Source organism: Juglans microcarpa x Juglans regia, chromosome 3S (assembly GCF_004785595.1).
Source record: "Juglans microcarpa x Juglans regia isolate MS1-56 chromosome 3S, Jm3101_v1.0, whole genome shotgun sequence".
NCBI lineage: Eukaryota > Viridiplantae > Streptophyta > Magnoliopsida > Fagales > Juglandaceae > Juglans > Juglans microcarpa x Juglans regia.
The window spans coordinates 14,825,499-14,886,446 of record NC_054599.1 but is presented as its reverse complement, the minus strand read 5'-3'; the positions used below and the strand labels follow the sequence as shown (position 1 = coordinate 14,886,446).

The window sequence follows — 60,948 nt, the reverse complement described above, 5'->3', positions numbered from 1 at the left end:
TTCACATACTAAATCTCTAAAGTGACGAATCACATCATTCTAACATCATTGTACACAAATAAGTCAATGATTCCTGGAATTTCATTGGCCACATGTCTATTTTAAAATTTAACATTTTAGTTCCAAGATCAGTAGAATGATGGTTTTGATTAAAAAATGGGGAGAATGGATGTTGGGTGATAAGGTCTAGAAAATTAATTTTCATATTAAATTATAAATGAACTCAAATAATTAAAATAATGAATAACTTTCCTTTTAAATTTAATATTTAATTTAAGTTTAGTATTTCCAACTACTTGTAGGGAATATTCTCTATTAATAAGTAAGTTCAAAATGTTAAATATTTGATTGAAATTTAGTGAAATATTAAAAAAAATGAAAAAAAAATTAAAGGCTATATTTTCAGATCTAAGCGATATTTTATTAAAATTTAATGTTTTAATCATCAATTAAATTTAATACTTTGAATTATCATCTAAAATAAGCAACAAAGTGATTATATACGCCCATCATCTAGTATAAATAGCGGTGACAAACTCTCCAATTTCCCAAACGCCTCGGCCTCCTAAAATCAAAACAAAGTCAATATGGGGAGGTTCTTTTTCTTCTTTGTCGTCTTCTTCCTCTGTATTCTGTGGATTCCGAGCATCGTACTCCAAAGCAAGCCTGTTTCAGCTTTACCGCTGTACACCGATTCACGGTGGATTGTGGACGATGAAGGGCAAAGGGTAAAGCTGGCATGCGTGAACTGGGCGTCACACATGGAAGCTGTGGTGGCGGAGGGACTGAGCAAACAGCCCATGGACGCCATCTCCAAGAGGATCAAATCCATGGGATTCAACTGTGTTAGGCTCACTTGGCCGCTTTTTTTGGCCACCAACGACTCTCTTGCTTCTCTCACTGTCCGACAGTCCTTTCAGAGTCTTGGGCTGTCTGAATCCGTTGTCGGAATCCAGGTCAACAACCCCTCCATCGTTGATCTTCCCCTCTTACAAGCATTCCAGGTAACAACAAAATAGCCCTCTTCTTCTTAATTCCCAAATCTCCTGGTTAAGTTAACCCATAAACGAGAGTAGGCCAGAAAACCGACTATCTTGGTTCGGTTTTGTGAGAAAACCGACACCGACCGACCAAGGTTTTTTTATGCTAAAAACCGATCGAAACCGACCGGTGTTAGAGTGTATATATATAGAGTAACTTCATAGAGAAGTTATTATAGCAGTGTATATTTTGTATTCATTGCATGGATGATTTTAGTTAATTATTTTTAACATTCGTTTAAGAAGACGTGTGATTTAAATAATGTTACGTCATATGTACAAAATAAATATTTTCAATAATAAATTCTATTTATATTTATTTATATTTATATTATAAAGGTTAGGGGAGGACATCCTTATCTTCACGAGTTTGGTTTTGTCAATGATTGAACTTTGCTTATATTATAAAAGGCTTTTCTTTTTCTTTTTTTTTTTAATTTTTTTATTTTTTATAACTCATTTTAATTCATTTTATTTAATTATTATAATTTTTTTAAATTTTAAAATAAAAATTATATTAAAAAATTATATTCTAATAATATTTTATTTAATATTTATATTTAATCTTAATTCATTTCATCTAATAGCTTACTCTTGTTTAATTTTATGTTTGCTGCTTTTTTAATATTTACTACGATATTGGTAATGCAATATATATTCTATTTATTTTATATTTAAGCGTGAATATAGGCTATATATAAATATTGACGATAATGACTCGAATAAGTATGATAACAATGTTAATGAGGCTGATGGTGATTGCCACGACAGTGATATCATGTTAATCTCTCTCTCTCTCTCTCTTAGCAATAGTATATTCTAATCTTATAGTCATTTTCTTCATAATGTATATTTTTTTCGCTTGCGTAAAAAAGAATAAATATCTTTTGATTTTCCCAACACTTCTCTCTCTGTATAATATTAGTCGTATACTGCTATAGATCATATGAATATTTAAATTTATCAAATAAAAAATATTATATATGAATAATTAGTTAAGATTTTTTTAATTATTATATTAAGTTTAAACTTACTTTGATGTTCCTATTTTCGTTGAACATCTTAAATTTCTTAACCTTTTTTTTTTTTTTTTTTTTATAAGTGTCTTAAATTTCTTTACCTTCTCTCTCCTTATGCTTTCTCATGTTAGTGATGGACGAGAAATCTTACAAACTTTGTTTCATCGGAGATAGGGGCTAAGAACTATTTATTTAGGCATCGTTTAAATGTTGAGTTGAGATGAGTTGAATTCTTTATAAATAATAATGAATTGAGATATTGAAGTGAGTTGTGGGCTTACTTAAGATGAATTTAGATGTGTTTGGATGTTAAGATGAGCTGAGCTTAGAGCTGCTTTGGATTCTGAGATGAGGTGAGATGGTTTTAGATAAAAGTTGAAAAAAATATTGTTAAAATATTATTTTTTAATTTTATTATTTTTTTGAGATTTGAAAATGTTAAATTGTTTATTATATTTTGTGTGAGAATTTGGAAAAGTTGTAATTATAAGATGAGATGAGATGAAACACTTTCTAAATCCAAACGGAGCTTATATATTTATGAGAAGTTGAAAAAAGTTGTGGGTCTCACATGTAAAGAAGTGTTGGGTTGAAAAAGCTTATGGGTCCCATGTGTAAAGAGGGTTTGAGTTGAGTGATGTTTAGGCTCAGTTTGGATTGAGGAACACTCTCAATCCATCTCATCTTATCTCATCATTTCAACTTTCACAAATTTTCACATAAAATACAATAAACAATTCAACTTTTTCAAATTTTAAAATAATAATAATATTAAAAAATAATATTTTAACAATATTTTATTCTACTTTTAACTTTTATCTCAACCCATCTCATGTTAACTCACTATCCAAACCTAACCTTAATGATTTGAGAGTTAGATATTTGGATGTTAAATTCAGCTTAAAATTAGACTGAATTAAGCTGACCTCAGTATCTTCCAACATCCAAACGGAGCCTAGCGTCTCAAAGTAAATATATACGGCCATTAAGATTAAAGTTAATAACCTTTATGAATCTATGGGTGACAAAACTAAAGATGCATGAATTGAGAAAAGTAAAAAGACAAATACTAAGAAATTAAAAGAATCTAATAATTAGTAATAAAAATTACTACGTTAATTAGATAAATTATTTTTGGTTTAATAATTTCAACTTTTCTAAGGAAACCAATAAGATGTGTCAGCAGAACTCCAAATTCGAAAATTACGCATTTAATCTCTAATACTTAGATGGAGATATTATTTTTATCACTTGTATCGTATTTGACAAAATTTTATGTCTAATTAAGGCGGTAGTGTCTAGCTTGGGGGCTAACAACGTGATGGTCATATTGGACAATCATATAAGCAAGCCCGGATGGTGTTGCAGCAACTCTGATCGCAATGGGTTCTTTGGCGACCAGTATTTCAACCCGGACCTCTGGATTGAGGGGCTAACTCGGATGGCAACCATATTCAATGGCGTGGACAATGTTGTCGGCATGAGCTTGAGGAATGAGCTTCGAGGCCCCAGACAAAACGTGCATGATTGGTACAGGTACATCATACATAAAAGGACTGGCCTAATCTTGTGCACAATGCTCAGCTCCTCCACAAATAGATTCATGTCAAATTGTCAATGGTTCTTTGTGTTCAATTCATTTGTGTTGGTTCTAATTTTCAGTTTTCAAACAAACTAGGTACATGCAGAAGGGAGCAGAAGCAGTGCATGCCGCAAACCCAGATGTTCTGATCATTCTCTCTGGCCTCAACAACGGCAAAAACTTGTCATTCCTCCACAATCAACCAGTGGACCTCACATTCACGGGAAAGCTAGTGTATGAGACGCACTGGTATGGTTTTTCAGATGGGATGGCATGGGAATCTGGCAATTTGAATCAAGTATGCGGGAGAATGGTAGATAACATGATGAGATTGTCAGGATTTTTGTTGGAACAAGGATGGCCTTTGTTCTTGAGTGAGTTTGGGATAGACCTAAGAGGTACCAGTGTGAATGACAACAGGTATATGAATTGCTTCTCGGGTGTGGCAGCTGAACTTGACCTGGATTGGGCCCTCTGGACACTTGCTGGGAGTTATTATATGAGAGAGGGAGTTACTGGATTAAATGAGAACTTTGGTGTGCTTGATTGGAATTGGTGTGATACACGAAATGCATTCTTGCAAAGGATCTCTGCTCTGCAATCTCCTTTTCGAGGTATATTAATGATGATAAATGCCTTTCATCTTCATTTTAACTACTATCATCCTTTCGACATTTCAGGATTGTGCTCATGTGACTTGCAGGGCCTGGTCTATTGCAAACTAGACTACACAAACTAATCTTCCATCCATCTACTGGTCTCTGTGTTCTAAGAAAAAGACTGCAGGAGCCATTAAGGTTGGGTCCCTGCACAGACTCCGATGGCTGGAACTACACACCACAGAAAACTTTAACCGTAAAGGGAACATATTTCTGCCTACAAGCACAAGATTTGGGAAAGCCAGCAAGACTTGGAATAGTCTGCAGCAGATCTGGTTCAAAATGGGAAACCGCCTCGGATTCAAAGATGCATCTCTCAACCAAGCTTGACAGTGGTGCTACCGTTTGCCTAGATGTAGACTCCACTAATACCATAGTCACAAATACTTGCAAATGCATGAGCAGAGATGATATGTGTGACCCAGGAAGCCAGTGGTTCAAGCTTGTTGACAGTACAAGAAGTTCAAGCTCTACATAATCATTCTGATAAAGCTCAATCTTGGCTTTGCCCGGTAAGGATTCTATATGGATGCTTTTATGATCAGCAATAGAGTAACCAGACAAGCCATTCGCAACTGTAAAGATAACCATACCTCATGTAAATTGTGAAGCTCCTCCATATGCCCATATATATTAGTCCCAATCCAACAAAAAAAGGAGGAAAAAACCCAAACGGTTAGCATCTAGTTTAAGAAGCAAAGATCAGTGTACTTGAGCTGATTATCTATAACATCCCACACCTCATAGTTAATAATAAAGTCATTTTTAAAAATTCTCAAGAGCTGAGTGCTACTATTGACCGTGACTTAAAAATTTATTTTTAATGGAACGTCAGATACAAAGATTCTATATAAAAAATAAAATCATTCTTTAATAAAATATTAAGATCATGAATGAATGCTCGGAAATATTTATTAAAATTTCTCAAAATTTGTGTCATAAAAATTATAATTTAAAATCTATGTACATGATCTGCCACACTTCCCTGGACTTAGTTCTGTTCTGCAACTCTATTTTCATAAATATTTTGACTGGGTGGTTTAAAAGCATAAAACAAATTAAATGAGTCGAATATCAAATAATAAGTCTATCATAATGTAAACTCATAAAACATTTAGAGTTTAAAATCATGATCATTCATACATATATTTATGTCATGCATAACTTGTCTTAAGTTATCTGACTTATCATATTTATCTTATTGGCTCACACACTTAACCATGTGTGTAAGGTTGTGCATCGGTCCTATATCCCACAGCCGCAATGGGAGCTGCTAATAGTATTTTAGCATACTATGGTGGACCATGCTTAGGTTCATGGCTTGCACGTCCACTCATAAATTCGCATTAGTACCATGTATCTAATGACCATTTGGTTAACTATTTTGAGTTTATGTTACACATGATCTTATGAAAAGCTTACGTGTCTTATTTAATGTTAGATGTATGAGATGCATAATACATGCATAACTATAATATATGGAATGAAATATGGTGAATAACGTGCTTGCAAATTCATGACATGGTACATAAATACTGGCTTTTGAAGATCTGGATTTAATAATAATATATATAACTAGCTAACGTATGATAATCCTAATTTTATGATTAAGCTATTTACCTCGCAACGTCAGTCTAATATTTTCGACATGAAATCAAGCATATGAATTAGAAGGAGAGAGAATATGAGGGATGTTGTGAGATGAATAAGGCAGTCGACTATTGACATGGTGAATGTGGGACACGCATGGTGCTGGATTGGATATCTTGGGTTCAGTCGTTGCACATATGAAGGTTTATGGTTTTTTCTAAATAACATACGGAATGGAGATATTTATAGAGAGATTTGAGAGAGGGTGTCAACGAGTTTAAGTTGGACTCAGTTAATACATGTAGTGACACTAATCTATTGGACACTCAGTCGTGATCATCTAAGAAGAGAGTTTGAATTTAAAAACATGATCTAGTAGTTCATTCAATATATGATTGGCAGTGATTGATACTGCGAATGAGACTTCAATTAGTGATATTTAAAATTGAAATAAATTTCTTATGGTCGATTCTTAAATTCTAAAAGGAGTCTAACTCGTTCAATAATAAATAGATTAACCAAGTTATTAAGCGTAATGAAAACTCCTAATCAATATCAATAATTTATCGTTCATGAGACTTATCCAATATGACCCATTAAATATAATTTAAGCCCAATAAAAATTATCAATATTCCGATCTTAGAATTATTGGACCACATCGTTACATTACCTGTGCATCAAGTTTTAATTTAATTTTATTTTGTTGTACATTTATTTTCCTAATTTTGTTAAGTTTCTAGAATTTGACTACTGAACTGACTTTGGTTGTTAATACAAAATCTAGCAGATGCCACAACTCCTAAGATCTTCTATGCTAAACCGAGACAGTTCATTCCATGCTAACAACAGAATACCCTGAAAGCTAAGAAAAAAAAGAGAGAAAAACAAAAGAGTATTTCATCTTCATATAGTCATACCTTCCAACTTTTTTTTTTTTTTGAAAGTTAAAATATTGTTCTCAATAATTTGAAGTATGTTGCGGAGAAAAATAATACCATGTGAGGCATGTCCACAAGATTATTCCTGGATTGAGCTCTACTTGCAAGCAAGATAGAGGACACTCTCCACGCCACTACCATTGCAGGGTTTAATTTGTAAGAAAAATTCTAAATTAAATTCTCTTGCAAATAAAATTTTGTCATGTCGGTGTATCCTCCAATTCATTAACCTCCGGCTCATATCAGCCAAAGATATTAGAACAAGAGTTTGAAATTGACTATTATGCCCAAAACTGTTTACCCAAATCACCTGTCTAAAACTACGTAATGAGCTTCAAAGCATTTTTTTTTTTTTTTTTTATATGTCGGGTAACCCCTCCAAGGTAAGGCCATTCGGACCCACTCCTGCAGAGTAAAACTTCGATCCCGTGCATCACACCCTCTAAAATTTTTCTACACGAAACTGATTAAATCACTGACTTTTCACTAGAGGGTGTGGTCCAAAAGATTGTTTACACTCATAAGATGTTGAACTTTGAACCTTGAAATGAGTGATATCTCAAAATCAAGACCTTCACTACTTGAGCCAACCCCTTGAGATTCCAATCATGGGTTTTAAAGAAAAAGAAACTTCATGGAGTTGTTAAACGGAGCTGCATCACATATCACATTCTTCCATTACATCTCCTTCAATCCCTTTCACCCTTTTCTGTCAATGTCGAGGTCCTTGACAATAGAATCTATGCAAGCCTTGAAATACAAGAAAACTGATTTTCCAAATGGAATGAAAGACATGTAAAGAGAATCAGGGAACAAATTGTAGATCATTAAAGTAATTGGGTACAGTTGCCATGGTCACAAACCATTCTCACTATCTTATCCATATCTGTATGTAGTAAGAAAAATTGTATTTGCAAGTGATACGCTCTCTATACCACTAAAATGTCAAATTAAAAAAATGATATTTGCAATCATAACACTCATTTTCAAAAGTGAGTAAATATGAGACTCACATAAAAAAATATTTTTTTAATAATAGACCTTACTTTTTTTCGAAATGAGTGCACATCACTTATACAATTTATGACTGTATCTAGTATTACTCTTAAAAAAAATATTAAAATTAAAACTTTTAGAATTTTTCTTACACGTTAACAACATCAGAATAAAGGATATGTCTTCATGATGATATGAAATCGATTTTTTTTTTTTTATATATAAATTTCAGACATTTTGAAGTATTGTGTAAAAAAGTATAACCTTTTGAAAACTTAAAAGGCCTAGTTGACAACAGAACCATGGACTGATATCGTGTTTCCTTCATTGCTAAAGCAAAGAAAGAAAATAGTTGCTAAGTACTGGGGCATCTCATTCAACTATCTTCTATTTTATAAAAGAAGAGGTGGAAACGAAATTAAACTTGTAAGGGGTATTCTCCCTCTGTTTTAGCGGGCCTGTCAGCCTGAGAATGGCAACTAAGGAGACAAGAAACTAAGGCCCAGCCCAAAATAAGTAGACACTTCGGCCTGGCCAATGGGTTGATTCTCCTGGACGCAACCTCTATGAGAAACGTACTGTAGGAGGATGAGACTCGCCGACCTGGAGATCTCTCAGACAGTGTCCAATCCTTGAGTACTTGTGCGCGTCATGAGCGGAAAATAAGGGGACCCTCGATCCTCAGACATGAAAGACATCGACGGACCACCAAAGACACTAGCGGGATGAGGCAAATCGAGAACCACATTAATAGCATCACTACCCAAATTACATGTTACATTAATGACGTTGTCACAAAAGCACGCAACATTAAAAAGCTCTGACAAGAGAAGCAGTACGAATGACACAAATTCCATGAGGGCAGACACGATTTGTCCACCTCAGACTCCTGGTATATATAAATTTCTTTCGAAGTATTGTGTAAAAAAGTATAACCTTCTGAAAACTGAAAAGACCTAGTTGACAACGGGAACCATGGACTGAAATCGTGTTTCCTTTGTGGCGCCCCCAATCCCCCTTATATAAATACACAGGGATTGAGACACCAGGATGGTGACAACACGGTCACACATCCCAACGAAGTGCCAGTGTGTGTACATGCAACAGTGTACAAATAAAATAACGCAGCGGATAGTCAACTAAGTACCAGAATTTATTTACAATCAAACATCAGTAAAGATTTAAATAGCAGTTATACAGTCATCCATAAAATAATTTACAATAGTTCCATATATACAAACGAGTGAACCCAGATCACTCCTCAGGCGGAGCCGTCCCTCAGGCTCGCCCTCCTCCTCCTCATCTACATCAAAATCTGCGTTACCACAAAATGGTATCGCAGGTAAGTATAACCCAAAACAACAACGTAATATAAAATACATTAAATGCAACTAACATGCATGCACATGAAAAATATGCATTTTCCACAAAACATCATTTTCCCCGAAAATGATAATTTTCCAACACACACCAAAATCCCATTTTGGCCCAAAATATCCGTAAAATATTTTCCCAGAAAATGATTTACCCAAAATTCAACTCGCACTATTTTCCCAGAAAATAGTGAAATAATTCCAAATGCACCATGCATTATTTCCATATGCACCATGACCTCCCCTATGGACCATCCGCACGTCCTGGCTTCGTAGCGGTGCTCAGTTTCGCGCCCAGCGCGTACATGGCCAAGCACCCACACTACGCAACGAGCGATGCCCAGTTCCGCGCCCAGCGCGTACGTGGCCAGACATCCTTTAGTCCCCGCCAGCAGAAGGACCACGGAGTCGGCACGAGACCATCTCGTCCGATCCCATTGTCGCCCGGCGACAATCCAGGGGACGTTACTCAGTATATTCCGCTCCCGAGTAACCAGAAGAGCTCCACCGAGTTAATGCCCCATTTCGGCTTGGGGTCGTGATACACACGCACCAAAAATCCATTCTCACATGAAAACCCAGTTTTCATAAACACATGAACATAAATGCAATACACGAAAACCCAGTTTTCTTTTACAAACATGATCATGCATGAAATAATGAAATGCACATGTACCAACACAATATCCAAACCAACAATTACCAATCCAATCAAATCCAACCAAACAACTCCAATCACAAATCCATCCGACCCCCGAACTCCTCGGACTCAGTCCGGCATGCCAAAAAATACAGTGAAATGGGTTAGTGTAAAAATACATTTAAATTACGAAAGTTCTTTGGAGAAATACTTACAGTGCAATATAATAATTTCCGGAGGATCACGAAGCTGCAAGTGGTGATGTCTGAGCAACACCACAGTGTAAAATACACTGTGGCCGTGGGTCACAGATACCCACTTTTCAACGAGGACAAACGAAGACCCAAGATTGATAGGGTAGGGCCTAGGGAGGTCGGTGAAGCTAGTGGTGGTGGTGGTTTGCCGTGGGTGGAGGCGCAAGGGGTGGTTTTAGGCCAAAAATGTACAAATCGGAAATAGGCTTGGTGGGGCTTCACCGGTGACGGATCGGAGCTGGGGTTGGGTCCAATGGGTTGCCAAGAGGTCGGGGATGAAGTGGTAGGAAGATGGTGGCCAATGGCAGTGCGACGGCGGCGCAACGGCAGAAAGAGTGCCTCGGCTTCGTGGGCTTCGTGGGGGCTAACGGCGGCACGAACGAAGGTGATATTGGTGGGGTGAGGTCGCCGGCGGCTGGGGAAGCTAGCGGGCTGGGCGGTGTCGACCATCGCCGATGCACGGCGGCGCTGGTTGGTGGAGAAGAAACGGACGCGGGGAGAGAGAAAGAGAGAGAGGGTTGGGTCCGCACGCACGGGGGAGGGGAGAAATAAGGAAGAAGAAAAAAAGAAAAGAAAGAAAAGAAAAGAAAATGAGAGGAAGAAAAATAGAGGGAAAAGAAATGAGGTCCAATCCTCATAACTTGGGTAACAAAAATGATCCAACGGAGATGATTTTAAAACCACAAGTTAAATAAAATAATTTAAACGTAATGGTAAAGTCAAATTGAAATAATTAAATCCCACGGTAATTAATTTAAATATTAAAAGCAATTTAAGTGCATAACAATAAATAAATATTAAGAAAGCACACATAAAAATAATTTTCACCAAATTAAAATCATAGAAATAAACTCACTAAAAATCCAACCAATTTTAAAATAAGAGAATAAATTTTGATTACATAAAAATAATTCCTTCAGTAAAAATACACTAAAATACGGGGTGTTACATCCTTCATTGCTAAAGTAAAGAAAGAAAATAGTTGCTAAGTATTGGGGCATCTCATTCAACTATCTTCTATTTTACAAAAGAAGAGGTGGAAACGAAATTAAACCTGTAAGGGGTTTTCCCCCCTCTATCTTAACGGGCCTGTCAGCCTGAGAAGGGCAACTAAAGGGACAAGAAGTAAAGGTCCAACCCAGAAAAAATAGACTCTTCGGCCCGGCCCACGAGTAGACTCTCTTGGACGCAACCTCTATGAAGGAATGTACTATAAGGGGATGAGACTCGCCGACCTGGAGATCTCTCGGACAGTTTCCAGTCCTTGAGTGCTTGTCCCTGTCATGAGCGGAAAGTAAGGGGACTCTCGATCCTCTAACATGAAAGATATCGACGAACCAACAAGGACACTAGCAGGGTGAGAAAAATCGAAAAACCACACCGTATTAATAGCACCACTACCCGAGCTATACGTCATATTAATAACGTTGTCATCGGGCATGCATCATTAAAAGATTTTGACAAGAGGAACAATACAAATGAGACAGATTCCATGAGGGCAGACACGATTTGTTCACTCCAGACTCTTGATATAAATAGCAACTCTCAAGTATGATAAACTCTCTTTAATCCCTAGACTCTCTTATTTATTTACAAACTCCCAAAAGACTTTATTAACTTTGACATTTGAGACTCCCCGACCCTAAGGCTACCCTCTCTCAGTTGTCTTCTTCTCTATTTTTTTAGTCTAAGTTCTGAAAATCTCAATTGCTGGAACCTAACCCAAAGGCGTAAGAAACACGACGTTAACAAAACCAACCCTCTATAAAGTTGGCGGGTTATGCTACTCATCATCCAACACCGTACCCTATACATTTATTTATTTATTTTATTCCTTCTAAACTAATTGAGTTGTTCTACTTATCATTTTATACATCACATACTTGTTATGGGAAAAGGAAAAAAATTAAAAGATGTGTAGTGTGTGGGATGCTAAGTAGAATTATTCAAAGTTGGCAACCTTCCCTTCTTATGTTTAAGGGTTATGAAGTGGCTTAAAATTCATTTCAAGAGTTTTGCTAGCTAACCTTTAATGCTAACCAATTACATTTGGAGAGGCTGTATTATAGATAGCACTTCCTTCTTTGAATGAGTGCTTCCAATCCAAAAAAAAAAAAAAAAATCTCTTATTGAAAATATGTCTTTTTAGTTTTGGCATTTAGGCTATGCAACATACGAGTAGTGTCCTAATTTTAGTACGTGGCATATTTCATCATCGAAAAGTATGATTTCGAACAAACAAGAACTAAGAAAAGTCTACGAAACAACCGTACTTGATTCAAGTTTTGTTGCTTGAGATAAACTATTTTGTTATGCACTCGAATTTTTAACATTCACATTTTGAGATCATCGAATTGAAAGATTTTTTCTTGAATTACAATTTAAAACATAATCTATTCAAAAGATAACAAACTATTGTTTGAATTTACAAGGTAGATCTAGGACAACGACAAAACCTAGCACCTCATCACGACGACATTAATATTATCGTTGTCTATGGCTAATGACGTGTGATTTTGGTTGAGACATGTACAACCATGCATTAAGTAGAGGTTTAAATAGTGAGTTGAGTTGAGATGAAAGTTGAAAGTTGAATGAAATATTATTAAAATATAATTTTTTAATATAATTTTTGTTTTGTAATTTGAAAAAGTTGAATTGTTTGTTATATTTTTTAGAAATTTTAAAAAATTTGTAATGATTAGATGAGATGAGATTACTTGAGAGTGTTTTTGAATTCAAACAAAGTCTAACTCCAATAAAGTCAATATTTTTTTATGATGTAACATAATGATTGATGATGAAACCAAGAAGAGGTTAGAATTAATAGGATGAGATAAGAATTAGGGTTGGTTTGGATTTAGAGATGAGATGATTTTAGATAAAAGATGAAAGTTGAAAAAAATATTGTTAAAATATTATTTTTTAATATTATTATTTTTTTGGGATTTGAAAAAGATGAATTAAGATTTGAAAAAATTAAATTGTTTATTATATTTTGTGTGAGAATTTAAGAAAGTTGTAATGATGGGATGAAATACTTTTCGAATCCAAATGGGGCCTTATTGAAAGCTATAAAGATATGCTTGAGAATGAGATGAGATGAGAATTCTGTGAATATTAGTAAAATAGTTTGTAAATAGTAATGAGATAGTTTGAATTAAATATTTATTGGGTTTTGGGAAAGAAGAGAGAAAAAATGAATAAAAAATATTATATAATTAAAATATTGTTAGAATATAATTTTTTAATATTATTATTATTTTGAAATTTGAAAAAGTTGAATTATTTTTTATTTGAAAGTTTGGAAAAGTTGTAATGATTAGTTTGAAAATGTTTGTATTTAAATGATATTTGAGAAGGAGATTAGACAAAAAAATTTTCCAAACGTCCCCTAAGTCTTTGGTGGTTCAGGTAGCCAAGTTAGAGAACATGCAATTTATTGCAAGGTAAAAAGTATGAGTCAGGCTACTCTGTCGCCCAGAGTAGCCTGCTCAACTCTACCGCTTGTGTGTTTTGAGTTTTTTTTTTCACATTTTTTTAATATATTTAAATATTTAAAAAAAAAATCCCAATACACTTAAAAACACTTCCTTAATCATTAAGTAAAAAAAAAAATTTTTTTGGTCAAGCGGTCAAATGGAGCGGTACAAGTGGGAGGCAAAATAGTATTTTCCAAAAAGTATTTGACTTGGCAAAGGAGGTATTGAGGCACTATGTGATAATTTTGAGTATGGGTGTAACCGGTTCGATCTGGTTTTGAATAAAATTTAGGATCAAATCGGCATGCATCGGCTTTGCATTTTCGAAAACCGATTATGTATCACTTACTCTCTTAAACCGGTACCTCCGATTTTACCTGTTCTAGTCTGGTTCGGTCCGATTTTTCAATTTTAATAGTATTAGTATTAGGACATAAAATGTAATTAATATACTAATATACATTAGTATACTAATGTATACTAATTAATTAAAGCGAAATGTAATTAATATACTAATATATTATGTATTTATAAAAAAGAATATGTTGAGAATTTATTAGGCCATAAAATATTATTAATACATATATTTTATGTTTAAAGCATATCATCAAATAAATTTTTATGTTTAAGATTAAAATTTCATGTTATAAATTATAATAACATTATCTTATATATAATTATAATTTATATTATTATATATATTATATATAAAAATTATATATAATATTAAAAAAATTAATTTAAAATATATAATATAGTGAACCAGTCCGGTCCGGTCTTAAAAAACATAGAATCAGAACTAGACCGATACCGACCGGTTTTGGAACTAAGGGAACCGGTTTCGGACCGGACCGGTCCAAAACCAGACCCATTCTACTGGTTTAGGCTAGTCCGGGCCGGTTTTCCGATTTCTCGATTAATTTTTAGACTCCTAATTTTGAGATAATGCAAAACATGAACAATGGAACTTGATTATGATTTTAGGTTTGAGGAAGGTGTGTCAAGCAGCCTATGACTATTTTTGAGATGTCATCACTTTTGATACGAAATATTTGACCAACAATATGGTATGCCATTCACTCTTTTTGTTTGTGTAAGTCACTGTGTCCAACCATATTCTTGGCCCTTGGGTGCAGGATTGATATTAAGCAAAAATTTAGAAAGTTACATTGTTGTTTCAAACAGGGCCGAAATGCATGAGTGGAAGAGCGCTAGCTACTATTATAACATGTCAAGATGGATTAATGAAAATACAATTTCAATCATTTTTTTAAAGAGTTGACATTGATATTGTTCGTGGCATAAATTAACAAGACTCATGGAGAATGTAGATTCTCATGCTTAGGGCAATTATAGATTAAAATGTTCTCTTAAGATTATGGTCTTGTTTGGATATAAAAACAGTTTTATCTCATCTTATCTTATCATTATAATTTTCTCAAATTGCCACATAAAATATAGTAAATAATTCAATTTTTTCAAATCTCAAAATAATAACAATATTAAAAACTAATATTCTAACAATATTTTATTTAACTTTTAACTTTTATCTAAAATTAATTCATCTCAGCTCACTATCTAAACGGGGCTATATTTTTTTATTATCAAACTTGTGAAGAATTTGAAAGGAGTTTGGAGTCACTACTCGCTACCTTCATGTGTGTGAGTACTGAAGTTGTCACCTTTCTAAAACAAAGGAGGCATTTCACTAGGTATAGGCAATTTCAACTAGGGTTTAAAATTATTATTTTATTATTAGTATTTTTAAAATCTATTTTGAGATAGTGATTGTATTGGGTTCCTTTCACAATCTACACCCGTATATCCCTTTATTTGATTTCTTAATTGGAAAAATATATATTGCAGCCTACTGTGTGTTGCAGTTGCAGCACACCCTGTGCTGCGTTTAAAAAGAAAAAAAAAATTTGCATTGAAGTGTGCGGAGAGTGCAGCTGATGTATAGCCGCGCTCTATTCCCTTCACCAAACCTGCAACAGCAGCACCCTTGCGGCCAAATCCTTTCTCCCATCAAGCCCCCACGTTGAAAACAAAACCCTGCCGCCTTCCTTACAGCAAACTAGCCCTCACAGACCACCGTAGCTTTCCTCTCAGCAACCAAGTAGCCAACTTAGAACCTCTTTCCCGTCGTTCTCTCTCCACCGTGAATAATAAAACGGCCGTGTGTTGTTGCTCTGTCCTCCGTCGACCACTAGAAAAGTCGGGTCACCTCTCAGGCAACTTAGAATTGCCGGCCGATCGTTTCCCGTCGAACCCACACCTTTCCGGTAAGCCCACGCCGGAATCTTCCTCCTCTCCTCATTGGTTTTTTTGTTTTGACAATTTCTCTCTCTCTAAACTCTCTCTCTCGCTGTCTCTATGTTGCGCCACCATGTTCAGAAGGAGCCTCCAGTTGCTCCACCATGAACCTTGGCCAGCCATCCAAACCCACCGTCACAGTGGTTCTCCTCTCTGTCTCGGTGAGCATCGCACAACCCCTTCTCCCGTAAGCATGTTTTTCCTCTTTTGTTATTTTGTTTCGGCCTTTTCCAAAAAGCCCGTCCATTAATACTGTAATTACATATATGCCCTTTAAATCCTTGTTGTGTAACCTCCGGCAAACACCTTGAAGAATCTTTGGTTAAATTACATATCTGCCCCATCTAATGTCAGATTTTTCCGCACTTTGTTGTTGTGTTTGAATTCTTATTGTAAGACTGGATGACTGTAATTAGTGTTTTGCTTATGTTCTAGCTTATGGATATTAAGGTCATGATGTGTTTAATATTTCTAGTAGTGTTAATTAGTTTTAATGACTATCTTTTTATTTTTTCGCTGTGAAATAATTGTACACCATCTGAGCATGTGAGCATAAGCTCATTATCACAATGTGCGAGGGGTGTATAGCCCTAGCGACATCCCGGCATTGCGGCTTCTGCCAAATCACAAGCTGGGGCTCGGGGTGCCACATTTTGGGTTAACTATACAAGACAGAAATAATTTCTGGATTTTATGTTGTTATTTTCTTACTTCTTGAGTCTTAGTTATATTAATATATGTTTAAAATTTAAAATTTTATCAATTAGATCCTATCTTGTATTTTCATTGTATTAACTTCTCTTTTTTTTTTTTTTTTTTTTTTTTTTTTTTTTTTTTATTTGGGGAATTTGTAGGGTTTGAGGCTCCTTTCTAGCGCTTTTTTTTCTTCACTTTAAACCCCCCAAAAACCGAAGCAACTTTTCTCAATCGCAAAACCAACGCCTCATGGCTTCTCAGCGGCCCGGTGTTTCTCCTGAGCCACTCTCAGCCTCGGGACGTAGTTCCGATAGGCTTAGCCTCCCGACGCTTCAATCCAAGATGAAGTCCGACCCAGAAGGGTACGAGTCAGAGCTCGTCCTCATCTACAACCAATTCAAATCCTCCCTGGAACTCTTCCAGCAACAAGCTGCGCTCAACTTCACCTCCATCACCGGCATCGCCACCGACCCCTCTGTAGCCAAAGACCTCGGCGATAGGGCCATGCTCTTGGCCCACGTCACACCGTTTTATCCTCAACACCTTGCCGATTTCCCCAAGCAACTCTCCCATTTCCTAGCCTCCTCCGCGTGCTCGCTGCCCTCAGGTCTGAGGTGTCATATCGTTCAATCGCTGATTCTCCTTGCTAATAGGAAGGTAATATCACCAAATCTCACAAAGAAAAAATAAAAATTGAAGTGATTTTTGTTTTATACGGAACTTTTTCATATGGAATTTGGCATATTTTGTTGTTTTACTTTAGATGGTTGATATTGGGGACACCCTAGCTTTGTTCATGGAGCTACAGACTATGGGCGATAGGGCTTTAAGAAAATTGGCATTCTCTCATGTTGTTCATAGCATCAGGCGAATGAATCAGAAGCATAAGAACGAGGTTAAGAATCGTCCGCTTCAAAATATCTTGTTTTCACTGCTTCAGGTTTGTATTAGTAATTTTGTTGCCTAATCAATGAGCAAAGCTTCTTCATAGTGATAATTGATTTTTATATTTTGTAATATTTTGATAGCAAGAGGATGAAGCAAAAGCCAAGAGATCGCTTATCACCCTATGTGAGCTTCACCGAAGAAGAGTTTGGTTTGATGATAGAACAGCAGATGCAATTTGTACTGCATGTTTTCATTCTTCATCAAGGTATATAAGTAATGTTTTTTTGTTGGTAAGCATGGGTAATTTATAATCACTGAACATTTGAAAATCACAACCTGCATTTGAATTACTTAGGATCATGATTTCTGCTCTGTCATTTCTCCTTGATTTTGAGAAGATTCAAGACGAAGATGATAGTGATGCTTCAAGCAGTGAAGATGACTTGAGTCCTCAAGTGCCTCGAGCTGTCCTTTGTAAAGAGGCTGTTTATAAGGTTGGTTGTAGATTTCACTAGTTTGTTCACACGACAATTCAGATTACCCCAATATATTTTAGGAGTACCATGGGATGGAATTTACAAATTCCACTCCCGCCCAAGAAAATTACGTCCCAATGCAGGGACAGCTGTTGGGTAATGAAGTAGATATTTTTTTTTATTGCGTTTAGAGCAGCAGATATTTTGAGAAGTCATTTGTAAAAATTTAAAAATTCTTTTAAGAATACAACATTTTATGGGTATCTTATACTGACTACAGGCACACCATAAAGGAACAGTTTCGAGCAAGAAGAAAAAGCAAGCGAAAATACAGCGTGCAATTCGTAGCATGAAAAGACAGCAACGCTTATCATCAGAAAAAACGAATTCAAACTATTATTCACCACTTAGCCATCTTAGGGATGCACAGGTTCTTGTGTTTTTGCATAATCTTCTGTCCAGTTACTTCTAATATTTTCCATGTGGATAGAAGGAGATTTTACATTTCTATTCACATGCAGGGATTTGCTGAGAAGTTATTCTCTCGTCTTCAAACATGCAATGAACGTTTTGAGGTGAGAAAAGTTATCTGCATTTTTTCCCGAATGACAACCTCAGACGTTTTTCTTTTGTTATTATATACGAGTAACATGTCAATATGTTGTAGTTCTTCTCTTGCTGTATTAGGTTTTCTCTCTTTATGAGTCGGGCTAACTAAGATTGTCAATGGGTACTTCTAATGTTCTTTGGGACCCCTAGGGGTTGGCTCAAGTGGTAAAGGCCTTGGTATTGGTGGTATGCTCCCTCCAGGTCTAAGGCTCAAATCCTCTCGAGTGCAAACAATTTCTAGGAGCCATCGGACTGAGGGAATTTACCCTTGAATTACTCGAGGTGCACTTGCGGAAAACTTCTTGTCGAGGGCCTGTGCACTCTTGGGATTAGTTGGGACTTTGTTCTCGGACACCCCGTGCCAATAAAAAAAACTTCCAATGTTCCTTGGATAGGATTATGGTAGAAAATAAGATTATAGAAAAATTATTCACATCAGATTTTTAGGATAGTGTAAATTAAGACTTGCTTTAGATAAAGAGGGAGGATTAGAAGTTTAGTGTAACACCCCCTTCCCATAGAGTTAAAAATGATACTAAAACATGTACCTTGCGCTAGGTAAGAGATCCAACATATAAAAATTAACTAATTTTATTGGATATCATAATAGAAGCATAACATGATGATGTTTAGATAACTTGCAAAACTTGGTCTATGCCTGGCTCGCTTTCTCAAAACATCCACGTCATCACCTGGGACATTAGAAGTATCATATGCATATGCATGGCATAGCATTAACTGTGACATAGCAATATTAGTATGCATGGCTATCATATCATGACATCCATGGCATGTCTTGCATGGTAGTGTAATATCCACAAACAATACCATTGTAATCCAACAAGGATTCATAAAGATGGCCTTTTTCCCAATACAATATAGAACATGGAGTGGTTTTTGGGTGTTTCTTTTTTACCTTGAATTTGCATCAGCCATTAAGGAACTTCAAGACAGGGAGCTTTGAAGTGGGTGACACACTGATGGCAGCAGTTAACAATCTTTTTTGGGTCCCCTTTGGTGCTGTAAATGCATGGACAGCAGCACTCAATGAGAGCTATAATCATATAGGAGGAGTTACATCAAAGGGAGTCCGTAAATTTTTAAGGATGCTCACTTAGATTTGTTGTAAGATAGGGTAAAGCAAAGAGGATGGTAATCATGTGGTTTTAAACCTGGACAGCCAAAACAGGGGAAATAGTATGTGTACCTGCCACATAATAGAGAATCTGGAAGGACTTTTTCTAACAATTTCCTTACCTGGGTTTTGGGAAACCCTTTTCTAAGGATAATGGTGAAGGAAACTTGAAAGAACAAGGCTGCAGAGGGGTGGCAAAGAAGAAACTCTGGATTACCGATCAAAAAAAAAAAAAAAAAGAAGAAACTCTGGATTGAACCTTTACTAGAGTTGCTGTTACTTCCAGAGATTTTTCTCCAATAATTTTTCTTTTTGATAAGATGTTTTCTTCCAATAATTTGGCAATAAAACTCGAGGAGAAGGCTTGTAGAGTGGCAGCAGCGGGCCTCCTATGAGTTTAAACCAGAAATTAAGTTAAAGAAAGAAACTGAGGGTGGTGGCACAAGGTGTGCTACCAGCAGCTTCTTTAGACCTAACCAGAATTTCATTTTTTTCTAATTCTTTTGCGAAGAGAGAGGAAGAGGAGAGTGGCGGCACAAGCAAGAAAATTAGGGTTTTGTTGCTGAGGTTGCTGGATGGTTCTTTCCTTGGTTTTTTTATAAAAAATTGCTATAATCCTAGAGTGGTTTCAAATCCAGAGGTTCAGCGTCATACTTTGGCAACTTTACGTAAGGCAGAGTTTGGTTTTTTGGGGGTGATAGTGGAAAAGTTGACAGATAAGTCACCATTACTGCCACTCTATAGAACTGTTCGAGATTTTCACCTCATACGGCTCCTCGTTCAATTCTGTCGAAGTTGTTGGATCCTTTCCTCGTTCGAGAATCTCCTCTCTTCTTCCACTTTGCCCCGAAGAGTAATTGAGACCAATTCAGTCATGTTTTCATTCATTTGGAGTCTGGGCTCTTCTACTTCACACCTCATAACGTGCTGTTATTAAAAATTGCTCATAACGTGCCGTTATTAAAAATTGCTATAATCCTAGGGTGGCATAAGAGGGACAACAACTGGGGTTAGGATGAAAGCTTCGTTTCTCTAGGTTTTCTGATATTAGCAGATGTAGCAGCAGCTGCAGGGTTTTTCAGGACTGAACTGGTGACATAGTGAGGTATTTCTGGTCTGGACAACTTTCTTCTAAGCTTTCCTCGAGTGTTGTTGACTTTCCTTCCAAAATCAGATTTTCCTAAATGTCCATATTGTCGGCAACTTCTCTCTAGATTTTTAAGAATATGTTTAGCTTCCATTAAGCATGAATGGTGGCACAATTATCATAAAGGGTGGGATTAAAGTCTCTAAGTCATGAGGGGGCGCCAGCTTGGGGAATATGCTGGCTAGAAGTTGCCAGGAGTTTCCTATTTCAGACTAGTCAATGCTTGGGCACCAAGTTGGTTCAAATCTGGATTTTCTTGGGATTTCCCAAGTGGGACAGCAGCTACTAGTGTATCCTTATGGGGAGAGGGGTGGCACAATGTAGGGAAGCTTCCTTCTTTGATTCAAAAAACCACCAATTTAATTGGGATTGAAGGGTGCTACAGATGCATTCCTAAAATAGACTCATGGAGGCCAAGCTTGGGCACCAGTTCTTGGCATTAAGGGCTGCTGCAGCTCTTGTTTCCAGGAATATCTCAGCCTAATATTTCCTAAATTAGCCTTCAAGAACATTGCAGCTTCCTAACCCCAGACAAGGATTTTAAGGTGACAGCTTGGGCTCCAAGTAGGCTCCACAAATACAGTAAAAGCTCAAAGCAGAAAATGCCAAGTTTGAAGCGCTTCACATACCAAAAGCGAATTGCTTTTACAAAATCTTGGTTTTTGGCACTTTTTTGGAAGCTTATAGTGCAGAAAAGTGCACTTTTCTAATTGATTTTAGAAAAAAAATTATAAAAATCAGTTCAAGATGTAGAAAATAATGCAATCAAATATACTCAAGTGTTTAGTTAATATTGAAGATAATTTACGTACCATGGCACCACCATGGAACCATAGTAGTCCCAGTTGGATTTCTAGATGGGTTGATATTTGATTGCTTATGTTAGTGCAGAAGCAATTCTTGAAAACTTTTTTGGTCAGGGCCTTTTTGGTATATTTTGCTTGAGCCATGTACTTTGTTTAAATTTTATGTAATTAGTTTATTACTTGTCTTTTGTGTTGCATAATACTCTAATAAATTGTGTTAACACGCTAAATATTTTACCACTTTGCTTTTTAAAGTTTTTGTTTTTGTTTTTGATTTTATGGTTTTTGGTTATTCTACATATTTTTAAACATGTGCACTTTACTTCAGTCAGTTTTGCACATGCATAGGCTCTAGAGTCTAGACTGTGCTTCTGCTTAAGTGCGCCTAAGTTTGACTAGTGCTTTCACCGACACAGGCCACAAATTGCTTTTCTGGGCTGGACAGCAGGCTTCCTAAGGCTCTTAAGTGCTATCTTATGAATTAAATAAAATAAGCCTTAACCCAATCAATTCATTTAATATGAAATAAATAAAAGTATGATCACACATTTATCCCAAAAAGAAAAATCTTGCCCGTGGGCCCTGGTTGGACTTCCAACTTTGGGCCCAAAGACTTGGGGGCTACATTTGGAGATGGTCCTGTTGACAGAAACAGGGGAAGTGTTAGATTTTAGAAAGGAAGAGGTTTAAAAAGGGAGACAGACAATTTATCTGGTCAACATTTCAGGCAAATATGCAAGCTTAATATGCTTTGTCTTTATTTCAAAATGATGGAAGGATTAATTTACCGTGTTTGGAATGTAGTGAGAAGTAAATCAAAGAGAAGTGAGATTAAATTTAGGAATACTTACCTTGTGGATATTAAGTAAGAAAGAAGTGGATGGAAGTGGGAGGGGATAAACTTCTTATTGGTTCCACTTTCTACTTCTCCCCAAAAGTTGTGAGAAGTGTACTGGATTCATTAAGAGTATGTGAGGATACCACAAATTCTTCTACATTCCCCTTACAAACTGATGTGGTAGTGCATGTGGCACTTCCTTATCATCTACCAAAATGATGTGGGCAATCCACGTGCCACGTAAGCCCTGAATTTTGTTTTAAGAAAGGACACAATAACTGGGGGATAAGCTAAAAAGGAAAACAAGATAACCAGATGGTCAGCCCCCCCAATGGGGTGGTTCCTCTTGGGGTTGTTGAAGCCCAACCACAGTCAAAAGCCATAGCTCTTGGGGTTGGCCACGATCACCCCCCATGGGTTCAAGGGAGTTGCTGACCGCCTCCCCTAGTTCACCACCCTGTTTGGAGATGAGCTGTAAACTTAGACAATGTGGGTTCAATTCCACTCAAGTTGCCCTGGTTAAGTTGGCACGTGGTTCTAGTGGATGAGGTTGTGTATCTGGGGTTTAACTTCCTTCTTATCATTAAATATGGTTTTGGCAAGTCATCTTCTTGAACGATTACTATGTGTGCAGCACGAAAAGAGCAGCCAAATTTTTGAATGCTCGGTCAAAAAATAAAAAGGAGCCAAATACTGATTTATTTTTTGTGATTGGGGCAAATCTTGGGTTATGTTTCAGTTAGTTTGCTTTTAACTTAGTTAATATGTTTAGTTTTCACCATTTATTACCTTTGCTAATGGAGATGATTAGATCTTTTGATTATTTTCTTCAGGTTAAGATGATGATATTAAAAGTAGTAGCACGAACAATTGGGCTTCATCGCTTGATTCTGCTAAATTTTTATCCTTTTCTTGAGAAATATGTTCAGGTATACTTGCTAACTAATGCATTAAAGTTGTTATTTTCTTGACTTGAAGTGGTAACTATATTGGTTATTGCAGCCCCATCAACGTGATATCACAAATTTACTTGCAGCAGCAGTTCAGGCGTGCCATGACATGGTATATAAGCTCTTCCATTTTGCTTGACTAGATTTAGTTTTTACCCTTTTGGACTTTTACGAATTACCCTAATAATTTTAACTGACTTTTTGTAAGCAGGTGCCACCTGATGCAGTTGAATCACTGTTCAAACAGATAGTAAATCTTTTTGTCCATGATCGTTCACGTCCAGAGGTGTTGCTTCACAGCTGCATTATATTATATTTTTCTGCACTTGCCTAAGGTTTTGCCTCTTAAGTCACCTTGTTTTGCCAGGTCATTGCTGTTGGGCTGAATGTAATACGGGAGATATGTTTACGCATGCCGTTGGTAATTACCCTGCCCCAAATTCTATGATCAATCGTGTTCACCACCAAAAATGCAATTAGAGTTGTCTAGAATCTTTCTGTCTGGTATTCATGTTCTTTTCTTTTTGTTTCTGTCGGATATACACTATACATGTCATTTTTGTTTTGTTTTTTTTTTAATTGCTGTCATCGTGGGTCTGTTTTTTTTGGGCTTGCATATATTGCCATTTGTAAGCCTGTTTTCTTACTGCTTTTAGGATTAATTTTGTTTGTTCCTGGAAATTAGTTGATGACGGAAGATCTGCTGCAAGATCTTGTGTTATACAAGAAATCACATGAGAAGGCAGTTTCGGTTGCAGCTCGTTCACTGATTACATTATTTAGGGAGGTATTAGAAACTTCTCTCTCCCCCCCCCCCCCCTCTTGTGTGTGTTGTGTGTGTGCCTGCGGGTGCATACCTATGGTCAACTTAGGAATAATAACTAAATTTTTTTTCATGCAGGTTTGCCCCTCACTGCTAGTCAAGAAGGATCGTGGGCGTCCTACCGACCCTAAGGCAAGGCCAAAAGCTTATGGAGAAGTTGATGTTCTCAGCAATGTTCCTGGTGTTGAGTTATTACAAAATGATGAGAACAATGCTGTTAGTGATACCGATGGATCCACATTCAGTGATTCTGTTGATGGCCATGATAGTGATGGGATTGCTGCTGGTAGTGATGATGAAGAGAACCGGCTGTGCAATGATATTATTGGAAGTGAAGATGATGAATTAGAAGCTGAATCTGACGATGGTGAGAGCAGTATTTATTATGATGATAGTGATGTGGGGACTGATGATGATGATGAAGAAGAGGACGAGGAAGAGGAAGAGCACATGAAGGCTGTAGAGGAGAATGTGCATGAAGAAATGAATGGTTCTGATACAACTAACCCTGACATCAGGGACAGCAAAACTGGAGGAAGTGAATCTAATGCAAAAAAGAGGAACTTATCTGATTTTGACGGACAATTGCTTGCTGCTGATGCAAGTCTTCGAGCTCTAAAGAGATTGGCAGGAGTGACAATGGGGTGTATCCCATCAGAGTCAACCGATGGAATTCTTTCTAACGAGGATTTCCAAAGGATCAAGGAGCTGAAGGTAAAATAATCTCAACTAAACTTTAGCTTTTTTATTTTCCCTAGGTTTTTTATTGTGTTGTGGGGCCGCGGGGGGGGGGGGGGGGATCACGTGTCATGGAAAACATTAACAATTCAATTCTTTTTAAATATTTTGCAAATTTGTGATACTTGTTGGATGTCATAATGTTTTATGTTCATTGTTTAATGATAATATGATTATTTTTCAGGCAAAGAAGGAAGCAAAAATGGCTTTAGCTCAGCATGGGTTATTACGAAAGGGTATCCCAAGTTCTGATCAATTGAGTGTTAAACGGGTGGATCCTGCCAAGCTTGAAGTGAGTTTTCTATTTCTTTACTGTTCAAATTTCTCAAGTTCTTTGGATCATTTAGGATTCTGTGTGTAAAGCATATGTCGATCCACTTTTTGTGCATTTTGTAGGCTCATGTGCGAAAAAGGTTGAGCAAGGAGGAGAGATTAGCATTGGTGAGGGAGGGGAGGGAGGAAAGAGGGAAGTTCCAGGCTCGAACTGCTGTAAAACAGAAAAAGGTAATTCTTTTTTAGTTGTCTCGCGTCATTCATATGCTTGCATTTCAGAATCATGTTGGTGGAATGGTAATGTAATCCTTAATTATCTTCCAAGTGTGGGCTTGGATTTACTTGTCAAAAAAGCTTGGGCTTGAATTCTAGAGTCATCATATAACATCTTTACTGGAGAATCCAAAAGATCTGGAAATAGGGAAGGAACAAGGGATAGTCTAGATGGAAGGAAAAAAGAGAGATGGAGATAAGATGCCCTCTTCCTCACTGATCCACAAGTGGGCAGATTTGGATGGAAAAATTTAATGAATTTCTTGTGATGACCAATTTACCATAAAGCTAATAGAGGAAAAGATTTTATTTGAGCGTAGAAGGGTTTATTAGTTGATTTAAGTTTCCTCCCCTTCATTTTCCTTGTTGAACTCCCGATGATTTTCTCTACTCGTGAAAAATAAAATAAAAGAAAGAAAAATTATATTTTTAAGTTGATGTGGAAAGTATGCCAAGCCAGTGTGGAGTACATGCTGTCCACACCGCTGATATAGTGGAGATCTTGTTGGCGGTGTGGAGTATGTCTTTCACATTGGCTTGAAGTAAAAGGTCATGCCCCGCCATACCGGTTATTAAGAATTTGGCACAGATCTTAACATCCTGTACTCACTCTTTTTATGTCTCCTCTTCAAACTACAATGTGTATTAGGCTATGATGCCTCTTCATACATAGCTTCTTTTGAGTATTGATAAATCCGTATTTTGTCATTTGATAGACTGGTGGTCTGAGCAATAGGCAGAAGGAGCACAAGAAGGCTATGCCCCTGGCTGCAAAGAAAGCCAAGGTAGCAAGATCTCGACAAGAGAAGAAGAAAAAACAGCAGCGTTCTGGCAAACAGTTCCGGGGGAAGAAAGCATGGAAATGACCAGGAACATATCTATATTTGCTTTTTCCACCATATCATATATGATTTTTTTTTTTTTTTGACATTTTTTCAAGTGAAAATGGATCCTTGAGTTCCAATTTAAATTAGTTGGCCGTTTCTTATTTCCTTCTGCATAGCAATATCATGCTTTGCTTAGACATAATTTAATTTGAAATCTAATGGATAAAATAAGCATAAAAAATCTCTAGTTTCTGCAGAATTGAGATGACAAGGCACTTTTGATGGCTATCCATGAGTCGAGAGTACGCGTAGTTATTTTATTAGGTTATTTTAATTGAACTTCTTATTCATATGGTTTTAATTTAAATGCTGGCATAGCGTCTGATATCAAGACTACCCGAATTGGTTTCAGCAAATTGTTATCAAGCCGTCTGATATGCTGGCATAGCGTGTCGTGTAAAAATATTGATGTTAAGCAACTAAGAAAAAACATGTTAATTTAAATTAAAGAATAAAAAACTAAGAAAAAAATGTTAATAGAAAAGAATACAATTAAAAGATATAAGAAACGAAGAAATTAAAAAAAAATAAAAATGTAGAAAAAGCCAATTATACCTTAAAATATAAAAACGGAAATTCATATATGTATAAAAACAAAGCAAAAGGATAGAGCTCTAGGAGGGAGAGTGGTCTCTCCTGCGGTCAGCCATCTCGTGTTGGCTTGATATGGTCAATGGCCACTTTGTGATTATCTTGGATTTGGGACTCCGCAAGTAATGAAGCGGGCAATAAAGTGGTTTTTGAGAGCCACCTTTAGGAGGCAGGTCCCCTAGGCCTTGGGTAGGGTGACAATTTTTCATCCCGCCCCGACCTCACAGTCACCTGATTGCCTACTCCCACCAAATGATTGGCTGAGTCTGTGTAGATCCATGGCTATGGCCTAGCCAAGAATTTGCACCTCACCAAAAAGGATGAGGAGGCGGAGGAGAAGAGAAGAAGAGCCATGGGCTTGCCGAAGAGAAGGTGGAGAAGAAGAGGGATGGAGACATGGATAGGAAAGAAAAGAAGGGTAAGAGAAGAATTATGATAATTTTAAGTATATATATGAATCAAGTAGGTGAAAACACCACTTGGGCCCCATCGATGCTTTAAAATAATATTTAACTTGCCTACCACCGTCCCTGAGGTAGACAGGTCGCCCGCTCGTCCCCTAGTGGGATAGATGGGTTAGGTCCTGGTGACCTGCCACTTACTTGTAGCCAGCTTGTGGCGACACAGTCCTCTTGGTGTCAAAATATTGGTGGCTCAAAATGGATATAGGGCTTCTACTTGCACTATACAGGCGGGTAGTAGACCTCCTCACCTAGCCTCTACCTTGGTGAGGTGGCTATATGCTTTCTCACCCCTACCCCACAGAGAAAATTTCCTGTCCCCACCCTATGGGCTGATGGGTGAGGAGCAGGACTTGGCTACTCAACCATAGTTAAGCCACAAATGTTTTATATAAGAAAATCAAAACAAAACAAACAACTAAAATAGAAATCCAACAAAATGAGCAAAAAGAACAATTACATAGTGGGGAGTCAAAACATAAACAAATTATTGGACAAAATAAAAATGAGCAAAAGAACAAATCTATCACAACAAAATCGAGTATAACCAAGGAATTTCTCGATTAGTATCAGTTCTTTGTATTATTCTTTCTTTCTTTGTAGTAGTTCTTGATAGCTCCGTAGTCATGGTGGGAACTCTACTCATGGGAACTCTACTTAGAGAAAATGGAAAAGAAATCAATAACCCGATTTCAAATCGTAAGAAAAATCGCATAAGACTACAACTTTCAAAAACCTTTTAAAGGCATTTAAAAACCAAATTAGATAAACAAAAAAGTGAATTAATCTTAGTTAGAATATTTAGAATTTATTAAAAAACAAAGTTGACACATGGCAACCCTTGGGAATGCCACGTGGAAGCTCATGAACTGTTTTTTTTGTTTGGAAACTCAACTGTTATAAGATATTTTTAAATTAAAGTATAAAGTAATTCATAAACTGGCGTGATTTCACAGAATCTATTAGATCTATTTTATAATAAAAGTAATTTTATAATTTGATGTATATATCAAACCACATCAATTTATGAGTTTATTTTATGTAATTATTTTGTGGTCAAAATATTTAGCATTCCTAAATATTTTAAGATGTTATTAGCGTCTAAAGTGGGTTGCAGCTGGCGCCCAATGGAAATGAGTCTCCTCTCGGCCTCCCATTGGACACATGCCCATGGGTGATGGGTTGACCAATTTAAGAGTAGATTTGATCTTTTTTTTTTTTTTTTTTTTTTTTTTAATACAAACCCTCAAGACCCTCTCTTTTTCTTCCTTTTGGGAGTTTTCCCTTCTTCATTTGGCCCTGCACCGAAACCTCAAGTAAGCCATTCCGCATCTTATTTTATCACAAATTATCACAACTTCCTTGAACCCAAACACCTACACTTGAGTTATAACCATTATACACCAAAGGTTTAGTACCCATAAGAGAGAGCTTGAGGCGTCACAAGTAGTATTAGAGTAATTATGACTGTGAATAAGCCACACTACCTAGAAACTTGTGTACCAGAGAAATTTTAGGCTTTAGTTGTTAGTAAATTATTAATTGAATTACTGAATATGAGAATTATTAATAAAATAATTGAACCGTAGAAATCACAATGTCGCCATATAAGGCTAGGTCATGGTTGAGGAAGAGGACATAATGGTGCAGGACACCATGATAAATCACTATCTGAGGACAATCCACCTTAGGATTAGGAGTGTAATCGGTCCGATTCAGTCTGTGATCTTTACGGACAGAAAATTTCGATCCATTTTTGCTGGATTGGACCGTTAGCTATCGGTCTAGTCGTCCTATTCGGTTTATGAACATTTTTTTTCTCTTTTTTCTTTTTTTGACAAAAAAATTAATACAAAAAATTAATTAAATTAGCAAAATTAAAATACTTAAGTGATCTCCTTAACATTTGATTATTGATATATAGTTAATTAAATTAAATAATTTCATTATATATATGGTCAATGTGGTCCCTTGGATGAACATTACATAATTAATTTATATAACTATGATATAAAATAATATATTATATATAACAAAATATTTAATATATATATATATATACACATTCGGTCGGTTTTGGTTCGGTCTAAAAAAACCACACGTTGAGACCAACCAATAAGACAATTAGTTTGGACTGATTCGCAGGAACTTGCTGCTCTTACACAAGGGAGTCTACATTGAGCAGTATACTACTTGATTTATAAAGCTAGGAATGTTTGCTTCACACTTGATTTCAGTTGAAAGGATGCAGGCCTGGAAGTTTGGAAATGGCTTGCAACCTAGAATGCGCAACCAAGTGGCCTGTCTGTTGATTATAATTTGATGGATAAGGTAGAACAGAAGAGCTTGGTGGCACATGCAATAAATCAGAGGAAGTGAGCCTTTCTTTATGACTCGATTTAAGGAAGCCTTGCCAGGAGAATGGTGGTGCGTGTCAGTGACAAGGCAAAGAGTGTCCATTGGCAAACCAACAACAGTTCAATTTGCAACAAATGCAGAAAGAACCACTTCGGTGAATGTATATAGTAGGCATAAATGTTTGTTTTAGATGTGGCCAACAGGGTCACATGGCAAGAAACTGTTTGAAACTTGGTAGGATAGCAGAGCAGCTACCAGTGCCAACACAAAGTCCCGATAAAGACCGCCAACACAAGCTAGGGTGTATGCCATAATACTGGGTGATTTGGAGGCTGATACCAAAGTATTGAATTCCATTCCAATGATCATTTCAGTGTAAGTACTACTAGACTGACTTGTTACAAGATAACCGCTATATATATATATTATATAAATCATATATATGTATTGTAACATTCGGGCTCTAAGCACAGTTCTTTGAAGTCAACTCGGTTGCACTAAGCCGACCCACGAGCACTTGATCGGCGTCGTTTTGGTGGGTGTTTAATTCCCCTTTTCTGCTACACTACTTTTCTTCTGCACGGTTTCTTCCCACTGCACTGCATTTTCGCATATCGCTCAAACCGTGCACACCAAACCCATAACTCTTGTAGTTGTTTTACCTCTTATCACGCTCAAGAAACGAACTCGCACCTTTCTGGAGACCTTTTCAATCGGTTCCTCTCAATTTCTCTATCCCTTCACCGTGCGTTCAACCCGGGTGTTGGAGCTTCAGCTTTTGACTCCACTGCTATTTTTTTTTCTTGAACAACCATTGGTAATTCCTTCTCTCAATCCGGCTTCTCTTTTTCATTTTTTTTTTAATTTTTATTTCTTTCTTCTTCTTCTTTTTCTTCTGGTTTACCAGTGCAGGCCTCTCTTCTATGCGGGTTTGCCCTGTTTTGTTTACACACACAAACCACTCTGTTTTGCTTGCCGTATGCACACACTCAAACTTCTCAAGCTTTCCTTGCGTAGGTCACTTTCTCTTTCACTAGAAATTGCTGTGAATTTTCTGGGCATAGACTACAGTGGGTTGTGTCGGTTTGAAGTGGTTTGAAGTTTTCGTGACTCTGTTAGGTAAGTCACTCCCGAAGCCTTTGGTAGGGTTTGGATATTGTGGTTGGTTGTGAAATGTAGTAATGTTACTGATTTGAGTGTGGCGTGGGTAAGATTTTTGCACTACTACAGTGACTTTTGGGCAATCTGTTATAGTTATAAATTTATATTGTGTTGGTGTTTTATATGTTGGATTGTGGTGGAGTGTGATGGAATTCTTGAAGTTGAGGAGTATAATTTTTGGATGGCTTTGTGAGACTGTTTTGGGCTATTAATTGAAACTAGTTGGTGTGAATTTATGGGTGTTTTGAGCTAGTTGTATTGGATATTTTATGCAATCTCGAATTGTTGAATGACTAAAATATTGATGCTTGTACTGAAAATTTTATTTGAAGGTTGGAGGTGAAGTATGGTTTGGGTTATGTTTTAATCATTGTAGTTGCTGTTGGGGGTTTTGGAAATGATTATGGTTGGTTTGGTGTTAATAAAAGGTGGCTGTTTGGGTTTTAAATGCGAATGGTTTGAGGAGAGTACTGTTCGGGTTTAATTGTTATGATAGTTATTGAGTTAAGAAGGGACTGTTTTGGTTTATTACTCAATAAATAGTAGCTTACTGTATTGGTTTATTAAATGTTGGGTATATGTTTTGTTTAGGTGATGTCACTACTAGAGTTCCAATTCAAGGTGTTGATAATACACGGAAGTCAGGTAAGCAGGGTTCATATACTAGTTTTGCATAAAAGAAATAAAATGAGGTTGACTTTGAAAATATGCATATTTGTTTTTGAAAAGAAATCTGAAAACGACCTCAGATGTTTGTTTTGCATATGTATAAATTCTATATAAGAGAAAATATTTTCTGTCGTGACTAGTGTAGACATGAGCTAATTTTGTGCATTCTGTTTCTGAACTATGTAAAAAGAGCGAATATGAAAATCTAAAAGTTTTTGCTATGAATAAATGAAGATGTTTTGGATTCTATTTATTTCGAACATGTGAAATGATCTGAAACTATTCAGTATTTTGTTTTGATGTGATGTGTCATCTGAAAACCTTGGCATGAAGTTCTGATTCTGTATCTGAATGTGATCTGATTCCGATGATGTTCCGTTCTGTTTCTGTTAAGGCCCAGCCACGGGTATAATGGTGGTTTATAACTCTACCACGGAGGTGAAACATGGTATACGGCCCAGCCACGGGTATAATGATGGTTTATAACCCTACCACGGGGGTGAAACATAGAATACGGCCCAGCCACGGGTATAATAGTGGTTTATAACCCTACCACGGGGATTAAACATGATGCTATGAGATCATATAAATATAATGTTTCACTTTGGATATGCCAAAGGATTTCCTTTTAGGAACAAGTTTGTTTTTTTTTTTTTTGAAAATTTCGCTCTGATGTTTTATAACAAGTTTTATTTATGCATTATGAAAGAAAGTATATTGTTTCTGCATTCTGAAAGTAAATGTTTTGTTCTGCATGTTGAACGTTATAAATGCTCATGTTTACATGCTAGTATGTGCTCTCTACTTGCTGAGTTGTTGACAACTCACCCCTTAATCTTCATAATATTTTCAGATGACATTGATGGTTCAGCTGATGATTAGTATTAGAGTTTGTGGACAAGATTATCCGTGAATAGATATTGGGTATCTTGTGGTATTAGTACTGCTGTTGGATGTTATTTATTTATTAAGTTGATTTCAATGGATTTAGAAGGTTTATGGAAACTTATGTTAATTTTATTCTATTCTAATTTGTTATTTGAGACATGGAGAAAAGTTGATATTTTATTTGGGTTGTTGGATTGAGGATTTGATATGTGAGTATGTATGGTTTATTAATTTAAAGTATTTACGTTTGATTTGAAGTTTTGGAAGTATATATATTCCTGGAATTGGAGATACATTTGGATTATTGGAGTTGATTATCAGGTTATATGAGTTAACTCTCCGGACTCTCGGAGTCGGGGCGTTACATGTATATATACATAAAATAATCTATCATCATCTATTAACTTGAAAAAATAAACCATATGTAACACCCCGCTCTCCAAGTTTAAGAATAAAATCACTTTTAGAAATTCTCGGGAAAGCCGGAGTGCTACTACTGAAATTGGACTTAAAAATATTTTTTTATTCTGAAGGAAGCGCCAAGTACAAGAATTCTTTATAATAAATAAAATTGTTTTGAATTAAAATATTGAAATCATAAATGAGAGTATGCGGAAACATTTATTAAAATTTCTCAAAATCTGTGCCATAAAAGTCATAACTTAAAATTTCTATACATGATCTAGGCCATTATCATGCCTTCTTGGACTAAGTCCCGTTCTGCAGCTCTACCTTCATAAATATTCTGATCTAGATTGGTTTAAAAATATAAAATTAAAATGAGTTAATGACTCAGTAAGAAACCCATCATAACGTAAACACATAAGGTTTTTCATAAAACATTTAATGCTAAGAACCTAAAATCATGTCTGATCATGTTGATGCTTATGCTATGCATATGACTGATTTATCTGAATTAACTGATTGATCTGATTTATTTGGTTGATCTGACTTATCTGGCGGGCCAGCACACTTAACCCTACGTGCAAGGTTGTGCACTAACTTCCCCTGCTGTAGCAAAGAAAGTCGACTGTGCAGTATTTTAGCATACCATAGTGGACCACGCTTGAGTTTGTGGCTTGCATGCCCACCCTGAAATTGCATTGTTACCATGCATCTGAATGACCATCTGATTAACTGTTCTGAGTTTATCTTACACTTGATCTTATGAAAACTTACGTGTTTTATACAACGTAAGATGTATAGGATGCATAATACATACATAACTATACAAATATCATGACATGCGTGGTACATAAACATTGGCTTCGGAAGAACTTGCTTTAATAATAATATATATAACTAGCTAATGTATGCTAATCCTAGTTTATGATCAAGCTACTTACCTCGTAGTGTTGCTTTCTAAAATTTTCGACACTGAACTGGGAAGTTTATGGTTTTTTTGTTTTCAAATAACACGCGGAAGAGAAATATTTATAGAGAGATTTGAGAGAGGGTGACAACCAGTTTGAGTTAGACTCGATTAATACATATAGTGACACTAATCTACTGAACACCCAATCGTAATATCTAAGAAGAGAGTTTGAATTTAAAAATATGATCTGATAGTTCATTCAATATATGATTGACACTGACTGAGATTGTGTAGGGGACTTCAATCAGTGATGGTTTTAAAATGAGATAAATTTCTAATGACCGATCTTTATATTCTAAAAGGAGTCTAAATCGTTCAATAAATAATATATGAGATTTAACCTAGTTATTAACCTTAATTAAAACTCCTAATCAATTTCAATAATTTATCGTTCGTGAGCTTATCTAATATAGTCCACTAAATATAATTTAAACCCAATAAAAATTATCAATATTTCAATCTTAGTTACACCATTAAATAAACAAAATAATATCACCACATACTTTCAAACAATCTCATATTCACTAAGGTCATTTTGTAACGTTCGGAATAAGATAGACTGAAGCTATCTCTATTCTCTATAGAATATAGAGTCATAGACTCTCTCTATTCTCTCAGTTCAAATTTAGAGCTATTATATGTTATAGATATCAAATCAAGCACTAACATAATAAGTTGCCTAGAAAATGACGAATGATTAAACCCCTTTTCTAACGATGAGATGCTGCATCAGAGGCTTTGGTGGAGCATCTACTTGCTGGAATCACAGACTCGCGAGCTGGTGAATAAGGTTTTAGTCAAATGATCAGTTTATCTAGGTTTTCAATAAAATTTCTAAATTACCATACATGGTATATTCCATACCTTATTCAAGTCCGGAGTATGTATTATTCTGGCTAGAATACCGGAATCCGGATGGAACGAGCTGAAACACACCGAAAGGACCGAGATTTCAGTCAGAAGGAAATCACCATCAAGCCCGCGTGCCATTTATTGTTATGGCACTAAGAATTTTGATTGTTCCCTGTAGAGCAGAACAAAATTAAAAACTTTGGTTTATACTGCAGAGACTGAAGAAGCTGTAATTTCTAACCTTATTCAACGATTCTGCTTGTGCACTATTTGATTCGAGATCCCAACTGGGAAAATAGTTGAATGTAGTAGATAGTCCTCCTGTTATTGTTGGCAGAAGGGCTTTAAATGCATATTTGATTGTGCTCTATTTGATTGGTTTTGATGAAATTCTGGGTATGGACTTGCTCGGAAACTATGTCAAAATTGATCGTCGGAGGAGGGAGATTAGTAGATTACACTTGTAATGCCTGAAGAGAAGGAAGTTGTATATATTGGTAGTCCTGTTAAGTCCACTCTTGGAAGTCAATTTGGGGCTTTTACCAGGCTTTAACTAAACCAAGAGTGGAAGAGTATTAACCTTAACTTGAAATTTTATCCAGTCGAATCAATGGGCTTAACAAAAGAGTTATGTATTAGCCCTTTCCTCAATGGGCTTCGGGGTGATCTTGGAATTAGTGTTACCATGTTTAAATCTACCACTTTCTCAATAGCCTTCGGCTTGGCCCGTTAGGAAGAAGAAGTGTACCATAGAAACCAAGGATACCTTCCCCCTAACCAGACCCATAACCCATCAGACAATAGTGGTGCTTATCATTGGGGTATCAAATCGTGTTAACGGGTCGTGTTCGTATCGTATAAGAGTATGTACATTATAGTTAATGCATCAACAACACGACTCGTTAAGGGTTTCGTGTCAAAATCCTAAACACGAACACAACACGGTAAGATAACGGGTCGACACGACACGACCCGTTATGACACATTAATAAATAAATTGACACGACTCGACCCGTTTACATTAATGGGTTGAACAGACACGATACGACATGACATGACCCGTTCGACCTGATTATAAATATTTAAATATAAATAATATTTATAAAAAAAAAATTAACTACAAGTCTAAAAATTAAAATTACAATCCAAACAAATATAATCTACACATTATAATAATATATTAAAATTACATCCCAAATATAATAAACAAAATACACATAGTAAATATATTAATGTTACAATCCCATATAATAAAAACATAAATCTAAACAAATTTAGAACTTGAAGAATGAGGTGGAGCATCCTCCAAGTCCTTGCCCTTGTTGTTCTCCAACTCCATTATATCTTCGGTTAACTCGTCCAATTTAACTTCTTGGTTTTTATTAAAAAAAGACATCAGTAAAGTTTTATATTATTAAAAATTTACTGTCATTTATTCAATAAAATAAAAATAATATTACCTTACTCCTCGCCATATAACCAGTCTCTAGTGCAGATTAATGCTTCAACAATATCTACTTTTAGTGCACTCTTAAACTGATTAATGATACGCCCACCAACACTAAAAGTAGATTCAGATGCAATTGTAGAAATTGGAACAAAATGTCACGAGCCATACGAGCAAGATCAGGATAACGAAATTCATTTCCTTTTCAAAAGGAAAGAATATCAATCTTTGCATTTCTATCTGCCCTAGATTCGTCCAAGTAAAGATCCAATTGACTTTTTTTCATATGGACAGAAAGTTCATCAAGTCTAAATGCGTCAAATTCCTGTATACAAAAAATAAATAAAAATATTTCAAGCCAATATGTGATATGAAATAACAATATAATATAAATCATTAAACAAAAAATATTATTTGATATTACCTCCAATAAAAAATTATCATATGAAGATTGACTTTCCTCTCTACTAACAGTGCTATTAGAAGTCGCGGTAGAACATGTCATTGTGGGAGCACTAGAAGAACCATATTCCATGAAAAGAGATGACATTTTGCTTCGAACAGTCATATACTCTATGAAACATTCTCCATAAAGTTTTGTATAAGAAAAATCAACAAAATGAAGCTTGTATCGAGCATTTTACAACACATTCTTTTCATGTAGTTATCTTGACCCTCAGAGTACCGCTTTAATGTAAAATAAATTGAAAACACCGATGGAAAGCAGAGATTGGCTGTAGGGTATTTCATCCCAGAAAAATTACAAGTGGCTCCATAAAAAACTCTCAATAAATCGTTAATCTTCTGTACTCTTTCTCACTCAGATATTGATCGACAATGCTTAAAATTGGAATCAGTCAACTCCAAATGAGTAAAAGCACGATGATAGAAAAGAGCACTATCAAGCATAAGAAAAGTAGAATTCCATCTAGTGGGGACATCCTACCTCAACCCTTTCTTGCTATCCAAAGACATTTGATTTGTTGAATCTATAAATTTTACTTTCCTTGTTTGTGATCCTTTGACGTACTTCATACTTTCACGAACTTTTTGGATAGCAAAATCAATATCTTTTAACCCATCTTGTACTACCAAAGTCAGAATATGAGCACAACAACGAAGATGGAAGAACTCGCCATCACAAAGAAGAACTTTCTTAATGTTCAATTGAGTTCTTAACAACTCTACTGAAATATCATTAGAAGAAGTATTGTCTAAAGTCAATGCAAAAATCTTGTGTTGAATTCCCCACTCACATAGCAAATTATAAATTTTTTTCAGACAAAAATATGCCATTATATGGTGGTGGCATAAAAGAAAAGTTCAAAACCCTTTTCTACAGAACCCAATTCTTATCCAAAAAATGTGCTGTAATGCACATATAACCATCAGTGGTTATAGAAGTCCACAAGTCAGATGTTAAACTAATTCTACCAGGAGAATCATTTAACATGCATTTAATTCTTTTTTTTTCCTTGATGATACATCTCAACCAAATCAGCCTTGGCAGTATTCCTAGAAATAATTAGAACATCTGGACACAAATATTGTAATAAAGATCTCACTCCCGAAAAGGCAATTCATGCTTCACAATGGTAGCTACCAAAATTTCTCTATATTGTTCAGTATCAAATTTAGGAGTGCTTACTGAAATATTTCCACTATTTTGTGATAACATCATCTGACCAATATCTCGTGAACTTCTCTTAGGGCATGTGTCAATGTGACGCTTCATATTTCCGGTTCCATATTTGCTTGCTACCATGTAAGTAACTCCACACATCTTGCACTTGGCTCGGGCTTGCCATCATTGATCTCAGAATCATGAACCATTTCAAAAAAAGCCCACACGTTTGACCGTTTCCTTCTTTTTGCTTTAACTCCCTCATTTTGAAAACTTTCTAAGTTAAACGGATCCAAATCAATTAAATCGTCATTTTCACTTGCTGCCAAACTCATCTGACAACAAAAAACAAGAACAAATGTAAGAGTGACATTATATATAAGAGTAGGACAGTGACACTAGTCCATCAAAATGGTCATAATTAGTGTAAAGCTTAATCAAAATGTATTAAAATTAAAATTTAAGCACTACAATTTATAGCAGATAATAGAAATGATGAAAGCACGATCAATATCATTTGAATCTCTTTTTTTCTTCTTCTTATCCTTCTAGTGTAAAGCTTAATAAAAATGTATTAAAATTTCAGCATTAGCACGTTCAATCAAGCTTGCAGTTAAAAAGGGCGATCCAATTGTGGTTGCAATTAAAAAGCTGAATGAGGATGGTTTACAGGTAAGAGTTTTAGATCATGTTCTCAATCAAAAAAGTTTCATTTGCCTTCAACTTTCAACACAACGCATTTTTACACAAAATACTTTTCTATCTATCCAAGAAAGGAAAGAAAATCATCAAACTTCTTATCAATGGTCCCCACGAGTCTCACAGATAGAAACACAAAACACAAATCACCACTTTTTCTCCAAATTTGTAAACATGTTCTTAGTTTTTAGGATAATGAATATTGTGTTTTAAGAATACTGTTGGCTTCATACTTAACTCTCTTAAGTGCTCTGTCTTTGTAATTTTGGTGCAATAGCAGCATGTCATTACATTTTAAATTATATTATCTTTCCATTGGCATTCCTCTGCTCACCTATTTTCCAAACGGATATTGTTTTTTCATGGATCTAAGGGCACTTCTATCTACTTCTGCTTATTTCTCCTACCTCTAGCCACTTTCTGCAAACTGTCCAGATGGGGGAGAAAAAGTAGCTCTCCAGATGGTATATCAGTATTCTTGCCAGTGTAAATGTTTCTATGTTCATCCTAGATTCCTACAAATTTATAACTCAAAAAAGTTTTTTTTTTCAATTTCTTTTTTTTGACCTTATAGCCCCTCTACTACAATTTAAATGCAAATATATAATAACAACCCAGATTAATAGTACACGAAACTGGAGTACACCGAGTATTCACTGAGTACAACACAACAAATATAGAATAATAGAAACAAAAATCAAGCTAATCTTCTTACAATGGGCGGCGCGACGTGGGCGATGGGCGACGGGGCACGGGCGGCGAGCAGTGCAAATCTGTGGCTTTAAGTCTGCGTGGGTGACTCGGCGTCACCGTGAAACTGGAGGGGGGCGGCGTCATCGTGAAGACTGAAGAAAACTTGAGGGTGGTGGCGACGCGGCGTCACCGTGAAGAGGAGTGGAACCTGGAGGGGGGCGCGGGGTGGCGTGGTCGTGATGACTTTCTAAAGAAGAAACACAGAGTGTGAAACGGGGGTAGGGGGCGGCTGGTTAGAATCTTAGATTAGAGTTAGGGTTTTTTACTATTTTTTTTTAGTTTTAGCCTTTAGGTCATAAGGGTATAAGGGTAATTTTAAATTTTTTAACGGGTCATAATGGGTTGACCCGTTAGTGACCGGTTAAGCAATCGTGTCTTAACAGGTCAACCCGTTTTGACTCGAACCCGTTAACGCTCAACCCTAACCTGCTTTTATCGTGTCGTGTTCGTATTAGGTTAACGGGTCGTGTCACATATTGCCACCCTTACTTATCAACATAAGTAACACTCACAGTTATGTTAATCCACATATATCAAAGAAGACTAGAATACCAATGGAAGAAAGCCAATTGTCAATCCAGGTAGGCAATGGTAACAACCTTCCTTCCCTTGGTTGTTATAAGGCCATCCATATTCAGCTACAAACTCTTCAAATTAGGGCTATTCTGTACCTACTTATGCTGGGAGTATTTATTGTTGGTACTTGATTGGTTGCGATGTCTTCGACCTATATTATGGGATTTCACTAACCTCACTATGCAATTTTTTCTCCATGGCGCTACTGTACGTACAATTGTAAGGCAAGAAAACCTCGAGGAGCACTCTGGAAGAAGATGAGCACGTTAGCATACTTTAAAAAGGTCTGGAAAAGGGGATATGGCTTCAATTGTTACAAGGTTCTAGTATGGGTTCAAAGATAGTAGTTTTACCTGTTATATAGTAGTTATTAGAAGAGTTTGTAGTAGTTCATGCAGAACCTCAAAGTCTACCTCCGCTGCCTCAAAGGCATTATCATAAAATCCAACCGCATGATGGATCCAAACCTACATGTGTAAGGCAATACAAATACCCTTACTACCAAAAGGAGGAGATTGGATGTTTAGCGCAGCGGGCTTATCAGAATCAGTTAAAGTTTGTATTCCTCATGTGTTTGCGAGTGTGGAAGGCTTGATGGATATTGACATATATGCGTGGACTATCATGCATTGAACAAAGACAAGTGAGAGATTACCCTATTCCTTTTTTCATTTTTGATAGGGAGAGATTACCCTATTCCTAATCTTAATGAGTTAATAGATGAGTATATAGGGCCGTTATCTTTTCTAAATTAGAATTACGGTCCATATGAATGTTTGGTGATGCACTTTTGAGTTACCAATGCACTATCTACCTTTCAAGGTTTGACGAATGAAGTCTTTAGACCCATCTCTGCAACTTTATTCTTGTATTTTTTTATGATATTTTTATCTTTAGCAAGAATCTAGAAGATCAGTCGTACTACTTATGGATGTATTGGAAACTCTTAGGGCTCACTAGCTACATGCCAAGGCTTCCAAAATGTACGTTTGGTAGCCAAGAGGCCTAATACTTGAGACATCTAATTTCTTGGGATGGAGTCAAAGCAGATCCTCACAAAATATTAGAAATGATGAATGTAACAACCCGACCCAAATGTACGGAGGTGAATAATTTTATCGGATGTTGTTTTATGTTATTATAAATTTTCTTATTTTCTTATTAATATTATCAATTTCATTGGATTCTATGACATTAATAGGTTGTTTATATTTTAAATATGGATTTTGTTATAGCTATTATTTTAGTTATAATTGATAATATTTTCATTTTTATTGATAATAATCTTTCCTAATTACGCTTTAATATTTTGGGATTTTCTGTCCTCTCCTTCACCCTCTCGGACGTTTGACATTAATTTCAACGTTAGGTTGTCAACGGAATGCAAGCACAGAAATCCTCATTTTTATACGTCTCCTTCCTTCACATTATTTTTCCTTTCACGCCGCTATCTTCTTAGAGTAAATTTCTTAGTCATTTCATATTTTGTAATCGACTTAGGCCCGCATCTCTCGGCTTGAGTTGAAACACTTTTCTTTTGGTAACCGACATACTCGCACAAAGGAAAACCTGTTAGACCCCCACGTCCCTCTAGAGATGTCGCACATGCCCTAGTCATGATGGGGATATGCCCCTTGGCTAGCCCACAAGCATGCCTTGGCTCATGTAGTGACAAGCACGGGGCGCCCAACATGCATGCATGCCTTGGCCCTCACGATGGCACACACGGGGTGCCCAGCATGCAGGCCAGCGAGGTTAGTGGGCACCTGCCATGGAGCGCACACACATGGCTCACCATCAGCAAGTCATGCCGCACCACCTAGCCAAGGACCAGCCCGAAGACCACCATGCACCATCCTAGCCCACTATGGCCCCATGCATGCCACGACCAAGCTTGGTCCATGCCACTATCTTTTTGTTTTATTTATTTATTTTCAAGGGACTTATTGGGAGTTTCCAACTTGTATTGTTTATAAATAGGACATTATTCACTTGCTTTAGAGTCTTTTGGCAAATACCCTAGAGGGAGGATTATTGTTTGAGAGATCATAAACAGTGTCTTTGCACTTGGGCTTTTTGGGTGAAATTTGTGAATTCCAAAGAGATTATCACATCTTGTAATTCTTTAAATAGGTGCGATTCATTTATCTTGTTCTTGCAACTTGGTGCAATTCGTGAATCCAAATTGTTTTTCATTTAATTTTGTTGATTCATCAATATATGAGGTTTATTCAACTCTTGTGCAATCCGTGAATCCATTGTTGAATTACTATCATTGTTCATTCAAGTTCTTAAGTATTTTTGCTTTGTTCTTAAGTGTTCTTGGTGTTCATCACATTGTTGCTCTTCCAATCCATTAAACCCTAAAAGTCAACCAACCCAAATGTTTGTCAACTTTCCATAATTCATTTGCTCCATCCAAGTTGCCCTAGCCGAAACCCACTTTCCTTAATTGTTCCAATCCAAATTTCGGCCAACACTTTCCCTTTTGGTTCAAATTCAAATTCGGTTGTCACTTGCCTTATTTGAATGTGCCCTTGCCGTCCATCACTCTTTCCATATTAGTGTTCCTATATTTTAGGAACCCTAATTGACCAAATCCTCTTCCCTAGACGGCCATACACCTATCCATATTGAGTTTTAAGATTTTAGGAAACCTTCCTAAAATCACTCAACTACCTAGCTCGTCCAACCTTAGCCTCCCATCACCAAAACCCTAATTCCAAACCCTAAATGTCCATCATCAACATCCAAACCCTAAACCTAATTTCCAAGTGGTGCCAACCCTAGTTCCTCACTAGTGCCGTGCACCCCCTTACACCATTGTAGCCCATACACTCCATCACCCTTTTCCCACCACTCCATACACCAATCCTAGCCAAAACACATAACCTCACCTTACCATTGGCCACCATTGTTCGAGAATCAAGCAAGAGAGGAATGGAGATTCGGTCATCACAAGGAGAGCCTTGGCGTGGAGATCATAGTGTTTAGGGACTTGACAGAGATCCCTAACATTAATTGGTGGTTTCATTGAGAGGATTCTTGCTTGGTGATTATTGAGAAGTTCTCACTTCTCCAAGAGGTAAACGACGCGTTAACCCAAAGACTTTGTGAATTGGTTGGGGGAGACCCTCATTGGATCCCATCTATTTTGTTGTTGATTGTGAAATACGAAATTTGGGGGTTGAGGTGGAGGACAGAGTAGTGTTCATCATCATAGATTGCACTGTGAATGAAAATTTTCCACCACCCAAAGGACACGGCAAACTAGAAAACCCGCTCGCCCAACCACTGTCGTGGGACGCCTGGAATCACTACAACTGCCAGGGACAACAAGAGACCAATGTGAACGCAGCCCATGTACGTTATTCCTCGTCAAAACAGAGCACAACCGTGAAGGCCAAGGCTCTAATTCGACCACCACGTTCAAGAGTACACTTACGCCCTGGACAGCCACCGTAAGCCAACGGCCAGCCACGTCTCTTCCACCCCGTGCCAACTTGCACGCAGAAAACCACCATAGAAGGACCCAAACACAGGAATTTGAGATACCCACAACTCCTCTCCCCGGAAACCATCTAGAAAGCCACAAAAACTACTAGTTAGTTCACTGCAGTCAGCCTTGCTCCGCCTCGGTAAGCTCCGCCGATCTCACTCTCTCCTTCTCCATTACATCACAGTGAGTCATCACCAAAACAATTTTCTTTTTTCTTCTCTCTCTCTCTGCCGCCGCGCTTGCCATCGTCCACCTCACCCATCTTCGTCGTGTCCCCTTCTCTCTCAGTGAGTTTTGGAGTTTCCCCTGTCACACGGTGCTTCTCCCTCCCGTAAGCCCACTGTCTTCCTTCTTATATTGTTTTGGTTTTCAGTCCTTCCCAAAAAGTGCAAGCAAGTTTTTCATTATTACTAAAAAGTCTTTTTTAAGTTGTTGTGTAGCCTTTTATGCTTTTGATTAAATTATGCCAGTGCCCTTAGCTGTAAGGCACGGTAGCTTTAGACTTATTTCCACGTGGGCTTTTATGTTGGGTTGGGCTAAACATTTAAGCTGGCCTTATTTTTAAATTAAATAAGTATATTAGTTCAGAAATTTTATTTGTACAAAATATATTTAAGGAACTAAATTATATTTTTAAGCATTAACTTTTACAACTAAATTTTAGTTGTGAACAATAAGAGCTTAATTTTATTTTTAAATGATAAGTCTGATTAAGTATATTTTATGAAACAAGCTTCTAGTGTTATTTAATAGATTTAAATCAAATATGATTTCCTACCAAATTATAATATGTAATTAGTGTCGAATTATTGTTAGATTATCATAATAATTTTGCTGGTATTTGAATTGTAAACACAAGTAAGCTAATTATCGAAACAAATTTTTGTTATTATTTTGTTAGCTTCAATAAAATTGTTCTATTATAGTTATAACTAGAAAATAAAGAAATATGTTAAGAATATTTAGATGATATTAGTATTTATTAGATTTCTTATAAAATTGAATAATTATGTTAATTATAAGAAAGTAAACATGTTTTAAGAACTGAGGTTTTAATGACTTATCTTAATGGAATTGAATATAGCTCAAGTATTCTACTAAATTATAATTTGAAAGTAAACATATGTACTTGGTATTTAAATAATTAAGATAGAAGCATTCATTGATTTTATATTAAACAGAATATTTATTGATTATTTTCTACAGTATGAATTTGATTAAGTGGGATATTAGGACACATTTTCCTAGATAGATGTAGTGATGTTTAATACTTCATATAGGTGACGAGCTACGAAGTGAGATTCAAAAAGTAGCACAACGAGGTAAGTAATTTGATCACAAATTAGGATCATCACATGTTAATTTAGATAAATTATTATTAAAGTCAATTCTTGAAAACCAATGTTTATGTTTATCTTTATTTTCTCTGTATAAGTTTCAAATCAAACTCTATAAATGTTGATACTTATTTTTGTGGTTGAACTCGAGCACAAATGTTCAAATTTCAATTTGTTTGAAAGTGTCACTTATGTTGGGTCCATTTATCTTCCAATAAAACTTTTATTTTTCATGCCTTCATAATAATGGTTTTCTTAAAAGTTTTTTCTTTTCACTCATGAGGCATGTACTAAAACCAAATGAAAAATGATTTATGAAAAACTTTACAATTTTTGGCATAGAACTTGAAAGAAAATTTGTGACATAAAAGTTTGGAGAATATCTCTAAGAAAAGTTGTAGAGGTTAGTAAATAAAATATTTTTCACATTTAGATTTTCTAATCTCAAGATGTGTGTTGATTTTATATAAAAGGAAAACAAATCAAACATATCAAGAAAAGATGGTACAAGGAATAGAGAGTTTCTTGAGATAATGCATATAGACACATATAAACATTTTTCTCTATAATGTTTGATAGATAGAAGTATTCATTACTTTTATAGATTATTTTCTTGGTATGAATGTATCTATCTACTACATGAGAAGTCTCAAGCTATTAGTAATTCTTGAGGTACTTCTCATGGGAAGAAATTATAGTTAGATAGAAATGTGAAAATCATTAAATTGAATTGAAGTAGTGTCATGAAAAAAATATTAAGAGTTGAGCCATAACCCTAAACCTATTTTGATAACTTCTTAAAAAAATGTGTAGTAAGATTTTTAAAGATAATCATATATATCTTAGATTGTGTTTCTAGTAAGTAGTCTCAAAGACTTATTTTGAGTTGTGGAGTGGTAGGACACTTGATTTAAAGCATATACATGTATGAATAGTCAATGTAAAGTAAGACTTTACAATCCAAATGAAAGAAAGTTGGATCTTATAACAGTTAATGGATACATTATTGATTACTCAGGGAGATTCAAATGATTTAGGTTGTATTGTCTCTATTCACAGTTTGAATTTTGAGGAAATTGAAATGTCAAATTCTATATAGTTGGCAAAATCAGTGGGAGTATAGAAACTAGAGATGTGATTATTGTGAAGTACATTATTGTACTTCAAAAATGCTTGTAGTTCATTTTTCTGATTATCTCAATGATAATATGGAACAACAAGCAAATGATTATCTACCTCATCAGATAAACACCGCTGAAAGATTGGCCATGAAGACATCAGAACAGGTAACCTCATGTAATTTTCTTGATTTGCTATTTAGTTAGGCTACGTGGTGTATTTTCAAAATTTGAATTTGACATAAAAACAAATGAGAGTTTACATATGTTTTTACAAATTATAGAAATAAGTGATTCTATAAATGATCGATGCATAAAAGAGATTGAAATCCATGAATCAATGTAAAGTCTGTAATTTCGTTTAAATTTTCTGAAATGTATAAAAAGTCGTATGTAAATGGGTCTTGGAGACAATATTCGACTTTAAAGGTAATGTTGAACGATATAGAGTTTGACTTGTAATTATGGATTTCACTTAGAAATGAACATTGATTAGAAAGATATTTCAAATAGACCCGAAAGAACTTATTAAGGATCACTATGGCATTAGTAGCTCATTATGGTCTAGAGTTACATCAAATGGATGTGAAAATAATTTTAGAGTAAAAGTCTAAAGCCTACAAGAAACAAATAGAATGATTACTAAGAAAAGGTAACGGATTTTTTGAAAATTTGTATTTGAAATTTGATAATATCAATATTGTTTTTGGATTTAAGAAAAAATATTTATTGTTAATGTATATACCCTAAGATCAGTGTTGTAACGCCTCGTTCCCGGAGTTCTAGAGAGTTAACTCTTAATACTTAAAATCAACTTAAATAACACAACTATAAAATCTAAAAAATTCCATAAAAATTATTCCATTTAATCAATCTAAATATCTAAGTTCCTTCATGGGGACAATAAAGAAAATCTCAATAGTATAAATTAAAAACATTCCAAAACTCGAAATTATCCTTAACTCATCAAATCAAAATACCCGAAAAATAAAATCAGTTTACTAACTACGACTCTCAAATAAGCATTTGTACCCTCAGGCACTTATTCCACTTCGATCATCACACATTGCTAAAACTTCCTACTCTTGTTCTCCAGCTGAACCATCAAAATTATCTGAAAAATATATGGAGATAAGGAGTGAGTTATCAACAACTCAGTAAACAGAGGACATATACTAGTGTGTAAATATGAGCATTTACAGAAATCAGAATGCAGAACATAACATTTTCATTTTCAGAGTACGGAAGCAAAACATGTTATCAAAATATCAGAGAAAAGATTTAGAAATAATTTCATTCAAAAATATCCTTTGGCAGAGCATAAATGATCATCATCATCATCAAAACATCATATCAGAACATAAGCCATGTATAACCCCCGTGGTAGGGTTGTGCAATCTGCGGTTAACCAAGCAGAACATAAATCACTCTGTCACCAAGGTGTGCACTCAAAACAGAGACCACTACTATAACCCGTGGCAAGGCCGTATCCACTATTATAACTCGTGGTTGGGCGGTATCCACTATTATTATCCGTGGTGGGGCCGTATCCACTACTGTAACCCGTGGTTGGGCCGTATCCACTATTGTAATCCGTGGTTGGGCCGTATCGACTATTATAACCCGTGGCAGGGCCGTAACTGAACATAACGGAAATAGAATCAAATTCAGAATCAAAAAGTCATGACAAAGGTTTTCAGAAATCACATCTTATCCAAATAGAGTACTGAACAAAATCATATTACTTTCGTAATCAACACAGATCCAAAGCATATTTACAATATTTATGCACAAATTTTTATATTCGCTCTTTTTTCATAAATCATAAATAGAATGTCAAAAATAAACTCATGTCTACACCAGTCATGATGAAAAATACTTTCTTCTTAAACATAATCTCATGAATAATGCAGAACAAATAACTGAGGTAGTTCAAATTTCTTTTCATAACCAAATATGTATATTTTTCAAAAAGTCAACCTCAGCTCATTTTATTTTAATGCAAAGTCTAGCATAGGAACCCCGCTTACCTGGTCTTTTTAGCTTTTTCAGAATTTTCCTCAAAAATGTCGAACAATAATTAATCGTCACCTATAAAATAATCATATAATTCTCGTAAATTTTCAATTAATATCATATTTTGATATTCAATCCTACGCTTCTAAAATAGCTTATTAAATTCCTCAAAACCTAAAATTCAAATAATCACTTTCTAAAATCGTCACTGTTGATTTAATAACTATGATTAAAACATTTAAAAGTTTGATCTATTTATTATTGAAAACAAACTATAAAGTTTAATACTGGATAATATAATTTTTCAAAATATTTTAAAGTAAACATAACTATTTTTAAATAGACTAAATTATATCTAAAGTGTTAAAACAACATTACTCCAATATTATTTACTCTTAAAATAAATCTTTACTTAATAACATATTAAAAAATACTGAAGTGATTTTCTGTAATCCTAAATATATAAGAGTGTACTATTACATAATATAAATTAAAAACCCATTAATATATCATGTATTAAAGGGTATTACGGTAATTTCAATTAATTATTTGAAAACTAACAAAAACCTACGTAAATCAACAGAACAAGCACGACAGGGCTTACTCACGTAGGAAATCACGCGGTAGCGTGCGACGTAGCGAGGGGCTAGGCAGACGGCGGTGATCTCAGCGGAGCACTGGACGAGAGAGAGAGAGAGAGAGAGAGAGAGAGAGAGAGAGAGAGAGAGAGAGACCAACGAATGAGGAAAAACAATGAATGACATAGAGTAAGCCGAGAGAGTGACACGGAGGTGCTGTCGGTGGCTTACCGAAAGGGTCGCGGTGGAAAAGGAGTGGTGTGGAGTGACCGTCGGAGTTCTCTATGTCGGTGGTAACGACGTGGAGGCACTAGCACCGTGTGTGGTGGCGTTGAATGACAAGGGCACTGGGCTGTGTTGCTCTATTTTCGGTGGCTAAAACAGGGGAGTTTCAGATCACTCTGCAGATGGTTGTTCTCGGTACTTTGGTGGTGGTGCAGCGGTGTACGGTGGAGGAGCTGGACTTCTAGTGATGCTCAAGTGGAGGTGATGCACGGCGAGGTGGAGCTGCGATCCTTGGAGACGTAGTGTGCACGGGTTGCTTCGGTTTTACGTGGAGATGGAGGTGGCGGTGCGAAGGAGTTTGCTGCAAACGTACAAGGACGCAGGCTACGACAGTACGGTGGTTGAGGCTTACGTTCGTGTGGTCTGGGCAGCAGTGTCACCGAAGATACAACCGTGTTGTGTTACGGCTTGGCCTGCGGTTGGGGTGTTGCACGACTTGGGGTGTGAGAAGCCGAGAGGATGGAGGCTGGGGCTTGCGATGCTAAGGTCATGCGGCGACAAGTGTTTGGGTAGTTCTAATTGCATGGGAAAACATACGTGTGTCTATATATATGTGAGGTGAAACCTTAGAGATAAGAGAGACGTATGCGAGAATGAAAGCTGAGTCGTGTGTGTGCATGCATGCCGGACGAGAGGAAGACCTAGGGGGGAAAAGAAAAATAAAAACGGAAAGAAAAGAAAACAAAATAAAATATGCGGGAAAAAAAATAAACATGTGAAGAAAATATAATAAAATAAATGAACTAAAAATAAATAAATAGATAAAAATAGAGCTTGATTGGGTCTGAGTGTTACAAGTGTGAGTATATTTGTATTTATGATCATGCATTTTTATGCCTTTTTGGAAAGTATGAATAATTATTCGTAGTATGACATTAAAGTTATATAGCTAAAGAACTTTAAAAATGAAATTTATGAATGAGACATTTTTTGTAATTAGGATTGAATTTTAATACTAAGACGAAAAATGTTAGGATTGTCTCAATATATTTGCATAGAGTTTTGAAAGAATTTGAATGCAGGATTGTTGGTCAATAAATGCTTTAAAAATAAAATGTGACATGCTCAGTATTTTACAATGTTCTCGATTTGATTAGGTTATTAAAGAAACTTTGTATATGATGGTTATAAGAAATTTGATGGTTGCACAAACTTGTATATAACTGAACATCAGTTTTACCATTGACATCCTTGGTTGTTGCCAAAGTAACCCAATAACGTTTGCCCTAAAAGCTGTTAAAAGAACGCAAAGTTATTTACAAGAAATTAAAGACTATATTGTTGCCTTAAGAAGAACTGATAATCTTAAGGTAACTGAATATTCAGATCCTATTTTGTGGGATTACTGTAATGATGGAAAATACAGTTATAGTTATGTATTTTACTATCTATATAGTATAGTTATTTTATGGAAAAGTATGAGGCAAATCTCTTATTGCTTCATGTGCAATAGGGATTGAGTTTGTGGTATGTTTTAAGGCCATAATGTATGGTATCTGACTGATAAAATTTATTTTAGGACTTGAAATTATCGACTTGTAGCCAAGCCGCTAAGTAGTATTGTAAGAATTCATCAGATTTTTTTTTCTTCGAATGATAAGTATTTAATGAGATTTTAAATACCTAAGTGTCACGGAAAAAGTACAAAAACAAGTATGTCCATAACAATAGTGTGTTAATGATTATATTTTAAAGGACATGTTGAAAAGATGGGTTATATGCTTATACCCATGATGTGAACATGTCAAAGTGATCATTGACATTCTGAGTATTTTGTTACTGAACATTGAAAGATATCTATTATGGTTATTTCTATTTTCTTGTCTTTCCACTTTATATGTACAATAAGTGGTGTAAATGAATGATGACAAGATAATGTCTATAATAGACATGAATTGGAACCCAAAGCATTACAATATTAACCTTAATTGTCCAAATTAAAGATCGTGTTGAATTAAGTTACTGGTGTTGTGGTACATCGTGTTGAGGACCTCCATGACTCACATTGGTAGCTGGTTTGACATAGTTATTACGGAACTCATGTAATGTATTCTAAGTTATGAAAGTTTTCTGGAAATGAATTTGCACAGTATGGTTAATTTCCTATAATAAACCCGTAAACAAAAAATATTATTTTATGGGCATATGAGCCAAGTGAGAGAAAGTAAGAGTTTTATTTAAATTCTATGTCCCATACATCCATATCCTGATAGGTTTAAAATAACTCAAAACTTATCACTTAGTTGATGAGTCACAAAGGGATAAGATTAACTCCAATGAGATAAGATTAACTCTATATCTAATTACAATGGGACAAAGTCTCTAGATTTCTTGATGGCTAAAAGTATATAAATAGTACTGAGGAGTTAAGGGTTCTCACCTACAATAATATTGTACCTCTAGCCATCGGGAGACATATGTAAGGCTAAGTTGCTAGGATGATTCGTCTCTCATAGTTTTGGAAGGAGTTATTTTGGATTTGTGGCATAGAACTACTACTTAGCTCGGCATATCACCCCCTAATTGACAGGCAAACCGAGATTGTGAATAGAATGGAGTGTTATCTATGGTGTTTCTGTAACACCCCGTATTTTAGTGTATTTTTACTGAAGGATTATTTTTTATTGTTCAAAAATTTATCCTCTTATTTTAAAATTGGTTGGATTTTTAGTAAGTTTATTTCTATGATTTTAATTTGGTGAAAATTATTTTTATGTGCTTTCCAAATATTTATTTATTGTTATGCATTTAAATTGTTTTTAATATTTAAATTAATTACTGTGGGATTTAATTATTTCAATTTGACTTTACCATTACGTTTAAATTATTTTATTTAACTTGTGGTTTTAAAATCATCTCCGTTGGATCATTTTTGTGACCCAAGTTATAAGGATTGGACCTCATTTCTTTTCCCTCCATTTTTCTTTCCTTCCTTTTCTTTTCTTTCTTTTCTTTTTTCTTCTTTATTTTTCCCCTCCCCGTGCGCGCGAACTCAGCTCTCTCTCTCTCTCCCTCTCTCTCCCCGTGCGTTCGTCACCTTCACCCAGCCCGCCGCCGTCGCGCCGCCGTGCGCGACACCGCCCGGCCGACCAGCTCCCCCTCCCTCCGGCGACCTCACCCCCCAAATCCCAGCCCCTACCTCGCCGCCGGTAGCCTGCACGCACCCCACGAAACCGCAGGCCACTTTCACGCCGGCGCCGCCGGTAGCCCGCACGCACCCCACGAAGCCGCAGGCCACTTTCACGCCAGCGCCGCCGTGAGCTAGCGGTGGCCTTCACCGCCCACCCCATTGTGTTCCCCCGCCGCCGGCGACCTCACCTCCATTCGCGCCGCCGTTAACCACCAGTAGCCCTGCAAGCCGCAGTGTCACTTTCGTTCCAGCGCCGCCGTCGCGCCACCTCCGGCCACCATCTTCACACCACTTCATCCTCGACCTCTTGGCAACCCATTGGACCCAACCCCACCTCCAATCCGCCACCGGTGAAGGTAGATTTGGGTATTTTGGTCTTCTACCGCCCATTCTGCCGCCACCCACGGCAAACCATCACCACCATTGGCTTCACCAACCTCCTTAGGCCCTACCCTATCAATCTTGGGTCTTCGTTTGCCTCCATTTGAAAGTTGGTATTTGTGACCCACGGCCACAGTGTATTTTACACTGTGGTGTTGCTCAAACGTCGCATTTTTCAACTTCGTGATCCTTCAGAAATTGTTATATTGCACTGTAAGTATTTTCCTTAAAGAACTTTCGTGATTTAAATATATTTTTGCACTAACACATATTATCTGTGAATTGGTTTGTTTTGCCGGACTGAGTCCGAGGAGTTTCGGGGGTCGGATGGATTGTGGACGGAGTTGTTGTGTGTTTGTTTGCATTGTGAATTGTGGTTGTTGGTTGTTGGTTATGGTTTGTTCATGTACATCGCATATTGCACGCATGATCATGTTTGTAAAGAAAACTGGATTTTCGCATGATTGCATACATGTTCATGTGTTTATTGAAAATTGGATTCTCATGTGAGTAAAAGGGAAAGAGACTGTAGGGATGGTGGTAAGCAGGGATGGTGGTAGAGTCCCGCCTGTGATTCTCGCCTACAGTGCTATGTTAAGTATTCATTGTGTGTAAATGAACTGTAGGGATGGTGGTAAGCAGGGATGGTGGTAGAGTCCCGCCTGCGATTCCCGCCTACGGTGTACGCGATAGGGATGGTGGTAAGCAGGGATGGTGGTTGTGTCTCGCCTGTGATTCCCGCCTACGGTGCACGCGGTAGGGATGGTGGTAAGCAGGGACGGTGGTAGAGTCCCGCCTGAGATTCCCGCCTACAGTGTCTGATAAATGAGTTGTTTGTGTGAATCATTTTCTGGGAAAATGACAAACTATATTTTTGGGCCAAAATGAGATTTTTGGCGTGTGTTGAAAATAATCATTTTTCTGGGAAAAAATGGTATTTTATGGCTAAATGTATTTTGTTATATTATTGGTTGCATTAATGTATTTTTAACCCGAGAGTTGTTTGGTTTATACTTACCTGTGGTACCATTTTATGGTATCGTAGATTTTGATGCAGATGATGATGACGAGCCTTAGCTTGGCTCCGTTGGAGGAGTGATCTGGGATTGCTCCTGTTTAGTGAGTTATGTTTTTATCAATTACTGTATTTACCTTTTGTATTATATTTGGGATGACTGTATAATTTTTAAAGATAAATTGTGTTGAATATTTGTATTTAAATTTCTAGTACTTAGTTGACTTATTTATATTATCTGCTGCGACTTTTATTGTGCACCTTTGCATGTTGCACACACACTTGAGCACATTTCATTGGGATGCGTGACCGTGTTGTCACCATCCCGACGCCACGATTCCCGTTCTTTTGTATGTGGGAGTCGGGACGTCACAGTTTCTCAAGGGATCGGACGAAGGATTGGACTCGTTAGCTATCATAGGTTGAATATGGATATAACATATTTGTTCACACTTCTACGCAACTTTCCCTTTTTGAGGCAGTTAATGGTCAGCCTCCACTAGGAATGCTCCTAGACGAACCAGGTTCAATCCATATACAGACAACTGAAGAAGAAATGAAGAGTAGTGACTTCATCATGACCTTGATTAGAGAGAATGTAACACCCGGACTCAGAATTTGTATGGTTGGACTACAGAATTTTTTTTATTTATTTTTTTGAGCTTGATATTTTAGGTTATTTATTTATTTTTGGTTTTTATGTTATGGATCGAGTAGTGATTTTTTTTATTTGGAGATCTTGGCCGTTTGTTTAAATCTTGGAAAACTATCGGTTTATGAATAGTTTCTTACTCGCACGACTCTATTTCCGTCTACACGCACATTTCCCTCAAATCTCTAGGGTTTTCGCATCATATATATATGCACACATTAGCCATGCATAGAGAACTACCTTTGTTACGTTCGCTGCCGCCGCTAGCCACTCCTCCCCAAACAAACAGCAACCACGCCTCCTCTACAGCACAACCCATTTCCACCGTGCACCGCCCAGAACTCTCACTGCCCCAGTAAAAAATCGACACAACCCTCGCATAACTCCCTCTCGTTCACTGCCTCTCCACGTTCTTGACTCTATGCTCATCAACTTTGCCACCAAAAACCTCCACTGCAAACCACCAACATTGTAAGATTGCCACTGCAAAACACTCCTTCGCCTTGGTCAAGTAAACCCACCCCAAGCCGTGCAGCACCCCAACCGCTGGCCAAGCCGTAACGCAACACGCTTTGATTCCCCGTGACGCTGCTGCCCTGCCAGACAAACTCACAGACAGCAACTCCTCCTTGCAAATAGTGTACCACCCTCCAGGCCGTCCTCGCCGCCATGGAAAGCCAACCACTGTCGCCCAGCCGTTGAAGGAGGAACACACATGGCATACTCTGTTTTCCCACTCCCGAAACAGAGCAATCCTTGCTCAAGCCGTTCCACTGAGCTCCTCCGCCGGCTTCTCCCTCTCCCTGTGCCCATCGGTTTTTTAGCCACGTTACACGATAGAAGCCACCGCACGTAGCTCCCGACCAGTCGCACGCCTTCTCGCTTTCCCACGATGAGGTCTCTCCCCTTCCGCACGCCATACTCTCTCTGTCTCTCACTCATACTTTCACCGTGTTTCTCTCTCTCACTCTCTCTGGCTTCCAATGCTCCTCCGAGATCACCACCGCTACGTCGCTAAGCTTCTAGCCCCTCACTGCGTCGCACACTGGCGCGTGATTCCTTCATGAGTAAGCCCCTACCATGCAAGTTATTTTGTTTTACGTAGGTTTTTGTTGGTTTTCAAAGAATTGAAAGAAATTTCATTAGTGCCCTTTTACTACATGCTATATTAATGTGCTTTTAAATTTTTATTATGTATTACTACACTCTTATATATTTATAATTACAAAAATAACTTAAATAATTTAACATGTTATTAAGTAAAATTTATTTTAAGAGTAAACAATATTGGAGTAATGTTGTTTTTACACTTTAGATATGATTTAGTCTATTTAAAAATAGTTATGGTTTATTTTAAAATATTTTGGGATAATTATATTATCTAGTATTAAACTTTATAGTTTGTTTTCAATAATAAATAAGTCATACTTTTAAATGTTTTGGTCAAAGTTATTAAATCAATATTGATGATTTTAGAAAGTGATGATTGATAATTTAAGGTTATGAATTTTAGGTTTTGAGGAATTAAATAGGTTATTTTAGAGACTTAGGATTAAATATCGAAATATGAGATTAATTGGAAATTCATGAGAATTACGTGATTATTTTATAGGTGACGATTAATTATTGTTCGACATTTTTGAGGAAAATTCTGAAAAAGCTAAGAAGTCTAGGTAAACGGGGTTCCTATGCTAGATTTTGCATGAAATTATACATATTTGGTTATGAAAATAAATTTGAACTACCTCAGTTATTTGTTCTGCATTACTCATGAGATTTTGTTTTAGAAGAAAGTATTTTCTGTCATGACTGGTGTAGACATGAGCTTATTTTTGACATTTTGTTTATGAACTTTGAAGAGAGCGAATATGAAATTTTGTGCATAAATTATGTTGTGATATGATTTTGTTCTGTTTTGAAGATTTTTTTGTATTCTGATATGATCTGATGTGATTTCTAAAAAACATCTGGCATAACGTTCTGTTTCTGTTTCTGTTCCGTTTGGACCTTACCACGGGTGAAAAACTGTAGCCTCTGTTCGGGTTGGTACCAACTTTTCTGTTTCTGGTGCACCCACTTTAGAAAAAAAGTAGTTTTCTGCGTGACCTTTCCTATGTGCACACTTGGGGCTCCGAGAATAAATAAGGGGAAGATTCACATTCTGTTTCTGCTCGGTTAGTTACCGGGGTTTGCACAACCCTACCACGGGGGTTAAACATTATATTTGTTCTGATATGATAAGCTAAGATGTGATGTTTCAGTTTATGCTATACCAAAGAGATTTTGATTATGAATATTTTTTAACTTTCGCTCTGATATTTTTGATAACATGTGCTGACGCTGCATTTTGAAATCATTTTTCTGATTCTGCATTCTGAAAGAAAATATTTTGTTTTGCATTCTGAACTCTGTAAATGCTCATGTTTACACACTAGTATATGTTCTCTGCTTACTGAATTGTTGATAACTCACTCCTTATCTCTAAACATTTTTCAGATAATCTTGATGGTTCTACTGGAGAGCAGTATTAGAGAGGTTTGATGTTCGCAGAGGAATAAGTACCCGAGGGTACAAGTATTTATTTGAGAGTCTTAGTTAGTAATTTGGTTATTTTCAGTTATTTTGATTTGATGAGTTAAGAATATTTTCGAGTCTTTTGGAGAGTTTCAATTTATTTTATTAAAAATTTATATATTATCCTTACGAAGGAAAATAGATATTTGGTTTGAGTAAATGAATATTTTATGGAGTTTCTGGATTATTTATAATTGTGATTTTTGAGTTGATATTTAGGTTATAAGAGCTAACTCTCCGAACCTCCGGGAACGGGGCATTACAGAGAATCTGCAAGATGCCCAAGCCAAAATGAGATTTTACACCAATAATAAATGAACCTCAAGCTTGCACCACAATACTGTGATCCCTTTCAGGTGGTCCAAAGGATTGGAAGGGTTTCCGATAATCCCAATCTCCCTAAGGAGTCTTAAATCTATCCTATTTTCCACATTTCTTGCATCAAGAAAAAGCTCAGAGCACACATCTAACCCATCCCCAAACTTCCAACCATAACCCTCGAATGAGCCCTAGCTATTGAACTAGAGTGTGTATTTAACGTAGATTTAAGAAGAAATGGAACCAAGGTGGTGTAGAGGTACTAGTCCGATGGAAGTAGCACTGTTCATCCAGGCAGCCCGGTCTGGAATCCGAAAAATCGGATTCCGGTTCTGGGTTCCGGCCCTGATCATAATGGATCCGAAACCCGGACCAAAATGGTCTGGGTACGGGTTAGGGACCTGGGTACCCTGATCCTTTAAAAAAAAAACCCATTGATTAAACCCATCCCCCCCCCCGGGCTCACTTCGACTCACTTCTCTCTCTCTCTCTCTCTAGTCTCTAGCTTTATCTCTCGTTGCGCTGCCGAGCACAAATCCTATGTCCCTAGCCGCCGTCATCGTGACCCCGTCGCCGCATCTCCTTCGCCGTCGTCGCATTTGTTTGCCGTTGAGATGGGTCGTGCGGTGGTGGATGGATGCTTTGACCATCTGTTTGCTAGTGGCCGTGTATTTTTGGAATGTTTGGAAACTTGTTTTTTTTTAATCTGTATTGGGTATTGACTTGTTTATGGATTCGTTGATTCTCTATTTTATCTGTTTGGTTGTTGGGAAAGTTGAAGGAAAAAAGCCCAAATTTATTTACTTTGTCCTTTTCACTCTCTGTATGTATAAATAATGTACTCATCCATGCTCTGTTTGAGTCCAAGAGAAATTTCCATAAATACCACAGTTTGAGTCCAGTGTATCTGGAATTCTTGATGGTCAAGTCGATGGCTTTTTGAGCTTAAAAAGCCTTCTTTCATCTTTGTGTTGATCTTTACTAAATGGTTTTATTAAAAAAAAAAATCCGGATACAATCCGAAACCCGGGTGGATCCGGGTTTTTGAAACCCGGATCCACCCGAGTTTCGGCCCGGGTCTGACCCGAACCAATTCGGTCCGGGTATACCCGGGTTCCCGGGTCGGAACCTGGATGAACACCCTTAGATGGAAGGATGCAACAATAGAGGATGCAACTTGTAAGGATCTGTCCGATTTCAAGAAGAAGCTTCCAAACCTTGTGGGTTAGTTCTTTTGAAGAAGGGGAATATCTTATAAGTCTAGTGCCACGTCTTGTCCATGCTTATTTAATTTCATTATGTTTAAGGGTTGTTTCAGTCCTTTCAATTGTAATGTTTATTTTTGTTGAGTAGTCCAAGTCTTAGGAAGAGAATGGGTCATGGCCTTAGAATACGCACTTGGGCTATGTTAACATGCTCATTAATGGAGGGGGAGTAAGTTTTGGTTTCAGTTAGCATTAAGGTGTTTAAGCAAGTACTAATTATGAATAAAAGAGAACTTTTTCCTTTGTAAAATATAGTGGGTTGGAGATCCCTTGGCTTCTTGAATTGCCAATTTCTTATTTTCTTAATTTTATATTTCAATTTAAGCTAACACCGGTAGGCCACCTTATGGTGTCCAATCTGGCCACCTGGAGCTCTGAAAGCCATCAGAGGTGGCCAATCTAGCAACCTATGTCTAGAACGGTGATTGCAGGGTGGTCACGACTCTCTTTCCCCTAAAACCCTTTCAATTCTTTGTCTCTCAAATTTCAATTGCCTTATCTGCTCTATGATTCTATGTCTCACTCTCTCATCTCCGTCTCCCATCTCTCCATTGCCATCTTTACTCTCTCCTCTATAACTCTCTATTTCACTCTTTTCTCCATCTCTTGTCTCGCTATCATTGTCCTCACTCTTTCCTCTATGACTCTTTGTCTCACTCTCTTCTCTATCTCTCTTATATCTTCTCTGTCTCTGTCTCACTCGTTGTACTCTTTGTTATCCATCTCGCTGTTTGTCATCACCAATGGCTCGTTGAGGGCGCCACGGGTGGCCGGATGGCAATGGGCCAATCTGCCCACCCGTATATAACAAGGCCGAGTGGCGGGAAAAAAAATAAGACCCCGCCAAGACGGGTGTGGGGGGCGAGTACCAGCCCATGTAGGGCAGGTAGCAGTCCTACATTGAGTAGCTCACATGTTCCTTTACATAAACACATATTCCCACCTTTATCTTGTCCTATCATATATAAGGCATTTTTTAAATACTTTAACGTAAAAAAGATAAATAAAATTCAAGATAAAACCTTTAATTCACTTGACAAATAGCTGAAGAAAAATAATCTTTGGGAAAATTTTTGTTTTGAGGCCAAATAAGGCAGTTTTATATAGAGGACAGATAATAGGATAACGGGGCTTATAAAATGAAATGGAGCGGACAAGAACGTACACTTGGAATAACTAACCACCTGTAAGACCCGTCTGAAATGTTTGGTTAGATTCAATTGCGTAAACGTAAAACTCATGAGAAATCAGGGCAGCAAAAGTGTTGGCTAACAATGCCATGGATTAACATTACCGTATAAGCAACTCTGCTAATCAACGCACGGAAGGACCAACAAAATGCAAATTCTGTGAAGAAATCCGAAAAAACAGAAAATAAGGGGTCAGCCCCGAAGAAGACGGAAAAAAGTGCAAGTTATTTTGATAATAATATACGAAAAATTAGACTGCAAGAGAGAGAGGAAACACAACTCATAACTCCAACGAAACTGAAACGTAAACTCTAAGCATGCATCCGGTCTTCTCAAGTGTTTTTATGGCTAACATTAGTAATGATCAACATTAATGTAACTAGAATTGTCATTATCGCTCCGACTCAAGTGTTTTTATGGTCTTCACTTATCAAAGTAGCCATCCCTCCTCACAACAACTAGAGCAAGAGCCTATTCCTTCTTCCTGGAGTCCTTTAGTTGCCCTCTCTTACGAATTCCAAGGCAAAACCTCAGGCGCCATGCATCAACAACAGACTCAGGCAATGAGTTGGCCAATGCCCAGAGGAGGGTATGGGGCCAGTAAGGCGTGCAACGGGGCTCATAACCTATCCAGCGTATACCAGCTCGGGCATATCCATCTGTTGATGGAACAAAGAAGGAGGACCTCTTGATTGATGCCATCTTAGTCGCCACGTACAGCGGAACCTGTGTCCAGAGAGTTGATCAGAAATATAAACCAAACATTTGTTGATTGAAGAGCTAGCAGATTCTATTTTTATTTCATTTTTGTTTGTATAAATTTGATTTCCATTTGCAATAAGTATACAATATACCCTCTCATTTAATGCCAATCAAATGGATATTTTTGAACATATAAAAGAAAGAACATACGCAAGCAACTGATAGAGGAAGTAACAAAAGGTTGAAGAATAACACGTAAAAAACCCAAAACAACGATGCCAACAAAGAATGACAAATACCAAGTCCAACACAAAAACGAACTAGGACTTTTTTTTTTTTTTTGAGTTGGGGTTGGGGATATGAAATGTCAAAACTCAAAGCATGTATCTATGGCCTGCTTGGGCTAGGAAATTGTAAATTATAAAATTCATATAAACACGGTTTAAGCTCACAATTATCAATATTACAATTCAATAAATATGAATCTCCCTAACACCCTAAACGTAAATTTCTAAAAATGATTAAGAATTTCTTGAGGGCTACCCTATGTTCTCTAGCCCATAATTGCCTTCAAACCAAAAGAAAAAGAAAAGAAATGAGAATCTAGAGTCTACAGAGGAATGCTTTTTCATTTGTCTTCCCCACAGTGTACATTTATGGAGTAACAATCAATTAATCATTCACCCCTTGTTTAAAATTGAGTGTCAATACCAAAAGGAAAACAAATAAAAAAGAACTCTACCTAATTGAACCTAATATACATATCAAGAAATGCCATATTGTCTTATAAAAAGAGAAAACAAGGAAAGTCGCCCAATATCGATGTTGGATAACACCGGGCCATCCTTATACTCAGAAAAGATGGCTACCTGTCTAGCATGGGACACATGAGGATGCTATATAGTATGTTAAATGGCCAACTGAATGTTGAATTGAACAGCCCACCAAAAGCTGTCTTCTATTTTACCCAAACAATGAGCAGACACACCACCTGCAAGGTAAAAA

At 36.6% G+C, this 60,948-nt stretch overlaps 3 protein-coding genes across 3 annotated transcripts in view; 2 read left to right on the top strand and 1 right to left on the bottom strand.

The window, feature by feature from the left end:
• Positions 1–531: 531 nt before the first annotated feature.
• On the top strand, positions 532–5,077 carry LOC121258245 (glycosyl hydrolase 5 family protein-like). The gene is made up of 4 exons (XM_041159677.1): positions 532–1,004; positions 3,348–3,595; positions 3,738–4,255; positions 4,345–5,077. Exons 1-4 carry the CDS (start codon positions 588–590, stop codon positions 4,776–4,778), a joined length of 1,617 nt encoding a protein of 538 aa, XP_041015611.1. The 5' UTR covers positions 532–587; the 3' UTR covers positions 4,779–5,077.
• An 11,695-nt stretch (positions 5,078–16,772) lies between these two features.
• Positions 16,773–26,512, top strand: LOC121258243 (protein SDA1 homolog). The gene is made up of 15 exons (XM_041159674.1): positions 16,773–17,243; positions 17,350–17,526; positions 17,615–17,739; positions 17,830–17,968; positions 18,231–18,380; positions 18,472–18,525; positions 23,319–23,414; positions 23,488–23,547; positions 23,647–23,721; positions 23,803–23,856; positions 24,121–24,222; positions 24,337–24,972; positions 25,181–25,288; positions 25,393–25,500; positions 26,259–26,512. The coding sequence occupies exons 1-15, from the start codon at positions 16,836–16,838 to the stop codon at positions 26,406–26,408; spliced, it is 2,442 nt and encodes an 813-aa protein (XP_041015608.1). The 5' UTR covers positions 16,773–16,835; the 3' UTR covers positions 26,409–26,512.
• A 33,012-nt stretch (positions 26,513–59,524) lies between these two features.
• LOC121257922 (very-long-chain 3-oxoacyl-CoA reductase 1) overlaps positions 59,525–60,948 on the bottom strand; it is a 3,069-nt gene continuing 1,645 nt past the window's right edge. The window contains exon 3 of the mRNA XM_041159193.1: positions 59,525–59,967. Coding sequence (XP_041015127.1) covers positions 59,713–59,967 — 255 coding nt within the window. The 3' untranslated portion in view covers positions 59,525–59,712. The remainder of the gene's footprint in view (positions 59,968–60,948) is intronic.

Excerpts from the sequence above, each read along its gene's own strand:
- LOC121258243 (XM_041159674.1), top strand. The coding sequence starts at position 16,836 with ATGGCTTCTCAGCGGCCCGGTGTTTCTCCTGAGCCACTCTCAGCCTCG. Across the intron at positions 23,722-23,802 it reads ATGATCGTTCACGTCCAGAG|GTCATTGCTGTTGGGCTGAA; the intron begins GTGTTGCTTCAC and ends TTGTTTTGCCAG. Across the intron at positions 24,223-24,336 it reads TGATTACATTATTTAGGGAG|GTTTGCCCCTCACTGCTAGT; the intron begins GTATTAGAAACT and ends TTTTTCATGCAG.
- LOC121258245 (XM_041159677.1), top strand. The coding sequence starts at position 588 with ATGGGGAGGTTCTTTTTCTTCTTTGTCGTCTTCTTCCTCTGTATTCTG. Across the intron at positions 1,005-3,347 it reads CCCTCTTACAAGCATTCCAG|GCGGTAGTGTCTAGCTTGGG; the intron begins GTAACAACAAAA and ends TGTCTAATTAAG. Across the intron at positions 4,256-4,344 it reads TCTGCAATCTCCTTTTCGAG|GGCCTGGTCTATTGCAAACT; the intron begins GTATATTAATGA and ends TGTGACTTGCAG.